Below are 72,089 nucleotides of genomic sequence, written 5' to 3'. Positions count from 1 at the left end.
TAATTCCCTACAAGGAAAACTAATTAGAATTTAGAGGGTTCTCTCAAATTAATGTTAGGAAGTGACGTGTGTAATCTAGGAACGTATGACCGGGGGGGCCCTGTGACAAAGGGCAACACTTTAACTAGACTTCCTAAGTTACCTCTTCTACTTAATTGCATTAATCTACCGTTAGGAGGTAAATTGGTTAACTCTAGGATTGTATAACCGAGGGACCCTAGTGATAGGAGTATCTCGTTAACGGACTTTCTAGAGCTACTTCTTTACTTAATGGCGGTAGAACTTGAGTAGACTCCCCGATGCGACTTTCGCAGGGTTGTACTGGACTTTAGTTAAAATCTCTACACGAGTATAAGCATGGAGTTAGGTAGAAAAATAATGTATAGGGACGTTAATTAACATTATAATGAAACTGAAATTCTAGCATCTATCATTCACCGTCCACCTTCTTCTCTACTCTCTTATTCCTTCTCTCTCTCCTTCTCCTTAACCTTTCTCTTACTTATTCTCTTTCTCAATCAACCTTTCATTTATCAAGATAATTCGGCATGCGAAGTTAACTAGTGCTTAATCAACAGTCTCTCTGGGTTCGATATCTTTTTATTACTGATGACGTAACCGTACACTTGTGGTTCGTAACAGTACTCTCCTCCTCCTCTTTAGTGCCTTCATCATTAGGTTGAGAAGGAGAGATCTCTCCATTATTTTGTGTTTCATGACTTTGAGCAGTCACTTGGGGATCTCCTAAGGTCTGTCCACTCCTTAACTCAATCCTATTACAATGCTCAATAGGATTCACATTTGTTCTTCCTGGAAATGTACCCAGTGCTCTTGTAGAAGATGAAGCTACCTGAGCTATCTTGGATTTTCTAATGTTTTTTCACATTATCTATACTTTGACTTATCTTCTTGAATTCATTCTTCATCTCCTTTTGCTCAGTAAGAATTTCCTCAAGCATCTTTTCTATTCGGGATAGTTGATAGCCTTATGACAATTGTTGTTTGTAGCTTTGTTGTCTGGGTTGGTAATTCAGCTTTTCCCCTGAAGATGGTCCTTGATCTTGATTATTTTGATAAGAAAAATTTGAATGATTCTTCTACCTAGAGTTGTATGTATTGGAATACAGATTGTTCTGTCTTTGATTGTAACTTACTATTGCATCATACTACTCAAGTTGATCTATTTATGCAGAAATAGGCCCCAAAGGGAAAGTTTCTTGAACATGGTCCATGCTTTCACAAGAATCACACACACATACAAGTGCATTAACCGTACCAGTTCCCATATTCTCAAGCTTTTTGGTCAAGGCGCCCAACTTCATAGACATGAGAGTAATTGCATCCATGTCATATTTCCTTGATGCCTTGACAGGGTTTCCAGAGAAGGAGCATCCACATATTTCAGTTGCCTATTGATGATGATTCTGAGCTACACTCTCAATAATATCTTCGACCTTATCTAAACTTTTGTTTATTAATGCCCCTCTAATTGCAGAGTCAAGGGACACCTTTGTGTGATAATTGATATTGCTATAAAAGGTGTGTAGAACCAACCACTTCTCAAGTCCATGATGTGAGCATTGCCTGAGCATATTTTTGAATCTATCCATGCTTTGAATAATGATTCTAAATCTATTTGTCTGAAGCTTGCTATAAGATTCCTCATATGAGCAATTTTACTAAGATGATAGAACTTATCAAGGAATTGTTGCTCCATTGCTCCCAAGATGTGATACTATTAGCTGGTAAGGATGTAAGCCATACAACATTAACCTCACAACCAGTGTTATCAAAATCGCATTTTAACTCGTAAACTCATACAAAATCGCGAGTTTACGTGTGAAAATCGAGTAAAGACGTGACAAAATCATGTATTAAAGTAAAATCATATTAAAATCATATGTAAACTCATAAAAATGTGGTTTTGGGAACGCTTTTATCGAGTTTGAGTCGTTACTAAAATGAGGGCATTTAGATAAAACCTTGTCATTTTGGTGAAGTAGAAAAATGAAAAAAAAAACAAACAAAATCAAATGGCTTTTCACCGAACAGAACACAAACCCTCACCGAACTGCTTTTCCACAATCCACACCATCGTCCCCACGTCGTCTTCTCCACACCGTCGTCTCCACACCATCTTTTCCATGCAGTCGTCTCCTCCACATCGTCATCTCCATCGCTAAATATTGTGGGCAGAATAGGTTAAATGTCAGGTCTGTCGTGACTCGTGATTCACGCTGATCTCAAGTCAGTGTTGATTGTAGCAAAATGTCGGGTTTGTCATGATCTAAATGATATTTGATATTCAATTTATTAAGTTTTGATTTTGATATTCTTTTATGATAGAGATGTCATCCACAACTTCAAAGACTAAGGAAAAAAAAATTTAGGAAGTAGAATTGATTTAGGATGGCAGCATGGAGTCGATGTGGAGAACAACTCAAAAAAGGTCAGGTGCAAATATTGTGACAAAACATTCAACAGTGATATTTTTCGATTCAAGCATCACTTGGTCGGCACTCATAGAGATGTGGAGCCTTGTTTAACTATTCTTGATGATGTGAAGAACAAAATACAGTCAATTATGGATAAACTTGCTAAAGTTGCCGATAAAAGAAAGAGAAAAAGTTATGGGATTGATGATTCGGATGATGATGAGCCTTTACCAAAGGCAACAGAGAAGGGGAAAATGAAAATGGATACATTTGCTAGAAGTAAAAAAGGCAGTGTTTTTGGTAGCACTCAAGCTACCATTAACCAAATGATGAAGAAGGAATTGCGAGATGAAGCTTGTCAAGAGATTGCTCGGTTCATATATGGATGTGCTATTCCTTTTAATTGTGTCAAGCATCCTTCATTTCAAAAAATGTTTGAGCTTGTTGGAAGATATGGATGTGGATTCAAGGCTCCCACGTATCATGAAGTGAGAGAGACGTTGTAGAAGAAGGAAGTGAATCAAACTAAGCAGTTGCTTAAGGTGTACAAAGCTGAATGGAGAAAAATAGGATGTTCAGTCATGTCTGATAGATGGAAAGATAAAAAAAAAATGTTGGTGCGGGAAGCATCCAACGATCGAACTCGTGTTTTGATAATGGCAAAGAAAAGTTAAGATGTTTGGTAGTCTAACAAGTCTACTTGAGGATGTCAGGAAAGTCCTAGCTGTGGTTAGGCAAAGGGAAAACCCTAGGGGGCGGTAACCCTAGGTCATAGGGGGTGGTAACCCTATGCGGAAAGTCTTGGTAGGTCGATGTCTTCAGGCAAAAGTCCTAGGGGGTGGTAACCCTAGGTGGAAAGTCCTGGTGTCGCGAATCAGGTGAAAGACTGGATTGGCCGGGAAGTGGATGTCCAGCAGAAAGTCCGGAAGCGTCGGGTGCTGAGAAAAAGTTCAGTCGATCTGGAGGATCGACTGACAACAGGTAAAATCTCCTGAGTGGAGTAGGTGAGGACGCGTTCCCCGTAGAGGGAACAGTAGGCGTCGGGTCGACCTAGGGTTTCCGGTCGGAAACCCGAAGTCAGACTCGGACAGTCCGGAGACTGTCTATACTTTATTTATCATGTGTTTTGTGCTAACTTTGTGTTACAGGATTGTGTTTGGAACTAACGTATCTTGCAGGTGCAAAGGAGCAACCTAATTCCTCGGATGAACAGTGTCCGAGGCGCCTCCATGGAGCTTGGAGGCACCTCGGGTACAAAAGCTGACCTGGCCGCGAAACAGGGTTGAAGGCGCCTCAGCTGGCTCTGGAGGCGCCTTGGAAGGCGCCTTGAAGGCCCTTGAAGGCGCCCTCAAAGGTGATAAGCGCAAACTGGTCAGCTCTCATCTGCACGGTGGACTCGGAGCCTTGAAGGCGCCTTCAGAGGCCTTCAAGGCGCCTTGGATGCCCTTTATAAGGGGACTTCGAGCAGCATTGAAGAATAACAACTTCCAAGCGATCCTTGTGCTGCGTGCTGCTCAATCAACGACCCTGAAGTGCTGCTACGAGTCCACGACGACCAGGAGCTTCGAGATTACGATTCTGTCGTCGGTATACTTGTTTTTAATTACTGTACTAATTGTAAATCTTGTACTCCTTTTCGTACTTATAAGTGTTGCCCACCGAAAGTGATCAAGGATCGCGGGCCTTCGAGTAGGAGTCGACCTAGGCTCCGAACGAAGTAAAACTTCTTGTGTCCCTCTGTGATTGCATTCGTTATTTCCGCTCCGTATATTTACTTTGATAGTTTTACGATTCCGATACGATCAAAATAGCCGCGAGCGCTATTCACCCCCCCCTCTAGCGCGTCTCGATCCAACAATTGGTATCAGAGCGGGGTCGTCTTGAATCAGTGCAACCACTATTCGAGACAATTTTTTCGTGGTTTTGTTCGGAGTCGATTAGAATTTAGCCTCATAGCTATATTCTAATTTCTTTTTACGAATCGATTTTTTGCTCAAAGTTGGTCAATACCACTTGAGCCTGTTATTTTTTCCTTTCTCCCGCACTACTAATCCAAGACTTAGTCTTGGAATAGATCTTGTTGTTTCTATTTTTTTGTAGATCTAAATGGCCCAACAAGAAGGATATAGCACCGTTCGTCCCCCATTATTTTCCGGAGAAGACTTCGGATATTGGAAGGGGCGAATGGAGATATATCTAAAGATCCAGTTCGACACCTGGATGATCTTCAAAATAGGACTGCAACTACCAACTGGTACAGACGGTAAGCCTACATCCTGTGAGAACTGGGAGCTCGCATTTATCAAAAAAGTGGAAGCCGACGCCAAAGCCACCTGCACCATCCAGTGCGGTCTGACCAAAGAAGAGCTCAACAGAGTCGGTCCATTCTCCTCCGCAAAGGAACTATGGGAGAAGCTGATCGAACTTCACGAGGGCACCTCGGAAACCAAGGTAAGTAAGCGTGATCTGTTACTTAACAAATTATACAATTTGAAAATGCAGGAAGGTGAGACGGCAAGTTCTCTACACGCTCGAATCCAAGATATTCTGAACTCTCTTCATGGAATCGGGCAAAAGGTAGAAAACAGAGATATAATAAGGTATGCTCTTAACTCATTTCCTAGGAGCTCATTGTGGGCATCAATGGTAGATGCCTACAAAGTCTCTAAGGATTTGTCTTCCTTAAAATTAGACGAATTATTTAGTGAATTTGAACTCCATGAACAAACTAATGCACAGCCATCCGAGAAGGGCATTGCTTTGGTTGCAGGTACAAGTCGAACAAGGGAATCAAGAGTACGGCGAAAGATTGAATCGGAATCAGAAGACGAACCCGACTCAGAAGATTCAGAGGATGAACTGACCAGCGAACTAGTGAATCTCGTGAAGAAGCTCTACAAGAAGAAGAAGGGATTCAACAAGAAAGATCTAAAGAAGGCAGTTCAATCCAAGGAGGCTCAACAGAACTCAAAGGCAAAGTACGAAGTCACTTGCTACGGGTGCAACCAGAAGGGGCATATAAAAGCCAACTGCCCCAATCAAAAGGTAGCCAAGAAACAAAGAAGAAAGAAGGCACTAAAGGCAACCTGGGACGAATCTTCTTCGGAGGACGAAGACGACGAACTCGACCAAACGAGTTTACTAGCATTGATGGCCCGGGACCAGATCAGCGAATCCGAGAGCGAGTCAGAAGCCGACTCCGAGCAAAGCCACGGATCCGCATCCGTTTCCGAAGGGCCAGACTCCGCTGTAAGTATTCCTCGGCTTAATAATTTAGTCAATTATTTACTTCGCAAATTAGCCAAGTCAAATTTGAAAATTAAGTCACTTTTAAAAGAAGTAACCATTCTTAAAGGAGTAACTAACTCAACATCTTTAACTGAAGATTCAACTCAAGTACAACAACTTGAGAAAGAAAATTCAAATCTGAAAAATCAGTTAAAAGATTTAAAAATTACTTTAGAAAAGTTCTCTCTGGGCTCCAAGAATTTGGATCTAATTCTTGGGACACAAAGAGCCGTCTACAATAGAACTGGGCTAGGATATAAAAATAAAAGGAAATATAAATCTTATTTATCCTTAATAAACAAACAAAGTAGTAAATCAGTCCAAGCATGGGTCCCCAAGTCCAAATTGATCAATCAAATTGGACTTGGCCAATACTGGGTTCCGAAGGATCAAATATACTACCTCGACAGACCATATCGAGTCCGTGATCCAGGGAAAGCTAAAATGAAAACGATCTTAATTTAAAATTCGAAATTAAATTAAAAATTCAAAATTAAAAATCAAATTCTAAATTTAAAATTCAAAATTAAAAATCAAATTCTAAATTTAAAATTCGAAATTAAATTAAAAATTCAAAATTAAAAATCAAATTCTAAATTTAAAATTCGAAATTAAATTAAAAATTAAAAATTAAAAATCAAATTCTAAATTTAAAATTCGAAATTAAATTTAAAATTCAAAATTAAAAATCAAATTCAAAATTTAAAATTCGAAATTAAACTAAAAATTCAAAATTAAATTGAAAACTAGATGGAGGATCCAAACTAGTTGGCACCTCCAACTGAACTACCCGATAGGGTAACTGAACCTAATCTATCCAAAATGGGTAAAACAAGAATAGATTACCCGGCAGGGTAATTAAGGTTAGATTAAAACGGGATAAGTTTAACTTGAACCACAGTACTGGTGAAGTTTTTGGATGATAGTACGTTAGGGAAGCTTGGGCATCGCATGTCTAGGAAGATATGGCTTCGACCTGGTGCATTTGGCCAAGTGGAACTGACCGAAGCTACCCTTAAATGGATCCTAACTAGTTAGACCAAGTTTTAGTATTAAGTTCAATGGGTAGGACTATTTGGAAAACCTCGAAGGCATGGTTACTTTAATGAGCTCCTTGTGACTCACCATAGCCCAGAAGTTTATCCAAAGAATGCTTACTTGTTGAACCCAAAGCTAAACCTGAATCTAACACAAAGTTAAACCAGACCCTTGAATTCAACAATAAATCATCTCACATCAATTATAGGATTCCCTAATTGACAATTTAGATCGGGTGAGATGACTAAGAAATAAAATTATTTAAAATTATTTAAAAATCTTTCCAAAATCAATTTTAAAATTATTTAAAAATCTTTCCAAAATCAATTTCAAAATTATTTTCAAAATTATTTAAAAATCTTTCCAAAATCAATTTCAAAATTATTTAAAAAATTATTTCCAAAATCAATTTCAAAATTATTTAAAAATCTTTTCAAAATCAATTTCAAAATTATTTAAAAAATCTTTCCAAAATCAATTTCAAAATTATTTAAAAATCTTTTCAAAATCAATTTAAAAAATCTTTCCAAAATCAATTTCAAAATTATTTAAAAAATCTTTTCAAAATAAATTTCAAAATTATTTAAAAAATCTTTTCAAAATCAATTTCAAAATTATTTAAAAAATCTTTTCAAAATCAATTTCAAAATTATTTTAAAAAATCTTTTCAAAATCAATTTCAAAATTATTTAAAAAAATTTTCAAAATTAATTTCAAAATTATTTAAAAATTATTTCCAAAATCAATTTCAAAATTATTTAAAAATCTTTTCAAAATTATTTAAAAAATCTTTCCAAAATCAATTTCAAAATTATTTAAAAATCTTTCCAAAATCAATTTCAAAATTATTTAAAAAATCTTTTCAAAATCAATTTCAAAATTATTTAAAAAATCTTTTCAAAATCAATTTCAAAATTATTTAAAAAAATTTTCAAAATTAATTTCAAAATTATTTTAAAAAAATTTCAAAATCAATTTCAAAATTATTTAAAAATCTTTTCAAAATCAATTTCAAAATTATTTAAATCTTTTCAAAATTAATTTCAAATTTCAAAATTACTTTAAAAACTTAAATCTCAAAATTATTCTTAAACTCAATAAACATAAGTGTTTGCTAAATTATCTTGAATACAATAGAATAGAAAATTTAAGGAGACAATAAACATAGTGTCTGCTTCAATCACGCTATCTTTAATCCATTAAAAAGAAACCAATTCAACTACTTCATGTGTAGGAATTGGATCAATGGATGTTGGATAGTGGATGCTCCAGACATATGACTGGAGATAAGTTGAAGTTTACCAAACTCAAGTACAAGAGTCTAGGATCAGTTGCATTCGGCAACAACGGTAAACTTAAAGTAATCGGAAAAGGTAATATTGAACTTAGTTCCGATTTCATTATTCGAAATATTTTATTGGTTGAAAATTTTAACTTTAATTTACTAAGTATAAGTCAATTGTGTGACAGCGGATACCTAGTTAATTTCGATAAATCTGGATGTCTATTTAAAAATATTAAAAATCCAGAAATTAAACTTAAGGGACTTAGAAAAAATAACATCTACACAATTGATTTATCAATATCCTCAATAAAGTGTCTCCTGACACAGCAAGAGGAAACCCAACTGTGGCACAGAAGGCTGGGTCACACACACACACAAGACTTATTTCAAAAATGAGTCAAAATGATCTAGTTAGAGGTTTGCCCAAATTAAAATTTATTGAAAATTCAATCTGTGATGCATGTCAAAAAGGAAAACAAACCAAGTCAACCCACAAGTCAACTAACCTAGAAAGATCCAACACCATACTTGAGCTTCTTCACCTTGATCTATTTGATTCACATGGAGTCAAATCACTAAACAAGAACCAATATTGCTTAGTAATAATTGATGACTACTCTAGGTACACTTGGGTGAAATTTCTAAAAATAAAAGATGAAACCTATAAAATATTTAGTAATTTTTGCAACTTAAGGGAAAATGAAAAAGATACTAAAATTAAAAGAATAAGAAGTGATCATGGAGGGGAATTTGAAAATCATAAGTTCACCCAATTTTGTAAAATAAATGGATACCAACATTAATTTTCATGTCCTAGAACCCCCCAACAAAATGGACTAGTGGAACGTAAAAATAGAACTTTACAAGAAGCAGCTAGAACTATGTTAAATGAATATCACTTAAATCATCAATTTTGGGCTGAAGCAATAAATACTGCAAATTACATTCAAAACAGAATTTTAATTAATAAATTTCACAATAAAACAGCATATGAACTCTACTATAATAAAATTCCCAATCTAAACTATCTAAAAGTATTTGGGTGTAAAGTTCACATTTTAAATACTAAAGATTACTTAGGAAAATTTACACCCAAATCTAACCAAGGAATATTCTTAGGATACTCCTCAACCAGTAGAGCTTTTAGAGTATTTAATCAAAATACCTTGAAAGTTAAAGAAACAACTAATGTAATATTTGATGAAGAAAACAATTTACCTAATATAAATGAAAATATTGACACTAATCCAAGAGCAGCAGACGATGATGGAATCCAACCTAATCTTAATGAGTCAGAAGAACCAGTTTCTGACTCACAAATAAGACCAACTAGAATAAGCACCTCTCACCCACCTGACCAAATTTTGGGTGACCCAAACCTAGGAGTCAGAACTAGATCGTCCTATAGAAACCTTAGTCAGATTGCTCTAATTTCTAAAATTGAACCTAAAACTATAGAAGAAGCCCTGCCTGATCCAGACTGGATCATTGCGATGCAAGAAGAATTAGCCCAATTTGAGAGAAACCAAGTCTGGGACCTTGTACCTAAACCCATAGATAAATCAATAATAGACACTAAATGGGTTTTTAGGAACAAGTTAGATGATCACGGTGATATAGTAAGAAACAAAGCAAGGTTAGTAGCCAAAGGGTTTAGTTAAGTCGAAGGCTTAGACTATGATGAAACTTATGCTCCAGTAGCTAGACTCGAGTCCATTAGGATGTTATTAGCCTATGCAGCCAATAAAGGATTCAAATTGTACCAAATGGACGTTAAGTCAGCCTTTTTAAATGGTTTTATCAAGGAAGAGGTCTACGTAAGCCAACCTCCAGGGTTTGAAGACATAGACTACCCTAATCACGTATTTAAATTAAAAAAGGCACTATATGGACTAAAACAAGCCCCTAGAGCATGGTATGAAAGATTATCTAATTACTTAGTATCCAAAGAATTTAACCAAGGACAAATCGATCCTACTTTGTTCGTGAAAACTATAGGAAAAGACATCTTTATAGCCCAAATCTATGTTGACGACATAATTTTTGGTTCAACCAATTCAAAATTCTTAAAAGAATTCGTCAAATTAATGGAAAGTGAATTTGAAATGAGTATGGTTGGAGAACTTAATTTCTTCTTAGGTTTACAAATTAAACAAACTAAAGATGGAATCTACATTTATCAAACTAAATATGCTAAAGAGTTAATTAAAAAATTCTGTATGGAAAATTCAAAAATTATAAATACTCCAATGGCAACCAACATAAACATTGACTCTGACCCTGAAGGAAAACCAGTTGACTCAAAATACTATAGAAGTGTCATAGGTAGCTTACTCTATCTAACTGCAAGTCGACCCGACATATTGTTTGCAGTAGGTATGTGCGCTAGATACCAATCATGTGCAAAAGAGTCACACCTATCTTATGTCAAAAGAATACTTGGGTATATTAAAAGAACTCTAAATGTAGGACTTTGGTATCCAAGAACTTGCATCTTTGACCTTTACGGTTATTCTGACTCAGACTATGCTGGGTGCAAGCTAGACAGAAAAAGTACAAGTGGTAGCTGCCAGATTCTAGGTCAGTGCCTAGTAAGTTGGTCAAGCAGAAAGCAACATTGTGTTGCTCTTTCCACCACAGAAGCTGAATACATAGCTCTAGGAGAATGTGCATCTCAACTACTATGGATGATGCATACGTTAAAAGACTATCAACTAGAGTATAAAAATACACAAATCTTTATTGATAATATCAGCTCAATTAATCTCACCAAGAATCCTATTCACCACTCTAGGACTAAACACATAGAGGTAAAACACCACTTTGTAAGGGACCATGTAGCTAAAGGTGAAATTGCACTCAACCACGTTGAGTCCAAATCAAACCTAGCTAACATCTTTACAAAACCCTTACCTGAACTTGAGTTCAGTGCACTTAGAAGGCAAATAGGAATGTGTTGGGTAGAGTAGTGTTCTTATTTTTTAAAATAACTCTTATTGTTTTTTCAAATTCTAGGAAAAATAATTTTCAAAATTCCCAAGTTCCTAGATTTTTTTTCAAAATTTTGGAATTAGCCTAGGTTTTTCCCCCTAGATATCATGTTCCCCTAGAATTAAGCCAGAGCATCTCACAAAGCACCTAAGTTTACCTTGATTGTGATTGACAAACATAGAACGGCGTGAGATGCATAGGGTATAGCCTAGACTCAAGAATGCTTATATCTGTGCATCAATATGAGTCTGGGCGTTAAATATGCAATAAACATTAATCAAGTTAAGTTCTCCAGCTCTAGTCATGTCTATCTGGACCAAAATAACTTAACTTGACTAACCTAGTGAAAGCTATTGTCCTGTAGACTATCAGCAAGTAACTAAAGGTTAGACAGTTGGTAAGGGATACTCAATTTTCTTCTTAAGGAATGTTTTTGCTCTTTATGGCTCTGATACCTAATAAATCAATCTATTGAACATGTCTTGTGCTTGGACTTAAGGACCAACTGAACTTAAATGAATAACCTTGTCTTAAAACTTTATTGAAACTAAGTTTCAATTGACATTAACTTTCAAACCCTGTTGAACTTAGCTAACCTGTTAACCTTAGTAAAATCATGTACAACCCAATCAAACATTTATTATTACCCATTTTTGATATATGGCAAAGGGGGAGAGTAGCAAAAATGTAAAAAACAAAAAGTTAAGGGGGAGCAAAAGTTAAGGGGGAGCAAAAGTTAAGGGAGAGCATATAAGGCAAATTTGCTTTAGTTATTTTGGACATCTATACTTAGCAGATTTGCCTGTGTTAAAAATGTCTATTCGTTTGTTTACTTAACTTTGAATTTGAGTTGCCATAATCAAAAAGGGGGAGATTGTTGGTGCGGGAAGCATCCGACGATCGAACTCGTGTTTTGATAATGGCAAAGAATTCAAAGTTAAGATGTTTGGTAGTCTAACAAGTCTACTTGAGGATGTCAGGAAAGTCCTAGCTGCGGTTAGGCAAAAGGAAAACCCTAGGGGGCGGTAACCCTAGGTCATAGGGGGTGGTAACCCTATGCGGAAAGTCTTGGTAGGTCGATGTCTTCAGGCAAAAGTCCTAGGGGGTGGTAACCCTAGGTGGAAAGTCCTGGTGTCGCGAACAGGTGAAAGACTGGATTGGCCGGGAAGCGGATGTCCAGCAGAAAGTCCGGAAGCGTCGGGTGCTGAGAAAAAGTTCAGTCGATCTGGAGGATCGACTGGCAACAGGTAAAATCTCCTGAGTGGAGTAGGTGAGGACGCGTTCCCCGTAGAGGGAACAGTAGGCGTCGGGTCGACCTAGGGTTTCTGGTCGGAAATCCGAAGTCAGACTCGGACAGTCCGGAGACTGTCTATACTTTATTTATCATGTGTTTTGTGCTAACTTTGTGTTGCAGGATTGTGTTTGGAACTAACGTATCTTGCAGGTGCAAAGGAGCAACCTAATTCCTCGGATGAACAGTGTCTGAGGCGCCTCCATGGAGCTTGGAGGCGCCTCAGGTACAAAAGCTGACCTGGCCGCGAAACAGGGATGAAGGCCCCTCAGCTGGCTCTGGAGGCGCCTTTGAAGGCCCTTGAAGGTGCCCTCAAAGGTGATAAGCGCAAACTGGTCAGCGCTCATCTGCACGGTGGACTCGGAGCCTTGAAGGCGCCTTCAGAGGCCTTCAAGGCGCCTTGAATGCCCTTTATAAGGGGACTTCGAGCAGCATTGAAGAATAACAACTTCCAAGCGATCCTTGTGCTGCGTGCTGCTTAATCAACGACCCTGAAGTGCTGCTATGAGTCCACGACGACCAGGAGCTTCGAGATTACGATTCTGTCGTCGGTATACTTGTTTTTAATTACTGTACTAATTGTAAATCTTGTACTCCTTTTCGTACTTATAAGTGTTGCCCACCGAAAGCGATCAAGGATCGCGAGCCTTCGAGTAGGAGTCGACCTAGGCTCCGAACGAAGTAAAACTTCTTGTGTCCCTCTGTGATTGCATTCGTTATTTCCGCTGCGTATATTTACTTTGATAGTTTTACGATTCCGATACGATCAAAATAGCCGCGAGCGCTATTCACCCCCCCTCTAGCGAGTCTCGATCCAACAAAAAAGACGTTCAATTTGCAATTTCTTGATAAATATTCCAAGGGGAACTGTGTTTTTGAAATCTTTTGATACATCCAACGTCTCAAAAATAGCAAAAAAGGTTTTTTGAGATGTTAGATGAGATCATAGATGAAGTTGGTGGAGAAAATGTGGTTCAAGTAATCACTAATAATGCTGCAAACTACAAAGTTGTCGGTGAGATGTTGATGGAAAAAGAAAAAATCTCTATTGGACTCCTTGTGCAGCTCATTGCATTGACTTGATTCTTGAAGATTTTGAGAAGAAATTGGAAGTTCACAAAGAAACTATTACCAAAGCAAGGAGGGTTGCTACCTACATTTATTCAAGGACTTAACTCATTTCCATGTTGAGACATTTTACAAAGAGTAGAGATTTGATTCAACTAGTCACTACACGATTTGCAACTGCTTACTTAACTTTGAGTTGTTTCAAAGAATTGAAGGTCTTTCTAATGACAATGTCCTCATCCCAATCATGGAAGACAAGTAGATTTGCTAAAACAAATGAAGGAAAGTGTGTTGAGCAAACTATCTCAGATAGTAAGTTTTGGCATAATGTGGTTGTATGTCTAAATGCCGCTCTCCCTTTAATTAAAGTGCTTCGATTGGTTGACTCAGAAGAGAAACCAACTATGGGTTTCATTTACAATGCAATGGATTGTGCCAAAGAACAAATACCTGCCAATTTTAATAATGTGAAGAGAAAGTAAGATACATTTTTACATTTCATTAATTTATTATCTATTATCATCAATAATTTATTTTAGTTTATTGACATATAAAATCATATTATCCATTTTAGGTTTCAGTCAATATTGAATATCATAGATGAAAGATGGGAACTTCAGCTACACAGGCCATTACATGCTGCTGCTTATTTTCTTAATCCACAATACCAATATAGCCTAGATTTTAAAGTAAGTATGGAGTTGAAACTTACTCTCTATCAGTGCTTGGATAGGTTGGTTACTTCTCAAAGTGATAGAGATAAGATAGATATTCAAATTAAGGACTTCAAAAATGCAAAAGGGTTATTTGGTATTAATGCTGCGATAATAGCAAGGGACAAAAAAACACCTGCATCATGGTGGGATTCTTATGGTGATGAGTGCCCTGAATTACAGAAGTTTGCCATTAGAGCTCTTAGTTTGACTTGTAGCTCATCTGGATGTGAACATAATTGGAGTGCATTTGAGATGGTAATAATTTATATATACTATTTAGTTTGTTATTTTGTAATATGTGAATAAAATTATTTTTATAATTTTAGGTTCATACAAAGAAAAGAAACTGATTGCAACAAAAGAAGATAAATGACTTGGTTTTTGTTATGTCCAATATGAAGATGATCAACAGGAAGTCAAAGAAAGAAGAGCCATTTACCATTGATGACCTCTCATCAGATGATGAATGGATAACTAAGGAAAATGATCACATAGATGGAGAGGATGGAGAGGATGGAGAGGATTTGGATCAAATCAATGAAGCTGATGGTCATGATGTGGAGCCAATCCATCTAGTTGATGAAGAAGGGAGTGGAAATGTTGCAGGTGGTGCTGATGATATTACTAGTATTGTTCATCATGTTAATGATGATAGTGATGGTGACAATGATAGTGACGGAAGTGATGATTTGCACTTGTCTATGGATGATTTATATTAATTTGTTATTTTGTATTTTATTTATCTTTGGACTTAAGTTTTAGACTTGAATTTATATTTATGTTGTGTTCTAATGGCAAGTATTTGGTTGTTTGAAAGTTTAAACGTTAAAACTATGAGTAGTTTACGAATATATGAATTAAAATGTTCTATATGTAGATTTATGTTATAATTTGAATTGAAATATTAAATGATCAATTAAAAAGAATATATTAGGTTTCTTTTAAAACTGATTTAAAGTATGATGTAAAATCTTACGATTTTAAGATTCGATTTTACGATCCGATTTTACGACCGCTCCAACGATTTTACTTAAACTCTCGATTTTGACAACCATGCTCACAATCTTTGTAGGGACTTCATTCATCTTCATGGTCCCACAAATTTCATAGAAGACCTGAAGGTATTGGTTTGGATCATCATGGGGTCCTTCCCCAAATTGGTGTTGTTGCACCATTGTAATAACTGCAGACTTTATTTCAAAATGATTAGCTTCAATGGCCGGTCTCATGATGCTTAACCTTAGGCCACGTGCAAAAGGCGCTACATAGTCCTTGAGAGGTCTATTTGCCATTTCTGAATGTGATTGCTCTACTTGTTGCTTCTGTAGGTTCTTTCTTTTATGAAATGTCCTATCAATCTCAGGATCAATAGGATATAATTTTTTTGCAATATTAGTCCTATGCATACAAGAGCAATACTAATTAATTAAATGCAAAGAATTAAAGTACAAAAAATTTGAAAACATAGAAAAATAAAATTTTAGAAACAGAAAATAAAATGCGAGGTAAGTAAAATGTAGAAATTAGAAATGCAGAAATAGAAGTAGAAGTAGAAAAAATACAGAAATATAAATAAAAGAATTTCAAGACGTATACAAAGGAATGTATAAGCAAATTTGCAAAAAGAAAAGAAAAATAGAGTTTAAACTAACTCTAAATGAAAATCAATAAGTGCTACGCCAATCTCCAACAATAACACCAAAAACTTTTACGAAGCCATAAGTGCACGGTTACGTCGTTAGTAATAAAAATATCAATCCCATAGGAATTGAGAATACTCGAAGGTTGACACCTCGAATTAGCTAAACTAACAAATTTTTGAAGAAGTATCTTGCATAAAAGTGAAATGTAGAAATAAAGTAAAGTAAACTGAAGATAGAGAGTGAGGAAGTCTTGATCAGTGAAATGTTCTGGGGTTTCGATTTCAATGTAATAGAACTTAATGTGCTTGGCTTCACCAATTCCTTATCATCAATTCTCATGCATATAGAAAGTCTAACCAAAGTACCAACACTAATCCGCATCTAAGTATTGGAGTGGTATCCCTATTGCTATCCAATGCTCCTAAATGGGATGGTAATCTAAGAAGTCTGATTAAAAGGGAATCCCTGTCACTAGGACCCCCCCCCCATACATTCTTAAATCACACAAATCACCTATGAGCACGGGATTAGGGAAACCTATTAAGCGTAGTTAAATCTCTCTTATGGGAGAATTGTCATCTTCATCTAGATCTACCCCTAGATGTTCAGTTAAGAGGGAATTCTTTTCACTAGGACCCCCGAGTTATACAACCTAGAGATCAATCTAAACTAAGCTAATAATTCACATACATTCATCAAATCTAACATGAGAATTAAGCACAAATCCACACATGCACATTAGATTTAATAAGAACAACAATGAAAATATCCTTTGAACAGGGCATTGGCATAATCCAAGAGTTTTACATCAAATCTACATCACACATACTCCCTAATCCCTAGAACAGAAAATCTACTCCATAACAAGAAGAAAATTGAATCCAAAGACAAAGAAACCAAGCCTCAACATTCAAATCAAGAAAGAAGAGAAGAAAAGACTTAGCGAATGTTGATAAGTGATCTTCGGAACAATTCTTGCCAATAGAGAGACAGAGAGATGGATTCTAACCTTGGATTGTCGATTTAAAACCTCTGAGACACCAGATCTGAGCTTTGGATCGTCTTCCCCAAGAGGAGAAAACTTCCTCCCCATGAAATAGGGGAGAATCCCCCAATTATAGGCTGGCACAGCTCCTGTTAGGGGGTGTGCCACGACCATGCCTTTTAGGCACGGCTAGAGCCTGTTGACCGATGGAAGTTGGCACATGGTCGTGTGGCATCGACACGGCCCCAGTGAAGTTGGTCTCTGGAAGCAAGTCATGGCGATGCTAATTAGCACGACCACTGTCAAATCGAGCTCTGGTTTTCCCACACGGTCATCCACACGGCTTAGGTGGGGTTGGTTGCTGGATGTCCTGCACGGCCATGCTTGGGGACACGACTAGGTTCTTGTTGAGCTCTGGTGAAGTAGCATGGTCATGCCAAGAGACACGGCCCTGCTCTGCTTCTTTCTCCAAAAGCTACTCCTTAACATGTTTTCACTCCATTTCGTCCCAAAAGCGTTCCTGTCATAACAAATTACACCAAAGCAAATCTCTGAACCAAAAGAATAATAATGCTAAAATAATGATGAAAGGAAGTGCAAATGCATATAATATACTCGAAATAAAACTATGAATGTGTGATAAAATGTCCCCTCAGGATGGTGTAGTGGCTAGTCCATGAGGTGTTTCCACCATGAGGTCAAGGATTCAAATCTCGGCAAAGCCGAGGTAAATACCTACCTTATATGCTAGTCATTATTCCAAAGGCTAGTAGTCGCCCGTGATTTACCTTCTCTAAGTTGGCCCTGGGACGGGTTGGTGGGGACACCGGGGGCGAGCATATTCACCTTTTGCCATCATGAATGTGTGATAAAGTATGCATAAATGCGTATGTAAACTATGCACATCAAGTGTCGAGTATTCCTCACCATACTCTTCGAATCAGCGCAGAGGTGGTTCAAATGGCTGGTAATCAGATCCATCTACAACTTCAAAGATTTTTGAATGGCTTTCCTACAACATTTTGTTAGCAGTCGCTGCTACTAGAAGACAAACATGAACATGTTTTTGGTTAAGGGCCTAAGGAGGCATTGTGGAACTACATTAAAGGATTCAACCAAGTGGTCATGGGCATCCCATCGGTCACCCCAAAAATCTTGATAAGTTATTTTTGTTGGGGATCTTGTGTGGTCGGCTAGAAGGGGGGTTGAATGGACGGCGCCCCCAAATCGATAACTTCCTACACTTGTTAGCTTGCACAGCATAATACAAACAAATACAAAGTAAAGACAATAAGGAAAAGCATAAATCACTAACAAGCTCATTTACGTGGTTCGGAGATAACTTGCTCCTACTCCACGGCTGTTCGTAAGGTGGATGATCCCTATGATCCTTCGGAGGATCAAGCCTAAGAACTCCGGCTAGCGCAAACTCCTTCTCGGTGGAGTAAATCTCGCACAACCTTGATCAATACACCGCACTCCAATCACAGCTCAAGGTAGACTACTATTAGGGGTAAACCACCTCTATTTTGTCAACCTTAACCAAGCTCCAAAGCCTTGGTTATATAGGTCATGGGTAGAAAAACTCCGCATACCAATTGACTGGTGAAAGTACCAGTAGATTACCCTCTATGGAATTTCGACCGTTACAACCAACGGCTCAATACCAGTCGACTGCTCCACACTGGCCGAGCGAATAAAAGTATTCTGTTCGCTCCCAGCCTATTGTCCAATTGACTGTACCAGTCGATTGATGAAAGTACCAGTCGACTGGTACCCCGAGTACAATCTCACGCACTCGGACCCTCACCCATACGATTCACTTGACTCTTTATTGCAACCTTGACCTCTTGCCTTCAAGTCTACTTTTTTTGGCGCTCGTCCCTCGAATGTATCCAAGCCTGCAGCTCGTCCCCAATGCCATCCTTCAAGTATGCCTCGAAGTCGCTTCCCTCGGCCCTTGTCCTTGCTACCTTGTCCACGGTCCCTCGAATGCTCCATCTTTCACTAGACCCGAAGCCATCAAGCTGAGTCATATGTCTATCCTACAAACCTATACACTCACATACACATTTCAAATAATAAGGGTGAACTTAATTTAAACCCTTTGCCCAAATACCAAAACATATGATCACACGGACCATTGGGACTACTCCAACAATCTCTTCCTTTTTGATATTTGACAATATGTTTAAGTTAGGGAAACAAATAGCAAATAATAATGCTAATAACAAAAGGGCTTACGTGTTGGTACCCCAAAGTAGTTTTGATGTGAACAAGGTCTTGTTGTGTTTAACCCTGTGTCTAAGTGTGCAGTAACTTAGGAGCACAGGAAGTCTAGCAAAAGACGTAGCTAGCGAGAAGGACGGAACGGGAGAGAGCCAACGGGCTCAATGCGTCTGAGGGACGAGGTGCTGCGGAAGAGTACACTGGTGGACGAGAAGAGAGCGTGCGGTGTTTCTAAGGGACGAGAAGCCAGAGCGAAAGATTGCTCGAGGAGAAAAAGATGTAGCTGTCCGAGGGATGAAAAGCAGTGGAAAAGTACGCTGGCGGACGAGAAGGAAGCACGCGATGATTCCGAGGGACGAGAAGCCGGAGCAGAAACTTGCTCGAGGAGAAGGTCGGAAGTTGGGTTCGAGTAAGCCCTATTCCGGATGGCCGAAATCACCTAAGCGAGTAGAGCCGGAGTGAAAGACCTGGACTGATGCAAGCGGAACCGGAGCAGGAGGCCGGGACCAAAAGTCAACAAAATGTTGACTTTTGGTGCTTGAGGCACCCGAACCAGGTTAGGGCGCTCAGATCCCAAGTTTTAGCTAAACTCAATATGACATGTACCGTTGCGTCAGGGATAAAGTTTTATCTCATTTCAGGCGCCTGGAACCCTTCCAGACACCCTAAGTAGGGCTATATAAGTAACTTTACTCCCAGAAGCTAACAACAACAAGAAAGATCTAAGCAACACTTGTGCACACTTTCTTTTCTGTTTAGCTAACAACAACAAGAAAGTGTCATTTTGAGCAACACTTGTGCATACAAAAAAGTATGAGTTGTTATTAATTTTATTAACATGATTAAGATTAAGTTAGGTTTAATTAAGTTTTAAGTTTTAAGTTTAAGTTTCATTGCTAATTTTTAATTTACATTTTAATTTTAGTTTAAATTAATTTAATTTTAAATGTTAATTTAATATTAATTTAATTTAAATTTAAATTTAAATTTAATTTAATTTTTATTTTCTTTAATCATCTCACCGGGTTTAATTGTTCAACCAAGGTATTCCTATAGTTTTGTGAAATGTGTTAGTTATGTTTTGAAGATGATTTGACTTTGTGTTAGATTCAGATTTAACTGTCAGTTAATTAAATATACATTTCAAAAATTGATATCCAGGCAATGACGAGCCACATGGGCCTTCTTGGATATCAAAGCAACGACCACTTTCTAAGACAAAGTATTTTAATGAAATTATACATTTAATCAACTTACTGAGAAACCCTGGTCTAATTAGTTTAGGATGTAGTGAGGTAGCTTCAATTAGTTCAACTTATCTAAGTAGATCAAGAAGGATACGCCTTATCCCACTTGACTCACTAAACCAAGCTCTCCTAATGTACTATCATCTTACCTCACCCTGGTACTAGGTTGGACAAGAATCAAATAATCTTTCTAGTCTAGCCATAATTATCCAATGGGTAGGCTATGTTTTAGAGGTGTCAACTAATTTAGTGTCTCCCTCTGAATCATTGAACTTATGTTTTGTGTTAAGTTTTTAAGTAGATTTATGTCAATTTATTTTGTAGTTGTAATATACTTGGTTATAGCTTTGTTTGTGGGTTTAGACTTCTTATTTGAGTTAGACTTGTAGCCTAAATCTGGATTAATTGGTTTTTTTAGTTTATTAGATTTATAATTTTGTTTTGTTTTGATATAGTGAATTTCATTTTTGGGTATATAGTATTAATTTTGTCCTACTTTCTTAGTTAGATAATCTTCAAGACTCAGGCTTTAGCTTATTTTTTATTTTGAGTTATTAATGAAATAAAGATTTTATTTGTTGAGATGGATTTGTATCTGAGTCTGAATTTATTGTACGCAACTCATTGGGATCCAAGTATCATATTTATGTACTTGGATCTGATGGTGAATTTTTCTAATAATTCTTTTATATTGGTTACTTCAGTTTTTAAGTTAGAGTTTTCTTTCTTAGTCTTTCAACTTAAGTTAAGTTAGTGTTTTTAGTTTGGGTGTTTAGTTGTTCCTTAAGGTGTTGATTTTACTTAAGGAGTATTTCAGATTATTTTTCATATTTAGATAATTCCTATTCATGCATGCAATTATTCTAAAAAAAATTATATTTAAATTAAATGTTACTTCGTTGGAACCTTTGAAAATGAGTATAGACTCGTGGCTTGACTCATATCGGACTTGCTTTCTTGATCAAAATTACTTTCCATCTCGAATCCAGTTGTCATCAGTACGAGATAGTTGTTCTGCTTTGGTTTGTCATTATCTGATTCTTCTAAAAATGACTCCTCCCAAGTAGCTTTGAGGGACTTCTTCTTTTTGTACTTCTTTGGCTTGTCTTCTTTGAGATTATGGCACTCGTGCTTATTGTGCCCCTTTTTGTTACATCTGAAGCAGGTGATGCTTGATTTGTTAGAGTTTGGTTTGATCATTTTATGAAGGTCCTTCTTGCTGAATTCCTTCTTCTCGTTAGTGAACATTTTCCTTACCATGTTCACAAGTTGCTCTTCTTCATCTGAGTTTGAATCATACCCATATTCTGGCTCAGGTTTAGTCTTGGCTTTTGCCTGCTGCGTAGAACTAGCAAACAAGGCTACACCCTTCTCAACTAGTTTGGCGTTAGTCTATTCATGTAATTCTAGTTTGCAAAATAATTCATCTAATTTTAATTTTGAGAGATTTTTCCAAACTTTATAGGCATCTACTATACACTACAGCCTGACCTCACAAACGTATATGCACGAGCCTACATAATTGACACAGTCCTATAGGATACTCAATATCCTACATTACGTTATGTTATCACTAATACATAGGCATGAATAAATATCAAGCTGATGACGTAGTTCAATATTTTGCAGCTATGCTACGGTATAGTGTCGCTAGTATATAAGCACAAGAATAAATGACCATAAATAGAATAGATAACAACAAGACTACATGAATATCAAAATAGACAAAAACAAGTGCAAACAGTAACGATCAACTCAAGTTTTGCATTTGCTAAATGCGAAACTAAGGATTTTATAACTACTGCTTTAGCATTTGCTAAATACGCATTTAATGCTTTCGCATTTGTTAAATACGAAACTATAGATTTCTGCTCCAAGAAAGCTATAAACAAATCTTTTGTTACAAATCTTTTTAACAAAACTGATCTTTGATTACAAAAATAACTGATGAAAGGTGATGAGTATAATTTTTTTTAAAGAACTATCATATATGACAAAAGAATCATAATATGAGGGGACCAAACCTCATACTACAGTTTACAAGGACTCCAAAAATTTACATGAATATTCAAAATAAACCAACTCCTCACCATACTTACATTCCAAACACTCAAAACAAGAAAATACTTACAAACTCTTTAACAAGAAAAGCATTTCCTTGTAGACTACTAACCCCAAAACAATCAATAAACTCTCCAAGTAAGAAAAACTCATATCAGAAAGCTTCTTCTTGATAAAGAAAATTCCATCTCTTTTTTTCCACGAGCTGCCAAAGAATCCATATTCGTCAACCAAACAGTATCATCAAGTCATCAGCCCCTTGTAAGATAGAAAAATTATGAAGTTTTATATCAAATGGATATCCCTTAAAACCTGAAATCTGAACTAAATCAAGAAAAGCACCATAAAGAATTCCATGCACCACAAAACAGATACACCATAAAATCTCCACAGCACCAAGATCAGATAACACAAACAAGAATCCACCAAAAGCCAAATAGCATCCAATTCCACCCATAAAAGTATCCTGATATCAGCAACAAAATAAGACACCATAAACCACCCAAACCATCAATATCTCTACAATATCAACCAAAATTTGGAAACATCAAGGAAGTCCCATCAAAATTACCACACAAAAAACCACCATATTCCACTACCAACATCATCATTATTTCCAGCAAATTTTAATAAAATCATCAACAAAAGTGCATATTAAGATAAACACCCAAGTAAATAAGCACAAGTCTATAGCAGAAATAAAATCCACCACATAAAATACCACAAACCACATAAGAACATTTGCACCTCAACAACTTCCAAGAATTCCTCAGCTTCATCAATATTTGAAACCAAATTTCTTGCAGAATAAAACAATCAGCAATTGCACCACATTCATAAAAGACAAATTGCACATAATATCTACAGCAACCCACCCCTACATATTTTTACAAACCTTCCATCGAAATCCCAACCAAAACACCAACGGCAAAGAAAATTTAATCAAAATTGATATATATCCCTGCAAAGAAACCACCAGCCTTAATATATATCCTTGCATATTGTGTGCAATAATATATATCCTTGCATAAGTACCACTAGTAGCACAACGCCAAATTCAGATTCCATCACACCAAAAAGAAATCCATATCCGGCCACCAAAAAATCCATCGAACACACTACACATGAATTTATCCTTCTAACACATTAATGCAAAATCTGCACAAATAATCCACTACACTAAGGAATGCTTCATGAAGCCAAAACATGATGCCAAAACTTCATAAAATAGAAAAACTCCTATAAACAAAAATACTCCGCTAGAAACCAAACCTGCACTGTCGAATACAACCAATCACAAGAACATAGCAACATCACACACAGAAATAAAATCTCAACACTACAAACACTTGCATAAGTATCATGCTTAAATTCAATATTCTGCAACATGCACATAGATTTAACATCCTGACAAAATCTGCACAAATAATCTACAACCAGCCACAAACAATCTTCCTGAAAAAAATTCCATAGAACAGAAACTCAACCAAGCTCCATATATCTACTCGAAAATTTAAAGTTAGTCTTATACAACTTAAGAAATACACTACTACCAATTGAAACCATCCAACATAAGTTAGTCTTTTCTCGTAATACACTATTGTCCAAATAAAATTTACATTTTGCTAAGTAATAATTAGTGTCCCATCCCTAGCCTCCCATGTGTACCGTAACCGATATGTTTTACTGTTCCTTTTTGTTTGCGTAGAGCTATGGGGAGATCACCATGATGTTCAACAGTAGGGTCATTTTGCTCATCCAGCTCATTATCATTTACTTGCAATTGACTAGATCCATCATTGTGTGCATTATCATTGGTTATGCCAGAATCAAATGTTTGATCAAAAAAGTGAATTGGAGTAATAGGCGATGGACAAACTGTGGGGGTCTACGTTGGTAATGTAGTATCAGAGTGATTACCATGTTCGAAATTACTTGAAGAACCTCCAAGACCAATATTTGAAAAATGAGATTGAGTAGGTTGAGTTTGACATCTTCTACCACCTTGTCTTCCCCACTGAACATTTCTTTGTTCTCTATGAATCTTTTGTGTAAGTGAACTTTGGTGACTGACTTGTTCAAGTACATGTGAATGCCTAATATCCAAACATTGTTGTCCTCTAGCTTGGTGCATGTAGTGGCTAGCAATGTCTCAAATTTGTCCAAAATATCCAGCATGCCTAGCATCACTGATCACCATCAAGTCTAATGATGTGTAGAATACTCGGCACATGTCATCCATCTAACAATATATATTAGATGAATTAGTTAGTATGAACATAATAAATGCGAATTAATAGGTACTACTAAAAATTTAATATAGTAAAAAAATACCAAATACTCAGTAGTCTCTCCATCACCCTGAAAGCCATTAGAAGACAATCACTGACTCGGATTTGTAATGTATATAACTGTCCGCTGCCAATACCAAGACATATATTCTACGGAGGCATGTAGTGGATCATTCACTAACTCGCCATTTTCAACATGGTTAAGTGAATCACGCCAATGATCAATATACTATTGATGCGTTTCTATCCAATTAGTGTTGGCTCTACCACTATGTGTCATTTTATGCAATGCAACATGTTTATCTAAAAGGCGAGGAATAGGGATCGGTTGATGCATACCAAATTGTCGTAAGACTCAGTTTGGTAAGTGAGCTTCAACAATCTCACAACATATCAAATAGGTGGCAGATCTCCAACATGCTCGACCTCTTGTACAATACGAAGGCAATAATTCAAGAACATGTTCTTCATACGGTAGTCAGATAAACTTAAAAAATTATTGTAGAATTTTTATTTATATGAATGTTTAGAACCAATATTATTATACCATCCTAATAAAAAACATATAGCATATTATCATTCATTTATACCTGATCAGGTTGTAGACTGGCAAATGCATCTCGATATGCTGGCAAAACATGCATTGAAACTCTAGTCACTCCAAACTCCACATTCCACCTTAAATATATATGGATGGAAGGTTATTAAACTTAACGCTGCATATATAAAAAAATATAAATAAATAATTTAATCCATTGTATTTAAGTAAACGAACCTCGATCCATAAGGGCGAGTGAAATCGACTTCATCAGTGCGTCAATGGGTTGAATGATGGGTAATCATTCCCAAGCCCACAACTAAAAGAAAATAATATATATTAAAATAATTATAATATAATACAAGATATCATTAAGCTATATTCAATTACCTGCAATAATACTAGCGGACCACATATCTCATTCGCCTTTGAATATGACGTTTTGCACAAACGTCTATATAAACAGGCCAAAATAGCACTCCCCCAACTCATAGATGCACTAACAGACATATCGATCAAATTGATGAGGTGGTGCATGTACACAACGCTACCAGATAAATCATATAACAAATTACCACCCAACAAATACAAAATATATACTCTTGCACGTTGAATACATGATTCATCTGATGCATTCTCAGGTAGAGGCCTGCAGATGATATCATACAAACACCTTAGTAGTATTCGATTATTTGATATGACACCATCCGAAGGAGTAAAACCCATCATAGTCTCACATATATCTATCCACTCCTCTAATGATTTGTTCATATCAGCAACACAAACAGGAGATCCTATAACTTGGAGGCCCCATAAAACCTCAACATCCTGTAGGGTAATTGTCGCCTCACCAATAGAGAAGTGAAAAGTATGAGTTTCTGGACGCCATCGCTCCACTAGAGCAGTAATAAGACCATGATCGAGCTGGATATATCCACACTGAATGACACCCTCAAACCCAGCTTCTTGTATGTGATGCATTACACACTCTGATATATTATCAACATGTCTCCAAAAACTGCTATCACATCTTCTTACTTTAAGTGGACCATCCTTGATTTTCCCATAAAATAGATTCGAAGATCTATGCTCTTTGTGTAAGAATAACAAGTCTGGTATCAATGGGTCTGGATTTAAATTATAAACTGGAGGTGATGTCATTTTAAATACCCTGCAAAATTTAAAAATTAAAAATAGTATTTAATTTATTCATAGCAGCATAAAGAACTAACATTAAATAAACAATATTTGTAACAAAAAAACAAATAAAGACAAAATTACAAAGTCTTATATCACAGCAACACCATAAAATAGAGTATAAATAAAGTTGTACAAGGTTTCAAATCCCAAATAACATAAATGTATTTGACTTACTGAGATACAATACAAAATACTAATTCCCATCACATGGTATCACTTACTAAGATGCATTATATTAAAGAAAAACATCAACTATCGACTTCATTATCAACCCTGGGGTATGTATTTTGACAATTTCTCCTGTTGTGGCCAGTTTGGTGGTACTTTCCACATCTACGAGGTTCATCAGAGTGCCTCAGATCCATCTCATTTTGTATTTGACTTTCACGTCTCCTACCCTGCCCATGATTGATCAATCTTGAGTAATCTGCTTGAATCTCCCAACTTGGATTTGCCCAATAATCCTTATGACGAATAGGATAAAAATTACCAGAATATTATGTCATGTAAGTCTTTGTGGTGTGAACTTCATCCACAAGGTCAATAGAATTATCCCCTCTATGTCGGCAAATAGCAATTGCATGTGAACATGGAAATCTATGCATTTGCCACTTTCCACATTGCAATCTTTTTCATAGTAAAGAACCGTGTGTGCATGACCACCTTTACCATTCAATTGTCTTGTTGTTACAATCTTGTGCACTCCATCTGCATAATTAAACTCATCAATGTGATGTCCTTGTGCATGTCTTTCAACCTCCATGAATTTACTCCAATGATGTGGCGGGAATGTTGTATTACAATGATGGGCAACCTGTTTATACCTTTGAAAAAGTTGAACAGTTCTATGAAATGACAAATCAATGCATGCCTTAATTGGCAACAATCTAGCCTCTCACAAAATATTGTTCAAACTCTCAGAAGTGTTTGTTGTGAGACATCCCCATCGATGGTTACCATCGTAAGCAAGACTCCACCTCCTAATGTCAATATCTCTCAAATACTGCCATGCCGCTAGATCAAGTATCCTAATTTGTCTCCTAAATCTATTGAATTTCTGTCTTTGAGTAGTACTACCAATAGCCCAACAATAATGTTTCAAAGTGACATTCTTAAACTTTGTCATGAAATTACTTCGAACATGTCGAAGGCAAAATATATGATATGCAATTGGTTCCTTCCATTCCTCTAAATTTGACATAGCATGAATAATACCATGGTGTCTATCAGAAATAACACATAATTGTCTATCTTGTGCCACATAATACCTGAATTGTTCAAAAAACCAACACCAACTAGCTATAGTCTCCTCATCTACTATAGCATAAGCAACAAGTAATATACGATTGTTTGCATCCTTAGAAACAGCTATAAGCATCTTTCCCTTATAAGCCCCTCGCAAATGTGTACCATCAACACTGATAACTGACCTACACATGTGGAATGCATCAATTGCTGGTCCAAATGCCCAAAATATATATTTGAAGACATTCACATTTTCAGTGCTATTTGGGTGATGATGCCACTTAACAATAGTATTGGGATTAGAATGCTCTAAGGCTGCAATATACGAAGGTAGCCCAGCGAAATTACTTTCCCAATTTCCATAAACAATCTCTATGGATTTTCTCCTCCCATGTCATGCCTTCTTGTATGAAACATCAACATGCTATGACTGTTTGATATCAGCCTGAATATTTTTTTACATGATATCCAGGGCTCACCTCAATTTGATGGATAATGTGAGAGGCAATAATAGCTGAAGTCAAATTTCTATTATTATTGCCACTGATGGAGCCAAGACAATTGTGCATATTCACCCATCGAGTGATTTGCCACATCTTATGTGTTTTCTTATGAACTGCACGAATACACCAAAGACACGATGACTTATAATTCTCAGGCCCACTGTTAGAATCTATGTCTGATGGCACCACTTTGTATTTTGCAACCCATGTGTTGATTCTGCTTTCAACTACCTTAAACTTCCGATTTTGACTAATAGACCATAATGTCACGGCTTTCCGCAGTTGAGACTTACTGTCAAATAGCATTCGTAGCCGAATTTTATTTTTTGATTCACTCCAAATATCAATATGAACATTATCTTCTCGATCTACATTGTCATCATCATTTTCCTCCCCTATATCATTCATGAAGTGCATCACCCTTTCATTATATGGTGGAAACTCACCACGATTAAGATGAGTATCACAATCTGCTAGGTACTACTTGGAATACCATTCTGTTTCCCCTATACAAAAAAATTTGTACAAGCACAGAACTTTTCCTAGCAGCTCATGTGCTCTTCAAAAGTTAAACTTGGATTGGAAATGAAACTTAACATTTTTACTCCAAGTTCGTTCTTCAAAGTTAAACCTGGATTTGAAACGAAACTTAACATTTTTACTCCAAGTTCAACACTTGTGTTCTTTTGAAGTTAAACCATATTACAGAAGTTGATTAAATATTTATTTCAAGGATCAGCTTCCAGGTTGTAGGCGAGGTACTAGGCCTTCTTGGTTATGGGATCATCCACCACTTCCTAGACAAAGTCTTTCAAAGAAATTGAATATTTAAACTTCTCACAGTAATCTTAGGTTAAACTACAGAGACCTCAATCAAAGCACAAGATCGAAACATAAATCGAAGCACAAAAATGAAAACAAGAAATCGCTAGCCTCTTGTGTTGGTATTTCAGGATCCATACAAAGAAAACAAAACTAGTTATGCTGCGGAATAAATAACTAGTTGTACCTTTCTTCATAGACAAAGACCTCTTGATCTTCTGCCGTATTCCTCTCCTCTTCTTGGACGTCATGTGGGCGACAATCTACCAAGACAAAAACACCTGAATGCTTTTTTGTTTCCAAGCCGCCTACCACCAAAGGATGCAAAGAAAAGAACGCCTCCTTCTTCTTCTTCTCCTCCAAACCGCCGGCCACCAAGGTGCTTCATCTCTTCATTTTCTTTTCCTCCAATCTCCGGCCACCAAGAGAAGATGGGGTGTCGGCCCTAGAGGGAAGAAAAGGGAAGAAGAAAAGAAGTGGGGTGCCGTCTCTAGAGGAAAGAAAAGAAAGAATGGGGTGTCGGCCTTAAGGGAAAGGAGAGGGTTTTTAGTTGTGGAGAGAAACTTATCAATTCTTAATTGAATTGTTGATTGTTGTGGAACATCCTCCTCTCCTTTTATAACCCTTTTCCCCAGATAAAAAAGGAGAAAAAGTAATAGATTTTTGTTTAGAAAAAATCTCTAGAAAATAATTAACATAATTCTTTTTAGAAAAATTTCTTAAGAAAGAATTAGTATAATTCTTTTTAGAAAATTTCTAAGAAAGAATCAACATAATTCTTTTTAGAAAAATCTCTAGGAAAAATTAACATAATTCTTTTTAGAAAAATTTCTTAAGAAAGAATTAATATAATTTTTTTTTAGAAAATTTCTAAGAAAGAATCCGTAATTCTTTTTAGAAAAATCTCTAATTCTGTTAAGAAAAAATCTCCTCTTTTTTTCTTTTCTTTTATTTTCCTTTTGGTTTGGTCGGCCCCTTGTTTGGGCACCAACAGCTTTATAGAGGCTACAACAGGTATCGAGAGGAGGAATTGGTTTTGGTCTCCTGATGGACTTGAGCTTCCTGTGTTCGACCTAAACATTCAACTCAAGTTCATCAATAATAACTCATACCACTAAAGAATTATTATTGAACTACAGCACCAATCCCATATTATAATATGGGCTCCTTCTTATCATGAGTGCGTTAGTCTCCCTGTGTTTAAGATATTGTATGTCCGTTAATTAAATGAGTTACTGACAACTCACTTAATTAACATCTAGCTCCAAGAATAGTACCACTCAACCTTATTATCATGTCGGACTAAGTCCACCTACAGGGTTTACATGATAATCCTTATGAGCTCCTCAAGGGGACATCATCAACCTAGATTACTAGGACATAGTTTCCTTTTATAATCAATAACACACCATATAAATAATATTATTTTCTAACTTATCGGGCCTATTGATTTAACTGAATAAATCTCACCCTTTGATAAATTAAAGAAATAAATACTAAGTATATATATTTGTTATTATATCAGGATTAAGAGTACGCACATCCATAATAACAGAGGTTTTGTTCTTTTATGCAGTCAGTATAAAAAGAAACAACCTCAAATGGTCCTACTCAATACACACATAGTATACTAGTATAATTTTATAGTCAAGATAAACTAATATCAAATCACACTACAACCATTCCAATGGTTTACCCCAATCCATCTTGGTCGTAAGCTACTATTTATAATTTATAAGGAACTGATAACATTATCTTCTATGTGACACCACACACCATGTTATCTACAATATAAATTAAAGGAACAACTATATTTAACTAAATGCAGACATTTGACCAATGTGATTCTTATTTCAAAATAAATGTTCATACAAAAAGTTAGGCTTTTAGTATACATCCTAACACAATCACCATCATTAGGAGAGTCATCATCCATAGGAATACTCAAAATGTCCCCACCATCTTCAGAAGATTGAGAATGAAAATATTCACTGCTCCGTGCCTCATCATCCAACTGCACCTCCGGTGGCAATGGAAAAGCAATTATGGTATCATAAATTGGAGATTCTACACGAGGAAACTCAACAAAATCTTGAGATGGTAATGGAGGACCCATATTGATGTTTTCATCTACAGTCATCTGATTTGTAGGTTTAGATATCAAACTTGGTACATAATTCAGTTCAACAGATCCATTAGAAGATCCAACATGAGACATTGATCCCATAAAGTTATTAAGAAGCGCAATCATGCTCGTGTGTTCGGTTGGCAAAAATTCTTCTTGTTAGATAGAACTTTGCGGAATTTCTTCCATCTCAACATAGATGTCATCCCAAAAATCTGTAACTTTCTGGGCCAAAGAGAATAAAATTCGTAATGACTTATCATTCGTAATAAGGGTGGATCTGGATTTCCCATTTTGTTTATAATCCAAGATGATATTCAGCTTAAAATATTTTCTATCCACACCAACTTGTTGACAAATCTCATCTACCATCTTGTCGTAACTCAATTTATGTTCAATCACTATGGTAGTGTTAGAGATAGACTGGCCATGCTTAATTAAACCATTCTCATATTCAAGCTTAGCTCCCCAAAACAAGCTTATAGGAATTGGGCGTTCTAAAGTCATACTAATAAGCAAAATAGTCCTAATTACATGGTATATGCAATACATCAGTATATTACCTTATGAACTATTATTTTAAAAAAAGGGAAGATTTTTTAGGCCATAAAACTCACTATTGTTAAGCTGGAGAATAGTTCGTTGCTGACAAATTCGATGAGAATCGGGTCTTTATATTCGCAGTTGGGCCTTGCCTTCTAATACTTCGCAATGAGTTGGACTTGCCTTCTAATCCTTCGCAATGAGGCGCTCCGATGTGGCCTAGTCAGACAACTCATGGGGCGGGTGGGCACCATGACAAGAAGAAGAAGGAGGAAGTGGTGGCGGAGACGATTTAGGGTTTAGACGCTCCGGTGTCGCTTGATCGGGCCACTCATGGGTGGACGTGCACCGTGAGAAAAAAACGAAGGAGGAGAGGCAGCGGCAGCGACAATTTAGGGTTCGTGAGAGAAACTTAGAAATGTGAAAGTTGTAGTTTCTGAGAGAAACTCGCGTTTTGTAATTACCATATTATACATAATAAGTATTTTATATCAATATTCATGAAATAATATAAATAACAAGTTACAGCTTTCACATTTAAGAAATGTGAAAGATGTAAAATTTTAATTTTTTTTTGGAACGTTTGCTATTTCCATATAGTTTCGCATTTGAAGGATGCGAAATTATATTAAGTTTCGCATTTTGCAAATGCAAAACCCACATAAACGTAACTTCTCAAAAAAAAACACAATGTTCTCCATATTTTAAATAATTGTTATATTTTAAGAATTTTTCCTAGCAAAGGCGCACCGTCAGCCGAGGATGGGGCTACCCGCGTTGGCTTCTTGTGACAGAGAACAGAAGTAGGTGGCAGCAGCCTTAGGGCGATAGTGGCCTCTAGGATGCATCAGTCCTCCAGTATGGCAAAGAACGTGATGAAGTGGTGGTCATGGGAAAAGCTATGATGATAGGGGTTAGACGATGAAGCGTGCGTGTAACGACCCGCCTTCTACTAACTAAGTTGTAAGGCCGATCGTCACATTAATGATGTGCTAACTACTCCTTGACCGTCACTAAATCTAGGTGCGGAAGCTGTACTAATTAAAATTTTCACTAAACTATTACCTTTAAGCATTCTACAGGAGCTAAGGGGTGTAATCTGGGCTAATCGTGTCATTATTACCTCCCCTTATGGTCAAGGAACTTAACTAAGGGTTTCTAGTTACTATCAGGCCTCCCAATCGATCCACAGATCGATTGGAAGGGTTGAATCGATCCGGTGATCGATTCAGCAAGCTACTGTATGCGGGACTTGGGTTGGATCGATCCAGCGATCGATCCAGCACACTACTGTGCTCGGGACAATAATTTGGATCGATCGGCTGATCGATCCAGGCTGGTCAATCGATCCAGTGATCGATCCCGGAGCTCTCTGTTCACGACAGAAATTGCTGGATCGATCGGCTGATCGATCCAGAAGCCTACTATTCGTGGAACAGATTGCCCAATCGATCAGCTGATCGATTGGGAACCCCCCCCCCAATCGATCCACCGATCGATTGAGGTTTCTGATCTTTGCAGCTAAGCCCTGATTTCAGCACTGTTTCGTGCCTCAATCACATTATAAGTTCTAAAATGACTAGGAAACACTCTAACAATAACAACTAACATTCTGACATCATAAAAGAAGTGTTCTAAGCATAATGGAGTGCATGGTTAACTAATTCATAGTGATTAACAACCCGAGTGCAAGATAATAAAATACTGAAAAGTTCTAATGCTTAAACAAAGCTTGCTAAATTTTCTTAGATCTTTATCCCAAGTTCCTGCCCACACACATCTTCGTAGCATTGTCCTCCAGCCTCCGCTAGTCCATCTTTCCTTTACCTTTATCTGCAGTATAAGGAAAAGAAAGTATCTATAAGCTTTCGCTTAGTAAGAAACCATCTACCTCACTAAAACATGCATATGATGAGTTCATGCTTTTGAAAGATGCTGATTGAAAACATAATGGGAATGCTAAGCATGGCATACTATCATGCAAAACATAGAAACTAAGAACTAATCATGGCAATAACTGAAGTGTCAACAAGAAGTGACTAAACTGAACATAACTAAGTTAAACTAAGCTGAACTAGAACTGATTTTAAAATATAATCACATGACTGATTGTGAGTTTGGAAAAACTATTATCATAATAGATCAAAATACGTAATCATACTACCAATGGGCCCGGCAACTGTACATGCTATGCGCGCATCATTAACTAAACCCGGGGTTGCAAATCCCAAATTTAGCAAGGTTTACTAGGTTATCTAAACCTAGGGACCGACTATGGGAGCCCAACCCAATGGATATCTAATCCTGTACAGTGCCCCTACTGAAAGTAAAATACTGGATCATAACTAGTTAATTTATCTTGCTTTTACTAGGTTATCTGAACCTAGAGGCGACTGTGGGTGTCCACCTATTGGACCGTAGTCCCATATGAGCTGTAGCAAGACTAACTAAACTATTTAAATGCTTCTATTGCATTTACTGAGGTATTAAAAATGCCTACTGTAGCATTTTACTGAGCTAAACATTTTATCGAACACCTAGTGTGCTCCAACTCTCCTCTCTAATAGGGAGACCACCTCTAGGCACCCGACAACGTCTAGAGTCTCCAACTAAAAGGAGAAAACGTGTCTGGCCCATCTAGAGGCGCTCAACTAAATCCCTAAATCTGCGAGGAGGGTTAAGTACACCCTATGCGTCGAAAAACTACATATAGCTAATTTAAAAGCACTCTATCGTAAGAAAAGCTATTATACTGCAGGTGAGGGGTTTCTTACCTCCTGTTCGGATTTTCTTACGATTCTAATCGCTGGATTTCCGGAGGATACGATCCTTTCGACGATCTTCTCGCGTCTATGCGTTCCTCTCGCGGAGGGGAGCGTCCTCGTGTCGAAGTCATCACCGGAAAGCGTCCTTGGGCCGAACCTCAGCCTTCCTTGTGGTTGGCGCCGAGAGAGGGAGAGGAGAAGTGGGCGGCGGAATTAGGTTGGGGTGGAGAAAGCTATGATCCAAGAAAATAACTCTTCACCTAATTATTTCCTATTTATATTAAGTGATAATTCCGGCCCAACTCCAACTTAAATAAAATTGTTTCCCTTTCCTTTCAGCACGGCCCTGCTGGGTTCACTTGGTTACCATGGTTCACCATAAGTCGTAGAACCCAATAGGTCTCGGGTTCAATTCCCGCTTAAGTTATTTTCGTTTTCTATTTATTTTTGCTACTTCCGCTACTCTAAAAATTCCATAAAAATATTCTAAAATTCCAGAAAAATCATAGAATTTTTCTAAAATAGTTTTGAGAGTTTTCGGGCATTACAATCCCCCATACCTTATAAAAAGTTCGTCCTCGAACTTAGAATAACTCTGGGTACTTCTGTCTCATGCTGGCTTCTGTCTCCCATGTTGCCTCTTCTGCTGTGTGACTGTGCCAAATAACTTTGACTAATGGTACTTCCTTGTTCCGTAATTTCTTAACTGCTCGGTCTATTATCTGAATAGGCCGACTGTCATAGCTGAGGTCTTCGCGGATCTGTACCGACTGGGGCTCAATCACCTGGGTGGCATCAGGGATATGCTTCTTCAGCATGGAGACATGAAATACATTGTGGACAGCTGACATCTCCTGGGGTAGCTCTAGCTCATATGCTACATTGCCAACTCTTTTACTGATAAGGTATGGTCCCATATATCTGGGACTTAGTTTGCCCTTCTTCCCAAAACGCATTACTCCCTTCATGGGAGCTACTCTGAGGAATACTGAATCCCCAACTGAGAACTCTAAAGGTCTGCACCGTGTATCAACGTAGCTTTTCTGGCGGCTCTGAGCTGTCTCTATCCTCTGGCGGATCTGCTGTATAGATGCTGTGGTATCTGCTACTAGATCTGTCTGAAGTTCTAGTTCCTTCTGTTCACCACTCTCATACCAGCAGATTGGAGATCTACACCTCCGCCCATAGAGAGCCTCGTAAGGTGTCATGCCGATGGTGGCCTGATAGCTATTGTTATATGCAAATTCTGCTAAACTCAGATATCTGCACCAACTTCCTTTGAAATCTAGGGCACATGCTCGGAGCATATCTTCGAGTACCTGATTTACTCGCTCTGTTTGACCATCTGTCTGAGGATGGAAAGTTGTGCTGAATTTTAACTTCGTGCCCAAAGCTGACTGTACACACTCCCAGTCTCTGTCTGAAATAATGGTTCGTGGGACTCCATGTAGTCTAACGATCTCCTTGAGATACAACTGAGCTAGCTGTTCCATGGAGTAGGATATCCTGATAGCTAAGAAGTGGGCTGATTTAGTTAACCTGTCAACTACTACCCAGATGGTATCAAAAACGTTCGTAGTTCGGGGTAGTCCCACTATGAAATCCATAGAAATGTCTTCCCACTTCCATTCGGGGATCTAAATGGGCTGCAAAACTCCTCCTGGTCTCTGATGTTCTGCCTTGACCCTATGACAGGTTAGGCAGGTGCTGACATATCGAGCGATGTCTCTCTTCATCCTGGACCACCAAAAACGCTTCTTCAAGTCCTGGTACATTTTGGTGGAGCCTGGATGCATCGCATAGGGAGTCTTGTGAGCCTCATCTAAAATCTTCCTTCTGAGTTCCTCCTGATCTGGAACACATAATCTGTCGCCAAAATACAACACCCCACTAGCTGACGCTCTGAACTCTCCACTTTCTATTTCTGCCAATCCTTGCTTGATTTTCTGAATTTCAGGATCCTGTTCCTGAGCTGTCTGGATGTCACCAAGCAAGGTAGACTCTAATGTCATAGCAGAAAGCTGTCCGTCTATGAGTTCGAGACCGAAATCTGTGATCTCTTTCTATAGGGGTGGTGACATGGCTGCTAGAGATAATAAGGTAGCACTGTTCTTCCTGCTAAGTGCATCTGCTACCCTATTGGCTTTCCCTGGGTGGTAGAGGATGTCTATATCGTAGTCCTTGACCAGCTCTAGCCATCTGCGTTATCACATATTCAGATCCTTCTGAGTGAAGAAGTACTTCAGACTCTGATGATCCGTATACACTCTGCACTGAGCTCCATACAAGTAATGTCTCCAAATTTTGAGAGCGAACACCACTGCTGCAAGCTCAAGGTCATGAGTAGGGTAATTCCTCTCATAATCCTTGAGTTGTCTGGAGGCATAGGCGATCATCTTGCCATTTTGCATCAACACTGCTCCTAGTCCCAACTTCGAGGCATCACTATATATATCGAAGTTGTCTGTATTTTCTGGTAGAGTCAGAATAGGTGTGCTGGTCAATCTCCTCTTCAGCTCGCTGAAACTGTTCTCACAGTCCTCTGTCCACTGAAATTTTCTGTCAGTGGGGAGGCTATCCTGGAGAAATCCTCTACGAATTTTCTGTAATAGCCTGCTAATCCCAGAAAGCTTCTGATCTCACTGGCGTTCTTGGGTCTTTTCCAGTTGCTCATAGCTTCTATCTTACTGGGGTCTACCATGATACCATCCTTTGAGATGATGTAACCCAGGAAGGACACCTGATCTAACCAAAATTCACATTTTGTGAACTTGGCGTACAACTGGTTCTGCTGGAGGGTCTGCAGTACTATCCTCAGGTGCTCTGCGTGTTCTTCCTGAGTTCCTGAATAGATAAGAATGTCATCGATGAATACGATAACGAACTTATCTAAGTATTCTCTGAATACTCTGTTCATGAGGTCCATGAAAGTAGCTGGAGCATTTGTCACGCCAAAGGGCATGACTACGAACTCGTAGTGTCCGTATCTAGTCCTGAATGTTGTCTTGGGTATATCCCCTTCTTTAACCTTCACTTGATGATAACTTGATCTGAGGTCTATCTTAGATAACACTGCTGCTCCCTTTAGCTGATCGAACAGGTCATCAATTCTGGGAAGAGGATACCTGTTCTTGATTGTGACTTGGTTCAATGCTCGGTAGTTTATACACAGGCGCATGCTTCCGTCCTTCTTCTTCACGAACAATACAGGCGCTCCCCATGGTGAATGACTAGGGCGTATGAAGCCTTTGTCAAGCAGCTCCTGTAGTTGCTCATGAAGTTCCTTTAGTTCTGCTGGAGCCATGCGGTAGGGTGCTTTGGAAATAGGGTTGGTACCGGGAATGAGCTCTATCTCAAATTCAATCTCCCTGTCTAGTGCTAATCCTGGTAACTCTTCAGGGAAGACTGCTGGGTAGTCACATACGACTCGGACCTCTGCTAGCTGTTGGTCCTTGTCCTGACTACGTGTGCTAAAAATCCCGTACACCCTGAATCCATTAATCTCTGTGCCTTCATAGCTGAGAGAAACCTCTTGGCCTTTCTCTTGGGTTCTCCGATGAACTCGAACTGTGCTTCTGCTTCAGGTTGGAATACGACTTTCCGTTTACGGCATTCTATGGAGGCACCGTATCTGATCAAGAAGTCCATTCCGAAGATGACATCGTAGTCAGTCATATTTAGCACTATCAGATTACAAAAGAGCTCTCTGTCTGCTATAACGATTGGCACTGCTCTGAGCCAGTGCGTGGATGCCATAATTTCTCCTGAAGGTAGCGTCGTCAGAAACTGACTACTGAGTACCTCTGGAGGTACTGCCAACTTCTCAGTTAATGCCCTGGATATATATGAATGGGTTGCCCCAGTATCGAATAAGACAGTTGTACTTTGCTGTAAAATACTAATCTGACCTATAACAACTGTCGAGGCATTTGCTACATCCTCTCTGGTCAGTGAGTAGATCCTCGCATTGATCGTAGCTGGAGGGGCTTCTAATCTGCCCTGGCTGATGTGGGGACCATCTAAAACGGCCTGCATCTGATGTGCTGGCTTGGCCTCGTACTGGATCGGCTGTGGTGGAGGAAAGCTGGCCTTGTTCGGACACTGCTTGGTCATATGCCCTTCCTGTCCGCATTCAAAGCATCCTCGTGTGCCCTTACGACAAACTCCAGGGTGGAATTTCCCACAAGTAGCACACTTTGGATAACTGGGCTGCTTGCTGGCTGGTCCTCCTTTTGGATAACTCCCTGGTTTGCGCTTGTTGCTGGAGTTCCCTTTCCAATTAGAGCCGTGGGAGCTGTGGCCCTGTTGTTTCTGAGTGCCTAAGCCTCCTTGACCTTTCAACTCTGAGAGAACTTGCTTCTGCTGCTTAATACTGTTCTGGTAGTGCTCAGTGGCCAGAGCACTGCTGACTAGTTCTTCAGTAGTTTGCGGCCTATGAACGCCGCCAGCCACGTTCATTGCTATTTCCGGCCTCAGCATCTTGAGCATCAACCGAACTCTTTCTTTTTCTGTGTTGACTAGTTCAGGGCATAGGCGAGCCAACCTGTTGAATTTCTTCACGGCTTCCTCCACTGAAAGGTTGCCCTGGAGAAATTCAGTGAACTCGTCGTAGTGACGGTTCGTGACCCGCATGTGAAAGAACTCCTCAAAGAATTCTTTCTCGAAGTCAGCCCATGTCATCTGGTTCACTGGGCGCTTCGCTCTGATTCTCTCCCACCACATGCGTGCATCTCCTGTCAGACAGAAGGAGGCGCACTTCACCTTCTCATGTTCTGGCCGGTCCAGAAGCTCCATCGTACTCTCCAGTGTTTTGAACCAGGCCTGAGCATTCCATGGTTCACTGGTGCCTAAGAAATTCTCTGGCTTGACTCTCTGCCACTGGATCAGATAGGCTTCTCTCTTTGCCTCTGTTACTGGGGCTACTGGTACTGTAGGCTGGACTGGAGGAACCTCTAGGACTACTGGTGTTGCTAAGTTAGGCTCTGGAGTGACCGTGGGAGTGTTCTGCTGGTTAGCCTTCAAGGTGGCTATCTCCTGCTGCTGTAACTGAACCACTAATGCTGTAAGGTCTGGGGGAGGCACTGAACTGCCTGCCTCATGCTGGGGCTCAGTAGCTGGTGCCCTTCTACCTGGGCGTCCTCGTGCCATCTCTAGAGACATGGAGGACATACATGACTAACACAATCATAAGGGAATAACTATTGTTATCATGTTAACTACTATCATAAATAAGCATGCTTTAGTTATATCTAAACATGGAAATAAGAAACATGGAGAAAGTGAGAGATGTTCTTAGTTGGAAGCTGCAGGCTCAATGCTGATGTGTGTGTAGGAAGTATGGAAACTGCTCTGATACCACTCTGTAACGACCCACCTTCTACTAACTAAGCTGTAAGGTCGATCGTCACATTAATGCTGTGCTAACTACTCCCTGACCGTCACTAAATCTAGGTGCGGAAGCTGTACTAATTAAAATTTTCGCTAAACTATTACCTTTAAGCATTCTACAGGAGCTAAGGGGTGTAATCTGGGCTAATCGTGTCATTATTACCTCCCCTTATGGTCAAGGAACTTAACTAAGGGTTTCTAGTTACTATCAGGCCTCCCAATCGATCCACAGATCGATTGGAAGGGTTGAATCGATCCGGTGATCGATTCAGCAGGCTACTGTATGCGGGACTTGGGTTGGATCGATCCAGCGATCGATCCAGCACACTACTATGCTCGGGACAATAATTTTGGATCGATCGGCTGATCGATCCGGGCTGGTCAATCGATCCAGTGATCGATCCCGGAGCTCTCTGTTCGCGACAGAAATTGCTGGATCGATCGGCTGATCGATCCAGAAGCCTACTGTTCGCGGAACAGATTGCCCAATCGATCAGCTGATCGATTGGGAACCCCCCCCCCCAATCGATCCACCGATCGATTGAGGTTTCTGATCTTTGCAGCTAAGCCCTGATTTCAGCACTGTTTCGTGCCTCAATCACATTATAAGTTCTAAAATGACTAGGAAACACTCTAACAATAACAACTAACATTCTGACATCATAAAAGAAGTGTTCTAAGCATAATGGAGTGCATGGTTAACTAATTCATAGTGATTAACAACCCGAGTGCAAGATAATAAAATACTGAAAAGTTCTAATGCTTAAACAAAGCTTGCTAAATTTTCTTAGATCTTTATCCCAAGTTCCTGCCCACACACATCTTCGTAGCATTGTCCTCCAGCCTCCGCTAGTCCATCTTTCCTTTACCTTTATCTGCAGTATAAGGAAAAGAAAGTATCTATAAGCTTTTGCTTAGTAAGAAACCATCTACCTCACTAAAACATGCATACGATGAGTTCATGCTTTTGAAAGATGCTGATTGAAAACATAATGGGAATGCTAAGCATGGCATACTATCATGCAAAACATAGAAACTAAGAACTAATCATGGCAATAACTGAAGTGTCAACAAGAAGTGACTAAACTGAACATAACTAAGTTAAACTAAGCTGAACTAGAACTGATTTTAAAATATAATCACATGACTGATTGTGAGTTTGGAAAAACTATTATCATAATAGATCAAAATACGTAATCATACTACCAATGGGCCCGGCAACTGTACATGCTATGCGCGCATCATTAACTAAACCCGGGGTTGCAAATCCCGAATTTAGCAAGGTTTACTAGGTTATCTAAACCTAGGGACCGACTATGAGAGCCCAACCTAATGGATATCTAATCCTGTACAGTGCCCCTACTGAAAGTAAAATACTAGATCATAACTAGTTAATTTATCTTGCTTTTACTAGGTTATCTGAACCTAGAGGCGACTGTGGGTGCCCACCCATTGGACCGTAGTCCCATATAAGCTGTAGCAAGACTAACTAAACTATTTAAATGCTTTTATTGCATTTACTGAGCTATTAAAAATGCCTACTGTAGCATTTTACTGAGCTAAACATTTTATCGAACACCTAGTGTGCTCTAACTCTCCTCTCTATTAGGGAGACCACCTCTAGGCACCCGACAACGTCTAGAGTCTCCAACTAAAAGGAGAAAATGTGTCTGGCCCATCTAGAGGCGCTCAACTAAATCCCTAAATCTGCGAGGAGGGATAAGTACACCCTATGCGTCGAAAAACTACATATAGCTAATTTAAAAGCACTCTATCGTAAGAAAAGCTATTATACTGCAGGTGAGGGGTTTCTTACCTCCTGTTCAGATTTTCTTACGATTCTAATAGCTGGATTTCCGGAGGATACGATCCTTTCGACGATCTTCTCGCGTCTATGCGTTCCTCTCGCGGAGGGGAGCGTCCTCGTGTCAAAGTCGTCGCCGGAAAGTGTCCTTGGGCCGAACCTCAGCCTTCCTTGTGGTTGGCGCCGAGAGAGGGAGAGGAGAAGTGGGCGGTGGAATTAGGTTGGGGTGGAGAAAGCTATTGGTGCAACCATAGGTCAAGGTTGACCTGGTTGACCCGACTCGAGTTGACGTGACTCGAGTTGTATTTTGATGTTTGACTTAGGAAGATTGTTGGTGCAACCTTAGGTCAAGGTTGACCTAGTTGAGTTGTATTTTGATGTTTGACACTCGTGGAAGAGTTGTATTCTTGATATGGGACAAGAATAGATGTTTGGGAGATTATTGGTGCAACCGTAGGTCAAGGTTGACCTGGTTGACCTGATTCAGGAAAAAGTCCAAGTATGGAGACTTGGCACTGGAAAAGTCCAAGCAGGGAGCTTGGCACGCGAAAAGTCCAAGTATGGAGACTTGCACGGAAAATGGAGCTTGGCACTGGAAAAGTCAAGTATGGAGACTTGGCTTGGAAAAGTCCAAGAGCTGATTTGCGAAAAGTCCAAGTATGGAGACTTGCACGGAAAAGTCCAAGTATGGAGACTTGCATGGAAAAGTCCAAGTATGGAGACTTGGCACGAGAAAGTCCTAAGCGGGATGTTAGGCGGTTGGAAAGTCCTGGTGAGCCAGGCAGAGGAAAGTCCTAACTGGGATGTTAGGCGGTGTGGAAAGTCCTGGTGAAGCCAGGCGGTGGAAAAGTCCTAACTGGGATGTTAGGCAATGGGAAAGTCCTAACTGGATGTTAGGCGGTTGGAAAGTCTGGTGAGTGAAGCCAGGGGAGAGTCCTAACTGGGATGTTAGGCGGTGTGGAAAGTCCTGGTGAGTGAAGCCGGGCAAGGGAAAATCCAGATGGATCAAGGGTGATCGGACATCCGGTGTTGAGAAGTCAAGTGAGTGAAGCTTGGCATATGGAGTCGGAAAGGGCTCGGTGGCTCGTTCTCGAACTAGGTTAGAGGGCACTCTAAGCGAGGAGTTGGATCGGTCAGTGACCGATCCGGTGATCTGCGTTTGCCCGATCGGTGGTGACCGATCGAGAATCGATCGATGGCTCGCGGATTACAATCGATCGATCGGAGACCGATCGGAGGCAACGCAACCTTGCGAGAAAAACCGTGGATCGGTCTGCCGACCACTTGATCGGTCGGCGGACCGATCGGCATCGTCGATGGCGTGAGGCGAGCTTGATCGGTCGATGGACCGTCAGAGGTTCTGATCGGTCCGCAGACCGTCGAGGCTTGATCGCGACACCTGATCGATGCGGGGACCGATCGGTGACAAGCAAGCCTCATGCGCCTGGGCGATCGATGCGGACCGATCGGGGTTCTAGCGGCTAGTTTCTTCGTCTTCTTCGCGGTATAAAGGGGTCGAGCCGCTGCGCTGTTACTTCTTCCTCTTCTCTTCTGCTGCTGTTCTGGTGCTTGAGTTTTGTTGAGCTCTTCTTCGCAAGCTTCGCGTGAGCTTCCGGCTGGGTTCCTGCTGTTGTAGGCGTCGCTTGAAGTTGCTGCTTCATCCAGCCGACAAGAAGGCAAGCGAGTGCTATTGTATTCATATTGTATTGCTTTTCTTGCTGTTCTTGTACTCTTTGTTTGCTGTTGCAAACATTTGTGGCGAGGTTTCTCCACCCACAAGGAGTATATTGTATTAGCCGGTTCTCCGGGGACTCATCCACCGACGGATTGACTGGACTCGTCCACCTTACGGACACGCCGAGGAGTAGGAACCCTAATCTCCGAACCTCGTTACATCCTCGTGTTAAGGTTTGATTTCTTCTCTTTCGTTTCTTTGTATTTTCCGCTGCGCTAACACGTTTCGTAGGAAGAAACGCGAAAGATTGGGGTCGGCTATTCACACCCCCACTCTCTAGCCGTACAAAGGATCCTAACAAGTGGTATCAGAGCGAGGCCGCTCTTCGACGGATCAACACCCGGGGGAGCACGGGCTAGAGATGGATCTCTATGGAGAAGATATCACGATTCAACCCTTCTACGAGTCTCACGACAACTTCACGTATTGGAGGGTAAGGATGATGTATTTTCTTAGGACTAATATGTTAAATTGGTTTTGTGTACAAGAAGGGTTTTCCCCTCCGATGGATGAGGAAGGAAAACCTATCAAGAAGAAGGAGTGGACGAAAGAGCAAATCCGACAATCCGAAATCAATGACGAGGTAACAAAAATTATTGAATTTGCGTTACCTAATAATGTTTTGTGCAAGATAGATAGGTACAACAACGCCAAGGAATTGTGGAACAACTTGGCCAAGTTCCATGAGGAGAGCTCCACTTCAAGCCATGAAGAGGAGTCAAGTGAGCTAAGTAGCTCACACCATGGAGGAGAGGAATTAGAAGTTGAGGGTTACTCAACATCTAAGGAAGAAGAGGATGAGAGCACTTCTTCAAGATTGGAGCAAGAAGAAGAAGCATCTACCTCCGGAAGGGATGAAGAAAAGAGCATTCATCCATCTTCAAACCTAGGTAACTCAAACATGTTAATTTCAAGTAAATTGCATATAATGTGTTTTGAGTGTAGGGAATTTGGGCACTACAAGAGTAAGTGTCCAAAGAGGGTAAGAAAGACTCCACCGGCACCAAAGGTCAAGAAAGCCGGAGTCCCGATACGCAAAGGCAAGGAGCACGTAGTGTGCTTCCAATGCAAGCGAAGGGGACACTATAGGAGCCATTGTCCAAGGGGGAGGCAACCTCACAAGGACAAGGGATGCACATCGATAGGGGGAGCTAAGGCAAACCCTAAGGTACCTTTTAAGGCATACTATTGCAATTCAAATAAGAAACATGCTAGTAGTTTTATTGCTATTGCAAATAATGATGAGCATGTTAACACTAGAAATCAACACATGTGCTTAGGTGCTAAACATGTCAACCTAGATAGGGATACTACTAGGAATGCCAACCCTAGAATTACCTCATCTAAGGTTAAGGAGAACCTAGGTAGGAATCCCAAATCAACTAGACACATGCCTAGGAATGCCTCAAAGAAAAATGACAAATCAAAAATTGAGGTATTAGAGAAGGAGAATCAAGTCTTGAGGTCAAGACTTGATACTTTGGAAAAGGCTCTTAAGAACTTGGAGAAGTCATCTCTAGGGTTTAAGGGTCAAAATTCAAAGCCCAAGGACAAGAAAGGTTTGGGTCACAAACCTAAGTCCCAATTGGTCAAGCCCACTTACCATAATGTTCCATTCGATTATGGAACAAAATCTAGGACTAGGAAGACCACCACCAAGGTCACAAGGGAAGTCACCCCTATAGTTGACCTTGATGAGACCCAAATGACCAAGGCTTTAAAGCCTAAGAGGGTCATTAGGAGGGTTGCTAGGGAAGTCATCCCTAGTGAATATTTAGTGAACACAATGAGCTCTAATAGGTATTGGGTTCCTAGGAGCATTTTCTCTACCCCATAGATGGGTTAGAGAGTGTCAACTCCAATAAGAAGGGTAGTTAACCCAACTTTGAGGAAATTGACACTCAAGGAGCATTTTTAAGGTTTTTGGGAACCTTTGAAAATGAAATGGAATAATCTTTGTCATTCACTCCTTGGAAGAGTAAGTTGTGCCAAAGTGAGAATATATTAATCTTACTTTAAATTGACACAATTTGGAAAAACCTAGAAATATCAAATTGGGATTTTGATATTCTCTTAGGTAATCAAGGCAATCCGGGCCTTAACTTAGAAGTGCTACTCTTGTAGAATTTTAAATGGTATAAATCAAACAAGAGATCAAGAAATGTCAATTTGAGTTTTGACATTTTCTTGGAGCACTTTGGGCAATCTAGGATTAGAATTTAAGTTAGCTAAGTGATTAAGGATACTTAGATAGGTAATCTAGGTATTTTATTTGTGTTAACTTACCATGGTTGTTTGCCATATGCCATGTCATGACATCATATTTAATTTATGATCATTTGAAATGCCATGATAATGCTTAGGTTATTATATGTCATGTGTTAGTTTAGTTTCAAACTTTATGCCATGACATCGTGATATTGGCACATGTTTTTACTTATGATATCATTATATGCCATGTCATCATCTCTTGCATTATAATCAATAAAATTGATTTAAGGACAAACATATAATTTGATATTGAGATCAAATTGATGTTTAGAAAATGCATGAGAACTTAGCCTAAGTTGACCTTAACCCATATCTCACATCAAATTGACTTGAATGTGGTTTGATACACCTTAGATGTGTGTGAGATATTAGGATCATGAGTTAGGATCAAGGTGCATAGTTTTTGTACCTAGATGAGCCTATTTCAAGAAAAGGAGGATCATAGGGAAAGCTTGTGTACAAGTCATGTACATCTAGCCCTAAGATTATGGTCCTAAATTCAAATGATTTTAAAAGCATTTTAAAATTGATTTGAAAAACCTTGATGAAGCTTTCCTAGTGATAGCATTCATCATTGAACATTGTGATACAAAGTTGAGTTAAACTTGAACTATTTCAAAGTTTTTGAACTTTGTATCAAGATTGAAAAATGGAAACTATTTTCATAGAAAATTATTTTTCCGTGATAGTATATGGTATGAGGAGTGTATCCTCAAAATTTTACGATATTTGGAATTTTCTGGAATTTATTAGGAGTTTCTGAATTTCCGGGAAGGGAAATCAGAAATCTCTGATTTCAGAGTGTGGATCGGTCACCGGACCGATCCAGGGAAGTTCTGATCGGTCTGGTGACCGATCAGTGACGATCCAGTGCGATCAGTGAAGCGTGGATCGGTCTGGGGACCGATCCAGGGGGATTCTGATCGGTCTGGGGACCGATCAGTGCGTGCCAGTTTCTGATTTTCAGCTGTTGGTCTGAAATTTCAGCTGGAAGTTGGGTTTTGTGGATTTCTAAAGGTTTGAAACTCGCCAAGACATTGTTGGTGCAATGGTCAAGGGGGAGTTGACCTTTAGGGGAAGTTTTACCTAATTGTCAAGGGGGAGTTAACTTTTAGGGGGAATTTTTACTCCAAAAGACTTTTAAGGATTAGTGATATGGGATTATCACTAAGTTGATTGTTGAGTTTAGTATCAAGGGGGAAATTAAGAGTTTCAAATGAAAGGTATGGGACTTTCATTAGGAAGAAACTCTTGACCTTGATACCCTCCTTTATCTTTTTGATGTGTGTCAAAAAGGGGGAGAATTATTGGAGAACCCAAGTTAGGTTATCGGGTTAACCTAAGGGGAGAATGTCCAGAGAATGTTCAAGGAAAGAACATTGGACATTGGAAGATGGTTGGAAAACCTAAGTTAGGTTATCGGGTTAACTTAACTTGATTATGGTTTTGTCAAACATCAAAAAGGGGGAGATTGTTGGTGCAACCATAGGTCAAGGTTGACCTGGTTGACCCGACTCGAGTTGACGTGACTCGAGTTGTATTTTGATGTTTGACTTAGGAAGATTGTTGGTGCAACCTTAGGTCAAGGTTGACCTAGTTGAGTTGTATTTTGATGTTTGACACTCGTGGAAGAGTTGTATCCTTGATATGGGACAAGAATAGATGTTTGGGAGATTGTTGGTGCAACCTTAGGTCAAGGTTGACCTGATTCGGGAAAAAGTCCAAGCAGGGAGCTTGGCACTAGAAAAGTCCAAGTATGGAGACTTGACACTGGAAAAGTCCAAGCAGGGAGCTTGGCACGCGAAAGGTTGACCTGGTTGACCTGATTCGGGAAAAAGTCCAAGTATGGAGACTTGGCAACAGAAAAGTCCAAGCAGGGAGCTTGGCACTAGAAAAGTCCAAGTATGGAGACTTGGCACGGGAAAAGTCCAAGTATGGAGACTTGGCACTGGAAAAGTCCAAGTATGGAGACTTGGCACGGGAAAGTCCTAACTGGGATGTTAGGCAGTTGGAAAGTCCTGGTGAGTGAAGCCAGGCAGTAGGAAAGTCCTAACTGGGATGTTAGGCAGTGTGGAAAGTCCTGGTGAGTGAAGCCAGGCAGTGGAAAAGTCCTAACTGGGATGTTAGGCAATGGGAAAGTCCTAACTGGGATGTTAGGCAGTTGGAAAGTCCTGGTGAGTGAAGCCAGGCAGCGAGAAAGTCCTAACTGGGATGTTAGGCAGTGTGGAAAGTCCTGGTGAGTGAAGCCGGGCAAGGGAAAATCCAGATGGATCAAGGGTGATCGGACATCTGGTGTTGAGAAGTCCAAGTGAGTGAAGCTTGGCATATGGAGTCGGAAAGGGCTCGGTAGCTCGTTCTCCGAACTAGGTTAGAGAGGGCACTCTAAACCGAGGAGTTGGATCGGTCTGGTGACCGATCCAGTGATACTGCGTTTGCCCTGATCGGTCTGGTGACCGATCAGAATCAGATCAGTGGCTCACTGATTGCAATCTGATCGGTCTGGAGACCGATCAGGAGGCAACGCAACCTTGCGAGAAAAAAACCGTGGATCGGTCTGCTGACCGATCCACCCATGGCCGGACCGAACCGATCGGGAGATGGCGTGAGGAGGGATCGGTCGATGGACCGATCGACCTATGGTCGGTCCACAGACCGATCAGGGCTTCGATCGCGACACCTGATCGGTCGGGACCGATCGGTGACAAGCGAAGCCTCGTGCGCCTGGGCTGATCGGCCCGCAGCCGATCGGTTCTAACCGCGACGCAACGCCAGTTTCTTCATCTTCTTCGTAGGTATAAAGGGTCGAGAGCTGCTGCTGCACTTCTTCCTCTTCTACTGAGCTGCTGTTCTGGTGCTTGAGTTTTGTTGAGCTCTTCTTCGCAAGCTTCGCGTGAGCTTCCGGCTGGTTCCTGCTGTTGTAGGCGTCGCTTGAAGTTGCTGCTTCATCCAGCCGACAAGAAGGCAAGCGAGTGCTATTGTATTCATATTGTATTGCTTTTCTTGCTGTTCTTGTACTCTTTGTTTGCTGTTGCAAACGTTTGTGGCGAGGTTTCTCCACCCACAAGGAGTATATTGTATTAGCCGGTTCTCCGGGGACTCATCCACCGACGGATTGACTGGACTCGTCCACCTTACGGACACGCCGAGGAGTAGGAGCCCTAATCTCCGAACCTCGTTACATCCTCGTGTTAAGGTTTGATTTCTTCTCTTTCGTTTCTTTGTATTTTCCGCTGCGCTAACACGTTTTGTAGGAAGAAACGCGAAAGATTGGGGTCGGCTATTCACACCCCCCCTCTGTAGCCGTACAAAGGATCCTAACAAAAGCTACGATCCAAGAAAATAACTCTTCACCTAATTATTTCCTATTTATATTAAGTGATAATTCCGGCCCAACTCCAACTTAAATAAAATTGTTTCCCTTTCCTTTTAGCACGGCTCTGCTGGGTTCACTTGGTTATCATGGTTCACCATAAGTCGTAGGACCCAATAGGTCTCGGGTTCAATTCCCGCTTAAGCTATTTTTGTTTTCTATTTATTTTTGCTACTTCCGCTACTCTAAAAATTCCATAAAAATATTCTAAAATTCTAGAAAAATCATAGAATTTTTCTAAAATAGTTTTGAGAGTTTTCGGACGTTACAGTGCGACACATGCAGGAGTAGGGGAGAGGCAAGTGGTGAGGCGACGTGGTAGAGAAGTGGCACTGGCAGAGGCTCCACAAGCAGTCGAGTGCAAGGTGGAGGGTAGGGGCGGAGGTTGTGGTTGGTGGCGCTAAGAGGAGTAGCGGGGCTACTATGCTCATGCGTGGAGAGGAGGCGATGGAAGAATGGTAGGGCAAATAAACAAAAACTTAAGCAAATGTTATTAATCAACTCCTCAAATTTATTCTAAATAGGCTTCTCTAAGTCTTCGGGGCTATGGTGTCATGGTAGGACATCCAGATTGTCACCCAAGCATCCGTAGAATTTTTCTTCCAAATGGGGAGAGCAATTAAAGGATGTTGGGCTGGCCGTCGCGCGCGCTTCCCGATTTACCCTAGTGGCTAGTGAAAAACTTCCATGCGGTTAAGCTGGCCATCCCAGAGATAGTCAATAAGGCTAACTAGGTTTATTATTTTATTTTTTTAAAAAAAAAGGTTTCTCTAAAGCTTAACTCATTTATCCCCATTAAAAATTCATTTTAAATTCTAAAAAATTCCAATATATTTATTATTTTATATTTATTTTTATATTTATTATTAGTTATTTTAATATTTTTGGGTTAAACTAATTCAAAATGTTTAGCTTGTTTAGTTGTATAGGTATTTTAATATTTTAATATCGATATATATATATATATATATATATATATATATATATATATAGAGGTATTTTACAACATAGCCCATATTTTAGAACAATGTTTAAAAGTCAAACAAGCAGCGAACATATTATAAATATGAATATATATTTGATTTATATGGGAATGAGATTTCTTAAAAATAAAATCATTAATCAAAATTTACAAGAAAAGATAAACCAGAAAAAAGAATATTGAAGGAATGAATTAATAAAAATTATTTGTATAGTTAAAAATCTTGGAAAAAAATAATTTGACATTTCGTGGTACAAATGAGAAGATTTATTAAGATAACAATGAAATTTTTTTAGGTTTAATTGATATGATTATAGAATTTTATAATGTAAGAACACCTTAAACGTGCCCCCACAAGGTGTCACGAGGTGTCCAGTTAGTTAAAGGGTGACAGATTTGCTACAATGGAATGAAGATAAATTCTAGACAAGTCCATGCCCTCGAGAAAAAAACTCCTCCCACTCCCTAGCCACTTGGCGATTGACAATAAGCTAACCCTGTGATTTACCTCCCTTCACATAACTAAGGGACGGGTTATGAGAGGTGTTTGGGATGAGCGCAATCACCTTTTGCTATAAAAGAACACCTTAAACGTATTCAAAATGATAAAATTCATAATTATTATCTTAGTCATAAATACAAAACGATCAAGTCAATAAATATATTAGGAAAAGAAATAAAAAAATATTATAATTAATAAAATAAAAGAAACAAATACTTTTCAGTCATATTTAATTATACTCTAGATACAAGTCATCAATAACAAATGTCTTTTATATTAAGGTGTAGAGATATTTCAACAAGTCCAATTAAACTAGAATAATATTTTATATAATTTTTAAAAGTAGATAATACATTAAGAAAATATCTCTGTGATAAGCTTATTAGTATAATAAAGAAAATTAAACTTAATATAAATGACATAAGAAGACAAGATATGATAATGGGGTTAATATGAAAAGGAAACAACTTATTACAAAAGAGATTGTTAGATATAAATTTTAAAACTTTTAATCCACCATGTGGTTGTCATAGTCTTAATATAGTACTATGTGATATGACTAATTCTTATCCTATTGCTATAATATATATATATTTTTTATGATATAATATATTTACTCGTTATTTTCTTCTTCTACAAAAAAAAAAAAAATGAAAGTTTTTGTAAGACCATATTCCTAATTTAACTCTTAAAACAATGTTACAAAAATATTGGGAAAATCATCTTTAAAGTATTAAAGCAATAAAATGTCAAGTTCCACAAATAAAAGAGTTTTATATAAACTTGTAGAAACTAATAAAAAGTAAAGCAAATTCTTTAGCAATATATATGAGTTTAAAAATTTTGAATTTTTATTAGGTATGATTATTTAGTATATGATATATTATTTATAATTAATACTATTTGTAAATTTTTGCAATATAAAGATATGAATATTGTTATTGTATTAGATCAGTTAAAAGGTCTTATTGTTTTAATGATTATAGAGAAAATAGATTCATATTGATTTATATCAAAGAGATTGCAAATGAAAAGAATATAGAATCAAAATTTTATGAAAATGTGTAATTAGAAGAAATTGAATGATTTGATAATAATAAAATTAATGAGATGAAACTTTCATTAATCTTTTAAAATTAACTATTTTAATTATATTCCTGATTATGTTATTTTTTTCACTTTAAAGTAATTTTGAATAATTTAAAATATATAAAGATAATTTTAATTTTTTATATGATGTAAAAAAGTTAAAATTATTTGATTATATTTTATTTTAAAATAATATTTAAATCTTGAAAAAAAAATTAACATATGACATGTTATCTGGTTGATGGTTTAGATTTATTTTTAAAATTAAAATTTTTTTAAAAACTAATAAATCCAGAATTAAAATGACACTTAGATATTGAACCTTATAAAAAAATATTTTTTCCCAATGCATAGATAGCTTATAAAATACTATTGACCATACCTATTAGTGTAACTTTAGTAATAAGAAATTTTTCAAAATTATAATTCACGTCTTAAGAAAGATTAAATAATTTAATGAAAAAAAATTATTATCAAACTTGAATATAAAAATTTAATTAATAATTTTACATCTCAAAAACCAAAAAAACTATATAAAATTCTATTTTTAAAATTAGTTTTTTTATTTAAAAAAAAAACTTAACCTTTTGTTATCAGTCCTAAGTCCGAATGAAAAAGAACGAGGGAATTTTTTTTATAAAAAAACATTAAAGGCCTAAAAATAATTACCTAAGGCTTTAAAGAACCTTGAAATGGGTCTATACTGGATGAACATAAATAAATTCTTACCAAATCGAATTTCAAACTTGCTCACAAATATTTAGTTCAGTTTTAAACATTGGAGTGCCTACTTATGGAATAGACAGAGATGAAATAACAAGTCGTTATGATAGACTTTAGATTTCTCAAGTTTGTTTTAGCCAAAATAAATTGATGCTTTACAATATCTGATTTTGACTTAATTTTTTGTTAGGTGGTATCAAATATTTAACTCTTTAAATTGACTAATTCTGAGGATGACTAGTACAGTCCTATAAAAATTTTCTACTAATCATTAAGATAAATTGAGAAGAGCTCATGAAGACTCATCCAAATGGCCAATGTACTTAGACCCGTTTCTCACTAAAGAGAAAAATGCCCTGTAAGACGCTGCAACTAAGATTAAGATTTTGACTTAATAATTATATGAAGGGTGACGTAATAGGTACTAATTTCCCAGATTTTACAGTATGAATTTTTTTCATTATTTATGACTTCTTTCCATAATAACACTTTCTCAAATATTTTTTAACTAATAATGAGAGCCAAGCCGAGCTCTATCAAGACATGTGTTAGATACAATTATTTTTTTTTTTATTTTTTTTTTGAAGGTTGTATCGATGACTATTTGTCAGGATACAACGAAATGGTTATGATCGTATAAATAATACACTACCAAGTTTTTATTTATTGAAAATTTGTCACCTAAAAAGAGCTCGTGTAAGACACTTCATTGACCCTTCTCTCAAGTAGTAAGTATCGATCGGTCGATAAAGTCTTGATCAATTTTGGTCTCACTATCATGCCACTCCAACCATATTTTAAATGAAACAAAAGGTATTTTTAAAATCTAATAAAAATATTTTATTTATTTATATTTTTTTTTGTAAATTGGATAAAAATAAAAATAAAAAGTATATTTAGGACATTTGCCCTCGAGATTTTATTCTACACGTGATTTGACACGTGATTTATCTCTTACGGCCGGCAGAGCCGGCACTGAATCTGCGTAGTGGCTTTTCGGTAATTCCAGACTTTAAAGTTTGAAGACGTTTCCAACGAAGCAGCGAAGGTCTTCCTCCTCTTCACCTTTCTCCCTTCCTCCTCCTCCCTTCCTCCTCCTCCTTCCTACAATGATAGAGAGGCCATGCAGGCTCCGCCCTTCTACGGATCCAACGCAGGAAGCCAAGCCGTGGCTCTCCGAGGGCCGTCATCGACAACACCGCCTCCCATCGCCGCCTCCGCCTGCTGAGGCAGCCGAGGGCGGCAATGTCGACCGAGTCCTTTTTAAGAACCTCGTTGAGATGGTCCCCCTGGTTGAATCGCTAATGGTATCTGCTGAATGAGCTAAAGTTTGAATCTTTGTACTTCATTCTCCCACTTTTTCTCCTCCGTGGTGGAGGAAGGTGCGATCGCTCTGATCTCCTGTGTTTGGCTGCGTAGGATAGGAGGGCGCGCTCGTCCTTCACGCGGAGGGCTTCTGTGATCTACACACCCGCGCCGTCCCACCCGAAGAAGGTGAGGAAAATCAAAATTCTTTTAAAGGTTGGATCTTGAAGCTTAGTTCATATTGGAGAGTATCTTTTGCTTTCCTTCGCCCTTCCTACTAGCGGATTTAGGAAAATGGCAGCGGATTTGATTGGTAAAGAATTTTTTAGGTAGCATACAAATTGTCCTGATTTCTGGTCTTGAATCTTGATTTGGATCTATCCATTTCCATATTTTGATTAGAGCTTCTGGAGAGTCGTTCTTTTCTTATATGTTTCTATGAACAGTTTACTTAATGTACACGAGACTTTTAGCAGTTCGTTTTATGCTGCAGTCGTGGTAGTCGAAATTTCTTAACATCGATATGATAATGAAGTTACTACTCGCTAATAACTTCCTTGGTATAATATTCGTAGTAAATATTGTTGTAGGGACTGAAAGCATATGCAAGTTCTTGGTGCTTCAATTGGAGATTTTTACTTGGAATTGGTTGGAATAAATATGTACCCATGCGACTTTTGTGAGTCTGACTGTCACTTTAGATCTTTATGTAGTTTGGATTCTATTTTCTTATACTGTGCCAGATTCCTATGAAGGTAAAACAAGTGGAAACTAGAATTCTATTTTCTCAAAGATTTAGGATTTGAAAATTTCGATTTTGAGCAGTTGGATTTGTGTTTGTTACTTCTATAGAATTTTATTAATGAGTCTAAAGAAAGATATAATAAAATATCAAATATAACTTTAAAGATTCCAAACATAAGAAATGAAATTTTATATCTTGTTTTCCCATGTAGATCTAAACAAATTAAGAATTGGAATTAGATTTCTTTTCTAAAATAGAATTGGATCTTTTCTATGAAGCATGAATTATACAAACCTCAATGGGATAGTTTTTCTCAGTAGATCTAGTGGTGTTCAGAATCTCAATTCTCAATCATCTTGGTATCTGTCACCAAAAAATTTTGTGAACTTTAGTTCCATGCAAGTTGTTGATCTACTGGAATTCAGCCTTGAGATCATTTCTTTATGAAACACATTGAGTATGATCAGTACTTGTAGCAAAAGAACAGAGTTAAATGAGAAATATGTGAAACTGGAGACCTTGATAATTCATTGAATAACAAAATAGGAATGCAAGTCTCCACTCACCATTTCTTATTTTATTCTGAAGTTTCAAACTCTCTTTCTAAATCATAGTTTAATTTTGTTTTGTTACAGAATGAGTATTATTTGCTAAATTCTTTATCTTTTCTGTAAATGGTTGAAAAAACATGATTCATTTGAGTCTTAATAACTTTGTATTTACAATTTGGAACTTTTAGAACAAGAGGCTTCATGTCACTCATTATTTTCTATGTAATCAGCAACTTCTTTTTCCATTTCTGAATGCAATCTTGTAACTTTTCCGTTGTCTTAAAAAGAAGCTGATGGCCATCTTAACATGTTATGAACTTCAGGCAACTGAGGCAAAAGGTGGAAGAGCTAATTCAACTGTTTCCGTAAAGAAACAAAGGGATTTCGAAGACAATGCACAAAGAAACAAACAAAAAGATTCTTCTATTGGGTTTACTGTGGAAACTGAGAAACTCCAGAAAGATCAGGAAGAGTTAAATATATTAAAGGAACAGATTAATGACCTACAAAGGAAAATACTAGAGAAAGATGAAGCTCTGGAATCAGCTGATAGTGAAATCAACCAATTGAGAGTAACTAATATATCTATTGATGAATTGAGGGCTCAGATTGCAGAGAAAGATTCTATGGTTAAATCTAATAACTCGCTGTTAAACAATGCCAAGGTAAACTGAGCTTAGTAATGCTACTAGCTTTCTGCTTGATGATACTGTGCTTATTTTTGGTTCTTGTGCTCTATTTTAGTCTGATTTTTTGATTGAATCCATATGCAACTAGCTTTTACCATTCCTAGTCCAAATAGATAATGTTTGACAGAACTGCTATTCAGTTTATGTAGTGATATTATGATAGATATATTCGTACCTTTAATTTCTAGCACGGTTAGGATCCAACCTCAATTTTCTTAGTTACATATTTTGTAATTATGTTTGGCATGATCACCATATTGTGTTTGCGATTGTTAATTGTCATGACTTGAATGGATCCCTTCCCATGGATGAGACAGGGAGCATGAAGTCAAACAATTTCATTAGTATTACCAGGATGTCAGTCCATATGGCATGACATTAAGAATCTACTCATATTACTAGATTGAAAATTGAACAACCAGTATGAGCATGTATAGCAACAATAATAAAATAGTTGAACACTCAAATAATTATATACCAAATTTATATTGTTTAGACATCACATTGACAATTGAAAAGAAAGACTAACCAGATAAACTAGCTAATGCTGAAAGAATGTGTAGAAGAAAACAATAAAGCAAACATTGGACTCCACAATGAAGAGAAACTCCATTGACCTCGACACCAACAACCTATCTTTGAGCAACTCTAACGTCCCAACTTGACACTCTGAGTACTCACCAGTCACCTCTACTAAATCTAAAGTTAAAATAAAATAAGTAGATGTCATATGGGGAAATAGTTGATAGGATAAGGCAGCAATATATATAAAGCAATATGATTAGCAGAAGGGAAAACATATGCAACCAGATCAAGGTATTATTATCACATTATACTAATTTAAGTTGAGCTTTTCTTTCTAAGTAAGCTTGAGTGGAGCGGACATGCACCTGACAAGGAAACAATGGGTTGTGCTCGGCATGACCTACAACTCCACCCAACATGAGCCTGGATCTATGTGTCTCCAGCTTGTGTGAACACCGGCATGGAACCAAGCCCAATAGTCGAATTTCATTAAAAAATAAGCTTGAGTGGAATGGGCATGCACTTGACATGGAAAAAAAAGGTGCTTGAGACAACCTACCACTCCACCCAACTCAAGCTTGGATTTGTATCTCCTATGCCAACATGGGCATGAATCCAAGTCCATTAGTCGGGTTCCATTAAAAAATTGACAACATACAAAAACTAAAATCAAAAAATTCTAAAAAATTAAAAAGTCTTAATTAATTAAAATCATGATTACATCTTAAAAAAAAATAGTCTGGTGCATGAAGTTTCCACCATGCGAGGTCATGGGGAAGGATCTACGCAGCCTAAAATCATGATTACATCTTAAGTTTGGTATAATATTTACAACTCAAATTAATAAAAAATATAGAATAAATATCATTAATTGTGATATTTGTTATTAAATACTATTAAAAATATCTAATATTAATTATTAATAATTAATATTTTATATCAAAAATGTCAAACCATTTAGCTCGTATGTTGTGCCCATTCGAATCCTGACAAGCATAGCCCATTTCAAGCTTGGGTCCCGATTGCAACCCAAGTACCCTAGCATGGACCCATGCCATGGGATGGGCTTCGCATGATATTTTCCATTTGCTGCTAGACATGACATATAGCTTGTCGTGTCGAACACCTCTATGTATGATATAATTCCTTGCATAATTAAGAATGCCTAGCCATGAATGCATCCCCTTTTTAATCATGAGGTCTTCTTCTTGAAATTCAGTGATTTTTGTGATTATGTGGGGCTGAAGCTTAATCTGTCGATTTCCCAATTTGGGTAAGTTACTTGGCCCTCTGTATGCAAAAACAAGTCCTATTGGTGACAAGCGAATGAACTCTCAAGATTGGTTATTAGTAAAGAAAATCAAAGACATAGTTCGAAATCTCCCTCAATTGGAGATACATCCCGAAGAAAGTTTTATTATTCTTGAAACCGATGGGTGTTCAGACGGCTGGGGAGGAGTTTGCAAATGGAAAAATTGTAAGTTCGACCCCTGATCTTCAGAAAAGGTGTGTGCTTATGCTAGTGGTAAATTCTCACCACCAAAGTCCACCATTGATGCTGAAATTTATGCTATAATGAATTCCCTTGAAGCATTAAAGATCTATTATCTTGACAAAAGGGAATTAATCATCCGCACCGATTGCTAAGCAATTATCAGCTTTTTCGAAAAGACAACAACCAATAAACCTTCAAGGATTCGTTGGTTGGCCTTTACAGATTATATAACCGACACCGGAATTCCCATTACATTTGAACATATTGAAGGCAAGGATAATCTACTTGCAGATTCTTTATCCCGACTAATTGCTTGCCTTACTATTTCAGAATGGCCGGAAGCAATTCTTAATGGTCTGGGGTTAATCCCTTAGGCTCTCCAGGAAGTCCAGCAAGCACCAACACCGCAAGCGGAGGAGGTTCTTTCGAAAGCACTTAACAATCTCTACCATTGGTTGAACAATACCAGCAGATGCTCAAACGAGAATACCCTATCAACCTTGAGTCTGATAATCAAAGACATGAAAATCTGCACCAATTACAACAACAAATTGCTGCCCAAGCACAAAATGCGCTTCAACAACTACGTATAATACATATGATGAAAGTAAAGGAATGTCAGTCTCTGAGTACAAAAGACAATTGGTGGCATGATTGGTTACCTGCTACAAGACAAATCGATCAACAGCTGGAACAGACAGCATATCTACTTAGCGATGCTGTTCGACGAATGTCCCATTTCAAAGTTTAAAGTTTACTCTTGTGTGCTGTAAAGTGGAAGGAATCTAATCCTTCTTTACGTCCTGTCCATAAGGTGTGCTGTCAAAGAAGGAATCTAATCCTTTTTTACGTCCTATCCATAAGTAAAGTTAGGACACCTCAAAAGGAATCTAATCCTTCTTTACGTCCTGTTCATAAGTAAAGTTAGGACACCTCATTCGATCTTATCGGATAAGAGAAAAAGCTTGTCGATGGAGCCCACAGAGCACCCGAGGCTTTCTTCTCCATGTCTATATAAGACAAATAGAGGAGCTTATGTACGGTATCAAAGCCTCACGGTCTTTAAGAGTTTTCTGAAGTAAGAAGCATCTGTAATTTAAGTAAGTTTTTAAATTCTTATCCTTTTACTTCACATTATCCTTGTCCTTCCCCTTCCTTCCCTTGCGTTCCCATTCTTATAATCAAGCAAGTAAGAATAAATAGTGTTAAAGCTCAACCGCCACTTAGGGCTAATTACCAAGATTTTCCTACCCAAAACTTTAACCCACTAATGTCATTCCACTACGTGGTTTTACACTAGCAAAGTTGCATTCACCATTCATTTAGCATGAAGGTAATAAGAAACAACAACAATCAAGCTTTATCCCACTAGGTGGGGCCGACTATATGAATTCTTCTATGTCATTGGACTCTATCCCCTATTATATCATCATTTATATTTAAATAAATTTTATCTTATTTTATTATTACTAATCAAGTCTTTTTTAGTCTTCCTTTCATCGTTTGATGTGCACATTTGTCATAGTTTCACGTGACTTACATGTTCATACCATCTTAAATGTGTCTCCTAAAGTTTTTCCTCGATAGGTGCAACTTGACTTTCTCTCTAATATTTTCATTTCTTTTCTTGTCATCCTTGTACGTTCATACATCCACCTTAACATTCTCATTTTTGCAACTCTCATCTTTTGCTCATGTGTTCAAGTCATAGCCCAACATTCAATTTCATATAACATAGCGGTTTTGCTGCCGTTTTGTAAAACTTTTTTTTAAATCTTAAAGGTACTTGACGATCACAAAGAACACTTGACGCTCTACTCCATTTCAACCATCCTACTTGTATTTTATATTAGATATCTCTCTCAATTCCTTCATCCTTTTATAAAAATGATCCTAAATACTTAAAGCTCTCATCTCCTACCTTAACAATTATCTCATTACATTTAATATTATTAAATTCTATATATTTTGTCTTTACTCTATGAAGGTAATAAGAAAATGAGTGCATTTTATCATTTCCATAAAACATAGCCAAGTAGTATGTTGATAAAAGGTTATGGGGTCTCAATGGTCATATATACGACCTTTAAACACCATGTTATAAGCTTGATATATTGTTGTTATTTTCAGGACAGTGGTTACAAAAGGCTAACATGGCCTTTACAGTCCCCAAAAATTTCCTAATTTGAGCTACAAGATATACCTTATTTACAAGTCCCTAAGAAACATGAGATATGACAGATAACAAGGATAACACAACCACAAATGAAGGAGGTATAATTTGGATGAAGTTAGGGCTCTAATTCACTTAATTAAGCTACTCATTGTCTACTTAAAAGCCTCAAATTCTTGCTGCTGCTTAGTACAACAACTTCAAGAGGTCGAAAATCCTAGCATAACATCTCAAAATCTCATGCGATTCTAAAGCTAAGCTACACCATGTTTGTCATGCACAACACAAAGAAGAACAGTTTTCCCTTAAAGCTAATCTGACAATACTTCTAATTCATAGAGGAAGGAACCTAGGAACAACAATGACATCCTATCTCAAGTGAAGCTTGCCAGTACATTTTGTGATGGAAACATACTGAAGAACTTCTTGTACCTATTGCCCTAAATAATAAACCATTATTTTAGAGTGAATTTAAAGGGAAAGAGAAGTTAGTTTAGAGTTCTACCAATTCCATATAAGCACTAGTTTATTAAAATGCAGGTGATGTGAGACCATAATAAATATACATATTATTCGAGGAAGAGGGAGGCCAAAAAAGACTTAGTTAACAATGATAAAATTATTTAAATATAGATGATGATATTATAGGGGATCAATTCCAATGACGTAGGAGAATCCATATAGCCAACACCACTTACTGGGATAAAGGTTTGATTGTTATTGTTACATTATTAAAAAAATAAAAGGGGTAGATTTTAGATGAAAAGAGGTAGGTTTTTCAAGAAAAGAACCAGGGCTATTTTGAAAAAAAAATAGTTGGAAAAAGGAGGTAGTGGTATTAAATAGAAAATAACAATCTGAAGCATTTATTTTAATCATCTTCATCTCAGCTTTTTCTCTTCCTGCTATTTGCTTCAATTGATGTACTGTTACTCTTTAATTCACCACCAACTTTTTTCCCTTTGTCCTCTAATATATTGTTTGCATCATTAAATATGAGAGTACTCATTCCTCATCATTTTCAACATTTCTATTCTATTTGGATCAATTCCACACGTTTACTCTTTTGTACTACATCTACTCTCTCTTGAATAAAATGATTGATATCTCAATTGATTGCTCCCCCAACATTTCTCTATGGAAGAATAAATGTTGGAATTCTAATGTCACTTTTGTCTATAATATTTTCTCTGCAACAGGTTAACTCTCAAAGATAGGTGAGTCACTGTCTCCTCATCCTTTGAGAACTTTATTCTATCTCCTCTTACAACTTCTCAAATCCTTCCTGTATTAACTCCTTGTCTCAGAACTACATATCTTTTCTTTTATATTTATCTTTGTTTTTTTCCCTCTTTATGCTTCTTGAAGTGCACAGCATAATGAGCATTCTCATACATTTTCCATCTGAAATATTTGAAGTTAGAGCTTAATGTAAACGTTGAGCATAGTTGAAGATAGATAACCATTCATTGATAAATCTTAGACCTACTCAGCTGCTGTGAATCTTGTGTTATTGGAGTATTGTACTTAGGTAATCGTTTGTGCACTACAACAAATTGTCTTAGTTCGCAAGTAGTAATCGTTTAAACACGATTATCGCAGAATTATTTTATAACACCTTTAATCACAATATTAGCTTTAACACTTGTTTTATAGAGCTCAACAAGATGTACTGATTCCCAAGTAGTCATTGTATACATACCACGATTACAAAATTATCTTTATGACATGATGGGACTTTGAATCGTAGTTGGAAAGTACATGACTATTTTGTGATTATTCATAAAGGTACTTTCCTTTTTTTTATTCTTTGTTGCTGTGCTTTGACTTCTCCTTTAGTGTTTTTCACTCTTTTTCTGATTATTGAGATCTCTTGAATCTCTATGATGCTACTGGTCATTCTTTAGTACTTGTGATGCTGAAAAGAAATCAATTTGAAATTCAAATTGATTTTGGTAATTATTCCGTTTTAGATGTCAAGAAGTTTGGTATGTGTTAATTTAGTAGAAGTTTAATTGTGTTATTATATTTATTCCTAGTTTAGTTAGGATTGTATCTATAAAAGAGGTGTTGTCTTCAATGCGTCAATTATCTTTCAAATAATATTTTTTTTTGTTAATTTTCTTTGCAAGATTATCTTGTGTGAGGTCATACCGCATAAACTTGAATGACAAATTGCCCTGAAACTTTACTCTGTTATTATTATGCTGACTTGTCTGTTGCATCTCCTCTCAATTCCTGTAATTGTGAAATGTTAATAGGAATACTTTTTTAAATGCTGCTGTATCTTCTTTCTCTTGCTTAACATCTTAAGAAATAGTTACTTGTTGAACTAGTATGAGGGTACTCTTCGTTTAATCTACAGATCAGTTTGGCAGACAAGCAAGCAACTCTGGAGAGATTGACTTGGGAAGCTCAAATGTCTAAAAAGAAAATTGAGGAACTTCAAGGAGAGAGAGCTTCTATGGACTATGAGATTACCACACTGATGAAAATTTTTGAGCAGTTATCTGCGAATCATTCATCCATGAATCCTGATGAAAGTTTATGTTCGTACAGATTGGAACCTCTTCCAGTTATAGTGAGTTTTTCCTCTCCTTTGATTGATGGTCGTTTGGCTGTTCTTTTTGATGCCATTATTTATTATATTTGTGCCATGGAAGAAATTTTGGTTTAATATTACGAGGAAAGTAGAAAATGAATTAGCTGCAATTTCATTTGCTAAATCTCTAATAACAAAACTGTAAAGAGGGGTGAAAGCCCATTTTGTGCATTTTTCCAAGAACCTAAGCAATTATTGTATAATGCCTTGCTAGTTACTTTAACCAAAAATATAAGACACATACTATTGGTATGTCAATTCAATCTCCTCTTTAGGACTGTGTTGGATTATCATTGTGAGTTGGTCCTTGGGAAGGTGGAGTCACAACCATGATTTAAATTGACAAGTCGTGCCATATCATTCCACTTGCTAATCGACATGTGAAACACTGATGCATTGCGATACTATGATCGACATGGCAGGCAAAGGCATTACAACAATGGATCACATGGGTGGTCTTCACGGCCAGAGACCCGATTTGAAGCCTCTCCCCCACTTCTTTGAGTTATGCCTCTTCGCTTCCTCTACTGCCTTGTCTTTTCCTCTGTTGCATCATATGCCTTTTTCTCCTCTTCCTCCACCTCTTCCTCCTCTTGGTCCCCCTCTGCCACCAACTCTATATTCCCTCCTTTGCCTACAACTGGTCCAACCACAACTCTTGGCTTTGGTTCTACCAGTCTAGCTTTTCATTCCCCTAATCTTGACCATTGCATTGTTGTCTGCTAGTTCACATGCCGTGATCCATCTGATCTACGACTTCGGCCCAATCCATGCGAGTTGTCCCTTTCATTGCATTGTTGGTTGTTGCTGTCTGCCCTTCTAAAGTCCCCATGACTCTTTTCACCCGTTGAGATAAAAGTAATTGCTTTAGGCCCCACTCAATTCACCCACCCACACCAACTAGCAACTACCCTTTATCCAAATAAAAGCTGTAAGTAATTATCTTGATGTATATAGTAATATTGTCAGTGTATTATTATCTGAATGGTGCTTTGTTGGTCTCGTGTTGGTTCTCCTGGAGTTGCTTTGCATGGGTGATGGAGCAAGTGACAGCAAAAAGGTCTTGTTCCCTTTTAGTATAGCTCATTAGAAACTTTAAACACTTCCAAATTCAATGCAATTCTAGCTGTTTTGAATATATTTTTTTTTCATACTCATATTGCAATTTCCTTAACTGAATTTGTTGGCTATTGGTTTTCTTCATTTCTAGTGCTACCATTCATCTAATATCTTCCTGTTTACACTGAAAGTTCCAACTTTCTAATGTTGGATTACAAGATTGAAATAAATTTATATAGGGCCCTATTAGTCCAGCATCAAAATGCAATTTTCATGTGCCACATCTTTTGATGGTGTTCCTCCATCTACATGCAGTTTGGAGAATAAGAAAATCTTTCACAGCTACTTAATTCGTTGTTTCTATGGCATCCTTACATTTGTTCAGTTTTTTGTAAACTTCTTTGGAGGAAAGAATTCTTTTATAAACTTTCCCCAACATAGCATCTCATAAATTTTCTAAAATAAGAGACTTTTTATTTGAAAAGTGGAAATTTGGGATAGTTGGTGTGAAATTTAATATCATTTGTTTAATTCATGCATAATAGTGTACTTCGTACATTCTTCATGATATTTCTCTTACACACCACCACAACAACAACCAAAGCTTATCCCATTAGGTGGGATCAGCTATATGCATCCTCCTACGTCATTGAGCTTTATTCCTACTATATCATTATCTATATTTAAATAAATTTTATCTCATTTTATCATTATTAATCAAGTTTGTTATCTTCTTTTTCCTTATTTAATGTATATATTTATTATAGTTGTACATCGCCTAACTAGAGCATCTATTGATCATTTAACTACAAACATGTCTCTCTATGTTCTCTTACCACCCAATTAAGAAAGATGGAGCAAATTACCATTTGCTATTTTTTATCTGAGGATCTAAATGATTGGAAAATCTTTGATTCTAGTTTAAGGTTTGGTGAGCTTTGTGGTAGGAAGAACTTCAGTCCTAGTGACTCTTCTCAGTTTTCTGCTTCCTACTAGACTCATTAGAATTTGCTCGAGCAATTCTGTGTTTGGTTTGCAAATAAGACCTGATCGTATTAGAAAATTTTCACTTAAGATTATCCTCTCTTTAGGGAACAAAATTTGGCAGCATTCTGAAACTTGTTTTATCTTTACAATTGAGAAACTATCATACAGTTAAAATCAGGATCTCGGTTTAGCAAAATCTGTAAGATTAAACAGAACAAAGTGTAATAAAGTGTAGTGAGTATAAATGTAGCTTGTGACAATTCATATGGAAAAGTTTTGTAACAATCGAAAAATGAAATCGACAAATGCCCACACACTTTGCCTTAGTAGAACACCTGTTCTCTGTATTTGTTCATTGTCTTGCTCAATACAATTAACTTGGATGATCTGACAACAGAATGACTCCGATGATATTACATCGGAGAAAGTCGGAGAGGCGAGAGCAGCCTACAGTGCTGCTGTTGCTGCTGCAAAAGAGAATCCAACAGAGGAATTGCTAGCTAAAGCAGCTGAGGCAAGGCTACAGCTTCAAGCTCTCGTAATCTAACAGTTCAATTCTTGGATCTGTGTAAATGTTATGGTGATTAGATTGTAATATCGTTGTCTTCCTGTCTGAAAACCCTTTTTGTAGTAATTTATGCCATGCTTGTTGCTTTAATGATGAATATCAATCACTAATTACTGTCATTGCTCTAGATTTCTTGATTAGGTTTATGAAGAGTCATTATTCCAAAGACTAATAGTCATCCGTAATTTACCTCCTCCGTGTTGGCCCTGGGACGGGTTGGCGGGGGCGTTGGGGGCGAGCGTATTCGCCTTTTGTCATCTTGATTAGGTTTATGAAGTACCTTCAAGGTTTCCTTGATCATAATCATATTAGCACTTCATGTTTTTTGGAGTGATATTATGAGGTTGGAGCTTTCTCTTTCTAAGACTTAGTAAATTAAATTATGTATCCGGAGCCGCCACCTCTTCTACCCTGTGGTCCAGATCTCCCTCTCGGGGCCCTGCTCGGTTAGCGCTCATATACGATGACTCTTTTATCGACCGAGTTCTCTTTGACCTCAACACTCGATAATTTTTGACAATCATAGGCACCGTACTATACTGTTAGAACCGCCCATAGTCTGACAGTTGAAGCCAAGGGTGACAATTGGCCAAGAGCCTGACTACACCAAATGTATGACTCTAACTGCTGTCTCCATTGGTGCCCGACCTCTTGCCGCCATGCTAGGCGATTCCTAGTTCTTCGCTCGTGTGACGAACTATGTGGCATGTACAACAGCTTGCGTGGTGAGCTCGACAAATCGCAAGGATGTTTTTTTCAATCGGCTGTATAAGGCTCGGTGATGGGAGGTGAAGTACGGAGGTCACTCTTCTCTCTTGAGCTTTTAGTCTTTTTCTTTCACGCGCACCCGCAAGTCCTATCTTTCAGTTCCATACTGACTTGACCGTCAAAGGAGTCACGTCATCCATGCCGACGCTGGTTGACTAGTGCTGACTTGCAGGACTTCGAGTTTCGAACGATGGACACAGCTCGAAGAACATAAGGGAGAGGAGGGACCAATGTGCAGAGGAGAACACCTCATTAAGCTAGTGTAATTTTTACATCTTCGATTAAATATAAGTGTTTCATAATTCAACCCAAATCAAAAGTTATGGCTTCTCAAATTTATAACTTATAGTTGTAGCTACTACAATGTGTTGTTGATCTTTAGAAGATTAGCAACAATGTGTTGTTGGTCTTCAGAAATTCAGCAACAAAGACTAGCAGCAACGTGTTGAACTACAAACTTTGAGATGTCATAATTTTTGACTAAAATTGAATCATGAGACGCACAATATATCATATCAAAACTTGTTTAGAGATCTTTGATTGGATATATTATGTGTTCTGTAATTTAACCTAAATCAAAAGTTATGACCACTCAAAGTTATAACTTATAGTTATAGCAGCTACGATTTCGTAGCTACGACAACGTAGCTAGTCTTCAGGAATTCAGCAACAAAGACCAGCAACAACATGTTGAAGCATAAAATTTGAAAATTCTTAACTTTTGATTGGGATTGAATCACGAGACACACAACACATCAAATCAAATCTTGTTCAAAGATCTTTGATTTGATATATTATGTGTTTCATAATTCAATCCGAATCAAAAGTTATGTCCTATCAAAGTTATAACTTATAGTTGTAGCAGGTACGATTTCATAGCTACCATAACATATTGCTAATCTTCAGAAGATTAGCAATAATGTGTTGTTGGTTTTTAGAAATTTAGAAATAAAAACTAGCAACAATGTTTTGAACCGTAAACTTTAAGAGGTCATAAATTTTAATTGGAATTGAATCACAAGAGGCACAATATATCAAATTGAAGTTTGTTCAGAGATCTTTGATTTAATATATTATGTATGTAATTCAATATGAATCAATAGTTATGGCCTCTAGAAGCTATAACTTGTAGTTGTAGCAGCTACGATTTCGTAGCTAATATAGCGTGTTGCTGGTCTTATAAAGATCAGTAACACAAAGAGTTTTTAGTCTTCTAAAGATGAGCAACACATTATTACTGATTAACCATTGGACGTATACACCATTGGATGAATAATATATATATCAAATCGAAAATTTCTGAACAATTTGAGATGATGTTTGATAGTCATACCATAAAAATTCAATAATAGTTTTATTGAGTTTTACATCAATAATACACTAGAAGAGCACAATAATTTAGACAAAGCAACAATTAATAATATAAAACAATTTGATATTAAAAAAAAGGTTATAGCAACAATTAAAGATCTTTGAATGAGCTTAGATTTGATATATTATGTGTCCTGTTGTTCAATCTGAATTAAAAGTTATAGTATATATAAAAGTTATAACTTGTAGTTGTAGAAATCATAACTACTACAACATGTTGATCTTCTAAAGACTAGCAACGACGTTGTTACTGACTTAAACTTTGAAAGATCATAACTTTTGACTGGCATTGAATTACGAGACACACAATATATCAAATCGAAGATCTCCAAACAAGCTTTGATTTGATATATTGTGTATCCCATGGTTTAATCTCAAACAAAAGTTATGGTCTTTCAAGTATCAGTAATAAAATCAATAATACAATACATTATGTTGCTGACTTAAACTCTGAGAGATCATAACTTTTAACTTAGATTGAATCATGAGACACACAATATATCAAATCAAAGAACTTTTAATGAGCTTTAATTTGATATATTGTGTGTCTCGTGGTTCAATCTCAATCAAAAGTCATAGTCTTTTGAAGATCAACTATAAAATCAACAACACAATACATTGTGTTGCTGATTTTTCAGTAGCATAAAATCAGTAATAACGTGTTGCTAACTTAAATTTTGAGAGACCATAACTTTTGACTCTAATTTAATAACGAGATGCACAATATATCAAATTAAAGATCTCATCTTTGATTTGATATATTGTGAGTCCCGTGATTTAATCCCAATTAAAAGTTATTGTCTCTTAAAGTTTATGTCAGCAACACTATGTTACTGATTTTCAAAAATCAGTAACACAGTGTTGTTGACTTTCAAAAATTAGTATTGTATTGTTAATTTTTATAAATCAACAACATAGTGTTACTAATTTTAAAAAACTAACTACAATGTGCTGCTAACTTAAATTTTGAAAACCATAACTTTTCATTTTTGGAAATCAACAACACGAGCCTGATTTTCAGAAACCATCAACACAGGTGTTGATCATTTTCGGAAATCAGCAACACCATGTTGCTGCTGATTTTCAAACATCAGCAACAAGGTGTTGCTAATTTTTGGTGTTGCTGATTTCCAAAAACCAGCAACATAAGTGTTGTTGGTTTATCTTTATGACCCTATTTATGCTTATTATTTTCGCTATGTTACATTGAAACTATATGTAATATCTGAAAATAATCTAATCTGTGATTTAACTTTTCAATCAATAATCTTTTGCATTCTCTGTGAACTCCTTAAGATAAACAAACAAACTGTTTGAAAGATAATACAACTAATCTTCTTTCGATAAATATACAAAATGGCATAGAACATCTACAAAATGGCATAGAACATCCATTACTGATCTCAAACACAAACCAACATCAATGATAAGACAAACAATACAAAGAAGATGATCATTGCACAAGCATAAAATCTAGTGACAAGGAAAATGAGTTTCTAAGAGAAATTAGGGACTCAAAGCTTCCTTGAAAAGGTAATTGGTCAGGGTATCTAGATGAACTCCACAACTAATAGGAAAAATCATCTCATGCCTTGTTGGAGGAAACTCTACTTGGTGAAGCCGCGAAATATCTCACTAAAGGGTCAGAACTAACTATGAGGTCAATCCACCAGCAGACAGTTGAGATCTTAGAATTGAAAGGCACCTCACGACCAAGAATACTTCATTCAGACGCATTGCTTGGGTCTTCAACTAAGACTGGAGTGGCTTCTGCGGAGAGGAACAAATATTAAAAGAGAGTTTTTGGCATTCTACCTAACATTTGTTTAGCAATGAACTTTGATAGTAGCATAATAATAATAGAATAACTTCAAAGGAAAAAAATAATTGATAGATAATAAGTCGCAAAGCACAGAACTTTAGAAGCTCAAACGAGAGCTTCCACCAAGCCATCACTTTCTTTCCAACCAAATCATTTTGTAAGCCAATGTCCTTAATCTCCATATGTTCTTCACACCCTTCTTCCTTCAACTTCTCAATTCTCATTTTCATAGTACCCACTACTTCTTCACCCTCCTCATCTTCATGTCTCTTATCAATAATTTCAGGCGCCCTATCACCACCAAGCTCATCCTTTTAGCTACTAAGATGCGATCTTTTCTCCTCCTTCGGCTCATTGAACCCACATCCATCTAAATTAGTACTTGCCTCCAAAAAACTTACATCCTTCCCCTTCGTGTCTGAGTCGGCCCAACTAGGGTTTTTCGAATCGTCCATGGTCGCCGCCTCAACTGTCTCCTAATTGTGACCATTTCCACAAAGATGCTCCTTTACGACCTCCTTGCGTGAATCTAATGCGAAGTAGTCAAGCACGATGGCTTCGTCACCGGAGTCAAGCTCCTGTGAGGGTTTCCAACCATCCTCACTAGCGTCGGGCTTTATTAGGATCTCCCAGTCACAGAACTCGAGATGGCCTTCCATGGTGGGTGCCATGCTCAAGAGTAGAAAGACGAGAAGGCAAAGAGGGAGGAGATCAAAAAGGAGAATTAGGGCAATATGGTGTTGTGGTACTGATTTTTAAATGAACAATAATAGATGAGAGAGGAGGGATGATATGCGTAGATTATATATATTTTCATGTATGCTCTAACACACATTTACTTTCTTTCTTTGCATATGTTCTTGTTGGAACCGAATTTGAAATTTAGATATCATATTTCTACACTCTTATGCGTAGAGGAAATTTAAAATTTTATTTATAATTTAACAATTAAATCAAAGGAGTGTTCATATGGCTTTAAAATAAGCATAAGCATGATCTTTATCTAAGTATGCATTACAATCTAACCGTATAAGTAAGATCCTAAAAACATAACAAAGATAAACTATCATGTAATTGATTCATATAATGCTAATTTAATCATTTTATTTAGACATACTAAATTATCTAAAATAAACATGTTAGATCATTTAAGCAAAACCTAAATAAAACTATATATAAATCAATGTACAAGCATAAACATACTTTTCAAACAACCTATGTTTGGGGATGACTTTAACTATTCCGGTTGCAGCAAAATAACTCTTCATTGATTATCACGATCTTGTACTTCCTTCATCTAATCTGGTCCACGATCGGAGTGTTGGTGCAATTTTCGTAGGTCAAGGTTGACCAGGTTTATTAAGCTTGAATTGGCTCAAGCTTGATTCGTAATATGCGAGTTTCGATGTTTGATAATATATGAAAATTGTTTTGACAATGTATGGAGATTGCAGGAGCAATCGTCTATTTGGAGAGATTAGTCAAGGTTGACCAGTTTAATGTGAAGAAGAGTCAAGTAGGTCAAGGTTGACCGGATACTTGACTAGGAAGTCATAATTGGAGGTTAGGCAAGGGAAGTCTAATGGGAAGGTTGACAGAAGATGAAAATCTAAGTGAGTCAGTATTTGACCGGACACTTAGGTTACGTTTGGTTGGGTGTAATGTAATCGAGATTGTAATGTAATCAAATTTGTAATGTAATGTAATGTAATCTTGATTACATTACTACGTTTGGTAATATAATGTATGTAATCTTTGATTACAAGGATGATTACATTCTTTTGTTTGGTATTCATTATTTTTTATATGGAATGTAATTCATATTATTATAAAATGACAAAAATATCCTGCGAATTCTACTGACGGGTCGCCGCACCTCTGTCGGAGCTTGCGTCCGGTGACCGATGAGGGTCGGCCGACGTCGACCGACGATCGACGGCCGGTGACCGGTGACGACGACGGCGGTCGGCGATCAGCGGTGGCGGCGGCGGCGGTGATTAACGACCGGCGGTTGGCGGTCGGCGACCGGCGGCCAGTGACCAGCGGTCGGCGACCGATGGCGGTGGCTGCCGGCGGCCGGCGGCAACGACAGCCGACCGATGACCGGCGACGACAGCCGACCGATGACCGGCAGCGGCCGGCGACCGATGACCGACGGCAGCGACGACCGGTGGGCGGGCGGCGGGCGACAGGCGGTCGACTAACTAGGGGTATATTTGGTATTCAAATTTTGGTTAAACAGTGACCTCGTAATGTAATCGGATTACATAATATTTGCTTTGTAATCCAGATTACAAAACTTCACTATATTTTGTAATCAAGATTATATTACATTACAGGTTTAAAGTTAAAACAAACAAAATAACCAGCCTTGTAATGTAATCCTGATTACATTACAAGACAGATTACACCCTACCAAACGTAGCCTTAGTGGAAAAGTTCTGGTGAGTGAAGCTAGGCAAAAGAAAAATCCTGGTGAGTGAAGCTAGGTGAAAGACCTAGTGAGTGAAGCTAGGCAAATGGAAAATTCTAGTGATCGTGAAAGCCCTAGTGAATGAAGCTAGGCTGTAAGGAAGTCCTGGTGAGTGAAGCCAGGCACATGGAAATCCAGGTGGGTCCAAGGTGACCAGACACCTAGTTCTTGGAAGTCCAAGTGGGTCATGGATTGATCGGATACTTGGCACAAGGAGAAAAGTCTCAGTGGGTCAAAGGATTGATCGGATACTTGGTGATAGAGTCCCAATAGGTCACGGTTGACTGGATGTTGGGTATGACAACCCTAGACTTGAGTTAGTCAAGTTAGGGTTGGTCAATTGATCAACTGATCAATTGAACCAGAGCTCAATCAATCATCCAATTGATTGGGTCACGTCAATCAATCAGTCAATCGATTGGAGGTCATTCGCGCAGAGCAGTGTGCTCCCCAATCAATTAGCTGATCGATTGGGTTGCTCGAATCGATCGATCCATCGATTGGGGTTCGGTTTCTCGCAGTGGCGCGAGGAAAAGTCGAAATCGATTGGTCAATCGATTCCGGGGCTTTCTGTGATAGCACAGAAAGGCTCTGGATCGATTAGTTGATCGATCCAACTATACCCAATTAATTGGTTAGCCGATTGGGATATGACCGTTACACAGGATATAGGTTTTGGACGGCTGGGATCGTTGGGATCTGACATGGCTATCGATTGGGAGGAGGCCCAATCGATTGGGAGCCCTAGATTGCGGAATATAAAGGTGATAGCAAGTTCAAATG

The 72,089-nt window shown here is 37.8% G+C and overlaps 2 protein-coding genes across 2 annotated transcripts; both read left to right on the top strand.

Annotated features, from left to right (window-relative positions):
* Positions 1-13,800: 13,800 nt before the first annotated feature.
* On the top strand, positions 13,801-14,831 carry LOC122033820. The gene is made up of 3 exons (XM_042592984.1): positions 13,801-13,874; positions 13,971-14,367; positions 14,514-14,831. Exons 1-3 carry the CDS (start codon positions 13,801-13,803, stop codon positions 14,829-14,831), a joined length of 789 nt encoding a protein of 262 aa, XP_042448918.1.
* Positions 14,832-53,150: 38,319 nt separating this feature from the next.
* LOC122035108 (protein MICROTUBULE BINDING PROTEIN 2C-like) lies at positions 53,151-65,012 on the top strand. Its single transcript, XM_042594499.1, has 5 exons — positions 53,151-53,480; positions 53,593-53,667; positions 55,098-55,439; positions 62,022-62,237; positions 64,702-65,012. The coding sequence occupies exons 1-5, from the start codon at positions 53,283-53,285 to the stop codon at positions 64,849-64,851; spliced, it is 981 nt and encodes a 326-aa protein (XP_042450433.1). The 5' UTR covers positions 53,151-53,282; the 3' UTR covers positions 64,852-65,012.
* Positions 65,013-72,089: the final 7,077 nt, after the last annotated feature.

The sequence above is a fragment of the Zingiber officinale genome, chromosome 11B (assembly GCF_018446385.1).
Source record: "Zingiber officinale cultivar Zhangliang chromosome 11B, Zo_v1.1, whole genome shotgun sequence".
Taxonomy (NCBI): domain Eukaryota; kingdom Viridiplantae; phylum Streptophyta; class Magnoliopsida; order Zingiberales; family Zingiberaceae; genus Zingiber; species Zingiber officinale.
This window is presented reverse-complemented; position numbering and strand designations above follow the sequence as displayed.

Excerpts from the sequence above, each read along its gene's own strand:
- LOC122033820 (XM_042592984.1), top strand. The coding sequence starts at position 13,801 with ATGGGTTTCATTTACAATGCAATGGATTGTGCCAAAGAACAAATACCT. Across the intron at positions 13,875-13,970 it reads TTTAATAATGTGAAGAGAAA|GTTTCAGTCAATATTGAATA; the intron begins GTAAGATACATT and ends TATCCATTTTAG. Across the intron at positions 14,368-14,513 it reads ATTGGAGTGCATTTGAGATG|ATGATCAACAGGAAGTCAAA; the intron begins GTAATAATTTAT and ends TCCAATATGAAG.
- LOC122035108 (XM_042594499.1), top strand. The coding sequence starts at position 53,283 with ATGATAGAGAGGCCATGCAGGCTCCGCCCTTCTACGGATCCAACGCAG. Across the intron at positions 53,481-53,592 it reads CCCTGGTTGAATCGCTAATG|GATAGGAGGGCGCGCTCGTC; the intron begins GTATCTGCTGAA and ends TTGGCTGCGTAG. Across the intron at positions 62,238-64,701 it reads TGGAACCTCTTCCAGTTATA|AATGACTCCGATGATATTAC; the intron begins GTGAGTTTTTCC and ends ATCTGACAACAG.